The sequence below is a fragment of the Choloepus didactylus genome, chromosome 7 (genome assembly GCF_015220235.1).
Source record: "Choloepus didactylus isolate mChoDid1 chromosome 7, mChoDid1.pri, whole genome shotgun sequence".
NCBI classification, from domain to species: domain Eukaryota; kingdom Metazoa; phylum Chordata; class Mammalia; order Pilosa; family Megalonychidae; genus Choloepus; species Choloepus didactylus.
In genome coordinates, this window is record NC_051313.1 from 125,624,762 (window position 1) to 125,696,850 (window position 72,089).

Genomic DNA, 72,089 nt, shown 5'->3' on the forward strand with positions numbered 1-72,089 from the left:
ACATTTAGCTGCCTAGGTCATGCACACTGCTGTACACCGAAGATCTGCAGGCCTGTTTTGCTCAGGCCACGGGTTGCCACAATTCCCTAAGTGTTGGGGACAATTAAGGTAGCATATATAATATTCACCTTCAGCAATACCGGTAACATGCAACATGGCCACCAGGGCTGATGCAAGAACAGCCTAAGCTATAATTAGCCTTCTTCAAGGAAGTAACAGTAGTTCCCGCCTAAGCAGTAGCTAGTTCGCGCCTAAACAGTAGCCGCCCATTGGCCATCCACCCCAGCAACAGCAGCCACCAATCCCAGACCGCCACTTGTTGTTACTAGCCACTCCCTCCACCCTTAGAGTATATATACCCTGCCTCTTCAATAAAATTTTGCGGCTTGATCAGAACTCCTGTCTTGCTGTCGTTCTTCGTGTCTCTTGTCCCATACCATTCTTCCCTCACAGGAGTTAGAGCCTCGGTTGATCGTCCCGCGGGCCGGGACAACTGGTGCCCAACGTGGGGCTCGAGCTTTGCGAGGGACAGAACGCCGCACTCAAGGAGAGAGGCCTCTCACACTCACCGCACCCAGGATCGCCGCGAAGTAACTCGCTTGCGAGACGGATCCGTTCAGCAGTTGATCAGTGTCGGCGAAAGAAGGAAAAAAGAAAAGAAAAGAAAGAAAACAACAAAAGGTAAGCCCCCACCCCCACCATGGGACAAGCAACTTCCCAGCACCAATTATATATTAGTCAAGTTAAACAATCGCTCAAGGCACGAGGAACTAGAGTTAAGAAAAAGGATCTCACACATTTTTTTGATTTTCTCCTAAAAACTTGCCCTTGGTTCCCTCAGGAAGGTACTATAGATCACCAATGCTGGCGGCGGGTCGGAGATTGTCTAAAGGACTACTTCCGCACCTTCGGCCCTGAAAGGGTCCCTGTCACTGCTTTCACCTACTGGAATCTAATCAATGAAATCCTAAAGGTCCATTCTCTGGCCCCTGATATTCAAAAGCTCTGTAAACAAGGGGAAGAAGCGCTAAGAGAGCACTCTCCCCCCGCCTCAGAAACCAACTCAGTAATTATTGACATGCTTGAAAAACCTCTAAACGAGGACCAAGAAGAAGGTAGACCAAACACCCCTATCAGTCAGGTCTGTCCGCTAGCTAATCAGTATAAGGTTGAAACAAAGTCTGAAAACTTATCTTCTGTAGAAGATAATCCCCTTCCTCCGTTTCGGCCACCTCCTTATGCGCCTGGTCTTTCAGAGCCAAATCCTCAACCACGTCCTCAATTTTATCCAGTTACATCCCTGCCTCAGTTCCACGCTTTAGAGGAAGCCGCGGAAAATCTCCGGCTACACGCCGATCATTTCAAAGAGGCCTTCAATCAGGAGTGCCTGCGAGCTGCCAATTTGCTTGCTGACCTCCGGTCGGCAACTCAAAGTATTACAGCCCTTGCACTCCCAGAAAACGTCCCCTCATCATGTCCCCATTGCACCCACCACACCTACGCCTTTCCAGTCACACGTAGTCGAGCCCAACCCCCATCCACTAAATCTCAAGATGGCGCTGCTGAATCCCAAAATGGCGGCGAGTCCACAAATGGCGACTCCAGCAGTGAAAGTGAGGAAGATAATAAGTCAGAAGCCCGTAACTCTAGCGAAGAAGAACAGGAAGAAGCTAGTACCACCTCCATAGCTAAATATAAAAAACTCAGTTTAAAACACTTAGAAAAATTAAAAAAGGCTGTGAATGATTATGGCGCTACCGCCCCCTTCACGCTTGCCTTATTGGAAAACCTCAGCGAAAAGGAACTTATTCCTAACGATTGGTCACACCTAGCCAAAGCCGCCCTGTCCGGCAGCGATTTCCTATTATGGAAGTCAGACTATGAAGAGCATTGCAAAAAATATGCCATACGCAATGCTCGAAAAACTACTTCTAAAACTTGGACATTAAAAAAATTTTTAGGTCAAAGCCCCTATCATCAAAATAATAAGCAAGCTCAATTCCCTCCAGGTCTCCTTGCGCAAATACAAACAGCCGCGCTCAGGGCCTGGAAAAAGCTTCTGCAAAAGGGTGCCGCCACTTCCTCTCTTGCTAAACTTAGACAGGGACCCGATGAGCCGTACAGCGACTTCCTCAGCCGCCTGCAAAGCATGGCTGAGCGCCTGTTTGGGGCTAGCAAAAGTGAAAGTGACTTTATTAAACACCTGGCCTATGAAAATGCTAACGCTGCCTGCCAAGCAGCAATTCGCCCTTTCCGCAATACCAATATTAATAATTACATAAAACTCTGTTCTAACATTGGATCCACTCAAACTTTAGGGATAGCTTATCGGTGCCGCCCTTCAAAACCTTACAATGCAACCAAAATCTCCAACATGTTTCAACTGTAAGCAACCCGGCCACTTTTCAAAAAATTGTCCCGTGCCACAAGCCAACCCTCTCTTGCCCGCTATCAACAAACCCGCGTTACCACCATCTATTTGTCCCCGCTGTAAAAAAGGATTCCATTGGGCTTCTGAATGTCGTTCTCGAGCAGACATAAATGGTCAACCCCTTAAGCCTAAGCCCCAGGGAAACTCCCAATGGGGCCGGCCCCAGGCCCCAACCAGAACGAACCCAGGGGCAGTACGGTTCGTTCGACCATCCTCAGTCACAATACCAGCTCTCCCCACCATAAACCATGCTGCCATGTCGCAGACTTATGGAGAGCAACAGCAGGAAGCGCAGGGATGGACCTCTGTACCACCTCCGAATCAATATTAACCCCAGGAAACAGTCCTCTCCTCATACCAACGGGAGTTTATGGACCACTGCCCCCAAATACCTTTGGTTTCATTTTGGGAAGAGCCAGTACCACCCTGCGCGGAGTCCAAATTATCCCAGGCGTGCTAGATAATGACTTTAAAGGTGAAATACAGATAATTGCAGCCACCTCAAACAATATTATCCCTATCCCTCCTGGCACTTGAATAGCACAGCTTGTAATACTCCCCCTTCAACACATCAACTCAAACTTCAAAAACCTCCAGCGCCCCGCAAAAGGGCCTGGCTCTTCTAATGCTTTTTGGGCACACCCAATATCCCATAACCGACCCACCTTAAAGCTTAAACTAAATGGTAAAGCATTTGAAGGAATTTTAGATACAGGAGCCGATGCCACCATCATATCCTTAAACCACTGGCCTAAATCCTGGCCCCTCAAGGCCGCTGCCACCCACCTAAAGGGAATAGGCGGAGCCGCAAATCCTCTGCAGAGTTCACAAACCCTAAGGTGGGAAGATGAGGAAGGAAACACTGGCACGGTTGTACCATATATTATCCCCCATCTCCCCGTTAATCTCTGAGGTAGAGATATCTTAGCCCAAATGCAAGTTTTTATGTGCAGCCCTAATGATACGGTTACTGCTCAAATGCTCAAAATGAATTTTTTCCCTGGCAAAGGCCTAGGCAAAGCTAATCAAGGAATAAAACAACCCATCGCCATAACACCCAACACAGCTAAAATGGGACTTGGACTCTCCCAAAATTTAGCCTGATGGCCATTGACATCCCTGTACCCCATGCTGAGAAAATCTCTTGGAAATCCGTAGAACCAGTGTGGGTTGATCAATGGCCCCTAACTCAGGAAAAAACCCTAGCGGCTATAAAGTTAGTACAGGAACAGCTTAATGCTGGACATATTGAACCTACTCAGTCCCCTTGGAACACTCCTATTTTTGTTATAAGAAAAAAATCGGGTAAATGGAGACTACTACAAGACTTATGCACTGTAAACAAAGCCATGGTACCCATGGGGGCACTGCAACCCGGTCTTCCCTTGCCAGTTGCTATCCCTATCAACTTTCACAAAATAGTTATAGATTTAAAAGATTGTTTTTTCTCCATACCTCTTCACCCAGAAGACAGGCAATATTTCGCCTTTAGCATCCCTCAAATCAATTTTCAGGGCCCTATGCCCCGATTTCAATGGAAAGTCTTACCACAAGGCATGGCCAATAGTCCCACCTTATGCCAAAAATTTGTCGCTGAGGCCGTTAACCCTATCAGACAGCTATGGCCACAAATCTACATTCTTCATTACATGGATGATGTCCTATTAGCAGGTGAGGACGTATACAAATTACATTCTTGCTTTCAAGACCTTCATAAAAATTTAACAGCAAAAGGTCTTCAAATAGCCCCCGACAAGGTACAAACCTCAGACCCTTTTTCTTATCTAGGGTTCGAACTTTGGCACCAACAAGTTTTAACACCTCGCATTCAGCTGCGAATCTCACATCTACTAAAGCTCAATGATTTCCAAAAACTCTTAGGGGACATTCAATGGCTTCGCCCCTACCTAAAACTACCCACCGAAACTCTTCTACCACTCTTTAATATTTTAAAAGGAGACGCAAGTCCCTCCTCTCCCCGAACCTTAACTCCAGAAGCAATGCAGGCACTTACCATCATAAATCAAGCTATCCAAAATCAAACTTGCTTTCAAATAAACTACCACCAGCCTTTAATTTTTATAATTCTTAATACAATTCACACGCCTACAGGTGTATTCTCGCAATCCAATTTAAAACAACCAAACGGGCGAGGCCACCCACTACTCTGGGTTCATCTCCCAGCTACTCCAACAAAAGTGCTCTCGCCATACGTTGCTCTTACAGCTGCCCTCATAATTAAAGGCTGGCAAACTAGCCACCAACTGTTTGGAAAAGATCCCGATTCCCTTATTGTCCCATACACCCAAGATCAGATCCATTGGCTTTCCCAAACCAACGATGAATGGGCTATCGCATGCTCTTCATTCCTAGGCGATATTGATAATCATTACCCAAACGACCCATTAATCCAGTTCGCTAAAATCCATCAATTCACCTTTCCCAAAGTCACAAAAACAAAACCAATAAGCTCAGCTATCTTAGTCTTTACCAATGGCTCAGCAAATGGGACCACGGCATATGTTATCCAGGGCCAAACATTTTCCATACCTTCCCCCTATACCTCAGCTCAACTTGTTGAACTCTATGCAGTCCTACAAGTCTTTTCCCATCTTCAGGACCAACCATTTAACTTATACACTGATAGTGCATATATAGCTCAGTCCATACCGCTATTAGAAACAACTCCATTTATCAAACCGTCCACCAATGCAGTCCCCTTATTCTCAAAGCTACAAAAATTAATTCTCAAACGACAGCTCCCTTTCTTCATAGGACACCTCCGTGCCCATCAGAACCTGCCAGGCCCTCTAGCGGAAGGTAACGCACTAGCAGACGCTGCCACCCAGCTAATATGTTCCAATTTTTGCGATTCTCTAACCCTGGCCTCTCAAGCCCATGCCCAACACCATTTAAATGCAAACACTCTCCGCCTGAAATTTGACATTACAAGGGAGCAGGCAAGAGAAGTTGTTAAAGCCTGCAAAAACTGCGTAACTCACCTGCCAGTCCCCCATATGGGAGTCAACCCAAAAGGGCTCATCCCAAACGAACTCTGGCAAATGGATGTCACCCATCTTGCTAGTTTTGGACAACTTAAATATATACATGTCTGTATTGATACGTACAGTGGATTCATGCTAGCTAGTTTACAATCAGGGGAAGCCTCAAAGCATGTCATCTCTCATTTACTACATTGTTTCACCATATTAGGCCAGCCTAAAACCATTAAAACAGATAATGGACCTGGGTATACTGGGAAAAACTTTCAAACATTCTGTCAGCAATTGCAAATTAAGCACATTACGGGAATACCTTATAAACCCCAGGGACAGGGTATGGTAGAACGGGCACACCGCACCCTAAAAAACGCCCTATGACGCCTAGCCGAGAGTACCCTCAACCTCGCAAAGCAACGTCCCCAAGACCTTCTACACCATGCCCTTTTTGTCCTTAACTTCTTAACCCTAGATATTAATGGACAATCGGCTGCCGATAGACATTGGCATCCTAAAACACAAACGCGGCAAGCCACTGTTATGTGGCGTGACCCCTTGACATCGAAGTGGAATGGGCCTGACCCCGTTATTATTTGGGGACGAGGCTCTGCTTGCATATATGATCAAGAGAAAGAAGGCCCTCGCTGGCTCCCAGAAAGGCTCCTAAGACATGTTAACCCTCCACCATTGAAGCCCGCTCCTAATACATTTGCATCTCAACCCTCATCTCCTCCCAATACACCTCCTCCTTCCCCTTCTCTCGAATAATATTCTTCCAGGGTGCGACCTCCTCCCCCTGAGAAGCCTTCCTTTTTCTTCTCTTTTCCAGTGCGCCTCCAGCCTCGCCGCGCCTGCCCAGACGTCGACGGCGCAGCCATTTCTCTGTGACCTGCCCAGCTGCCAACGCCCAGCCTGTGCACACCTAATGGTCAAAGAAGTCCTGCTTACAGGTTTAACCCCTTACTAACACCACATGAGCCTCTGGTACTTGCTCATTGGCCTCCTGGCCCTACTGTTTGCGGCCGGATTAGCTACTGTTGCCCCAAAGGATTGGAATCCATTTGAAAGAACCTTACTTGCTATAACATACCTGTGCATTGTGGGGTGCATTACCCTGCTGGCCTCCTTCCCTTAACTAAAGGCCTAATAAGCCTTTATCAATACAACCATGTTAAGCCTACTGCCATTCAAGATTGCCGCTTTATACCTTCTCTTACCTTGTGTATCGCATGGCCTTTTTAATCACAACCCCCACCAGCCTTGGAAATGGACCCTAGCACGATGGGAAGATTCCAAAATTGTGCAAACCCAAATTACAGCAGGACGCCCCTCCTTCATTGTTTATGCCTGTGATCTAATCCTATTTCCAGAAGGCACACCATGCCTTAACCAAGCCCAATATTACATGTGCCCATCCTCCAACCCCAGAAAACAGTATTGCAACACTCCCAACCAATACTATTGTGCATACTGGGGGTGTGAGACATTAGCTACCAACTGGAAACCTTCCACCCCTGATCATTACCTAACTTTAAGATGGGCCCCTTTTGGCTGCAAACCCCGTGACCACTCCATTAATCATATATACGATAAATATAACTGTCAACAACTAAATCTCACCGTGCAGCTCCCCACTGATACTTCCTGGTTAATCGGTCGAACTTGGGGCTTCAGAATTTATTTGCAAGGGACCGACCCAGGAAGTCTTATCATAATAAAAAAAAGAAGCAGTACAGCAAAAACCATCCGCCATAGGGCCAAATGTAATACTCGCACCCCCGCCTCCAGCTATCCCTTCTCGCATACCTACGCCCCCGCCTCCCGCTATGCCAAACAAAACTCATTTAACTACTTCTTTTACTCCCATTTCGACATTACCACCTTCAAACTCTCCCATAGCGTTCGAACTGGCCCATAACCCACTCTGGCCAGTGCTCCAAGCTACTTTTCTTTCTCTAAACTCCTCCCAGCCTAACCTTACTCGCAGTTGTTGGCTATGCTTATCTGTTAAGCCTCCTTATTATGATGCCATAGCTATTAATACCACATTTGATATGTCTAATGAAGATCATCCCGCCCAATGTCTATGGAATAAGCAAAAAAATCGGCCTCACCATGCAGTCCGTTCTTCACTCTGGGCATTGCATTGGTAACATTTCTGCCCCCTTAAGAAACGTCTGCGCACAGTCGTCCTTTCCGTTACCTGGTAAATTCTATATTCCCCCAATAGGAACAAAATGGCTATGCTCTTCCACAGGACTTACCCCTTGCGTATCAGCAAAAGCCCTCACTGAAACAGGTGAAATGTGCGTCTTAGTAACTGTATTACCACATGTCCTCTTTCATAAAGAAGAGGACCTTTATCAACACTGGGATGCACAACCTCCAGCCATGCTAAGGAAAAAGAGGGAACTTGTCACGGCTGTCACCATTGCTTCTCTTTTAGGTGTTGCTGGCCTAAGCACCGGAGCCGCCTCTATTATCCTCCACAACCAAGGCTTCTCCAGCCTGAGAGCTGCAATAGATGAAGACTTAGCCCGTATTGAAACCTCTATCACCCATCTTGAAAAATCCCTTACATCTCTATCAGAAGTTGTTCTCCAAAATAGAAGAGGCTTAGACCTACTTTTCCTTAAACAGGGAGGGCTTTGTGCCGCATTGGGCGAGGAATGTTGCTTCTACACTGACCATTCCGGAATAGTTAAAGATTCCATGACCAAACTTAGAGAAGGAATTGCAAACCGCAAGCGTGAGCGGGAAGCCCAAGGAGGCCCCTCCTGGGGACTTAATGGAGTCCTCCCTTACCTCCTCCCTATATTAGGCCCCCTAATAACCTTAATCCTTGTAATATCTTTTGCACCTTGGGCCATAAGAAGGATAATACAACTAGTCAAGAATCAAATTGATTCTGCCCTAGGCAAGTCCATTCAAGTGCATTACCACCGGCTCCACCTCGCTGACCAAGGCGTGAATCTAGACTACTTGAATGCTACCCACCCTGACGGGTAAGAATCCCCCTCCTATGGGAACAGCATATAACTCAAAAATATGCTTCTAGCTTATGTTATGATTGGTACCACTGGGTGCAAGGCAAAGCACTGCAAAGGAGGGCCGAAACAATCAGGCCGTTTTTGAGCTCCTTGAGAAGTATGCCTCATTTGCATAGGGGTTCGCTCTGCAAAAGCTCCCCTCCCCAGAAAAACAGAGCCACAAACAACTTGGGGAATGAGGCCTCTATTTCCCCCAGCAGGTTAATGCCAAAGGAATGCTCAATCAGCATTCTTCCTCCATCCTTTTGAAAAACAAAGGGAGGAGATGTTGGGGACAATTAAGGTAGCATATATAATATTCACCTTCAGCGATACCGGTAACATGCAACATGGCCGCCAGGGCTGATGCAAGAACAGCCTAAGCTATAATTAGCCTTCTTCAAGGAAGTAACAGTAGTTCCCGCCTAAGCAGTAGCTAGTTCGCGCCTAAACAGTAGCCGCCCATTGGCCATCCACCCCAGCAACAGCAGCCACCAATCCCAGACCGCCACTTGTTGTTACTAGCCACTCCCTCCACCCTTAGAGTATATGTACCCTGCCTTTTCAATAAAATTTTGCAGCTTGATCAGAACTCCTGTCTTGCTGTCGTTCTTCGTGTCTCTTGTCCCATACCATTCTTCCTTCGCAGGAGTTAGAGCCTTGGTTGATAGTCCCGCGGGCCGGGACAGCTAAGTGAATTCCTCATCATACCATGTGCTCTCTTTCCTTGTATGCTTTATATTATCAGCGTGGTAACTTGAGTAATGTCTCTCACTGGAATGTAAGTTGTATGAGAATCTGAGCAGTGTCTGTTCTTCCCCATCAGTGAACTCACACTATCTTCCACAGTGCCTCTTACACAATGGACACTCAGTGGATATTGGATGAATGTAAAACTGAACCCTTTCCATGATTGTCTGAGGAATGTACTATTTTCCCAATTTCTAGTTGAGATACTGAAGCTCATACTGATCACCCATCTTGCCTTTTGTGTGGAGTTAGTATATGAGTTGTGATTCAGATGTGGCTATCCTAACTCCATAGGCTGTGATGATTCCTTAACATTCCATCAGACATGAGCATGTTTTTTTCAAAGCCCCAAAGTAATTTCCATGTTATGTTGTTGAATCTAATAATGAGACAGAAATAGTTAAAATATAGACAACAACAATAGTAATAGCTACCATTTATTACCAGTAATTAAATCAAGCATTGAATGATTTTTTATGTATAAACTTAAAAAGGAAACCTAAAGTAGATGCCATTATTATTTACAATCATTTACCTGTTTTATGGATTCAGAAGTGGAGAGGTTAAATAATGTACTCAAAGTCATACAAATTGTAAAAATTGGAGCCCTTGACATAGGACACTAGGAATGAGGGCAGACTAATGTCATATTGTGTAATTGCCTGGAAACATTGAGAACCTACTTGAGATTCACTGTCATGAACTTCAAGTGAGATGCATCAGGTGATTATGTGTTTTTCTCCAGCCACATTGACAGTCCAGGTTGCAGGTTTGCCAGAGGTGTTCAAAATAAGAAAGAAGCAGGAGTGTTGAGAGTGTAGGCAAGGAAGTGAGTCTAATGTAAGCTGGGTAAGGAGGGTGTCACAGCCTGAGGGGGCTTTACCAGTCAAAAGACCAAAGAAAACGCCCAGCATCTGCTGAAACATGAACTTTATTTAGGGCTTACTCACAGGGAGGCAGAATTTAAATGGCTTTTCTCTCACCGGGCAGGTACCACTTTTGCAGGGAAAATTGGCTGCATGATTCAGAGAACAGCAAGCCCTTTTTTAAGGGTTTTAGACAAAGACATTCCTAAGGGTGGGGGGAGTATAGATGCAGGAACAGGTCACTCTGACCTGAGGGGTGATGCAGGAAGGACTAGAATAACACTTGAACAATTACATTTTGCTCTTTTTGTGAGACTGTCTCTCACTTCCTGCCTGCTTCCCATAAAGTTACACTTGAAGGTCAATTTACCATTTTTCTACTTACTGACTTACAAAGACAATAGGTTAAACATTTAGCTGCTTTGGTCACACAGACTGCTGTGCACTAAAGATCTACAGGCCTGTTTTGCTCAGGCCATGGCTTGCCACAGAGGGAAGAAAGGACATGAAATGGAGTGAGGAACAGAGAACAGGTCATTGAGTCCCATGGAGACTTATTCAAGCAACAGGGATATAGAGAACAGCTACTAAGCACTAAGAAAGTTTCTAATGCGTACAGAGTCAGAGAACATGTGAAGATTAAGACACTGTCATGTCTCCCAGGAGCTTCTGGATTCAAGAAAGACACAAGTATACAAAGGACAAAAAGTGGCAAATTCAAAAATGGAGGCAATAACCTGCTGTGGGAGGGAGAGAGGAATGAAAAGTCTTACGGGAATTCCTATGAGCAGAAGGCCAGAGTCACCAAGAGTCACCAGGAAAGGTGGCTCAGGATTAAAGATGGACTTGATGGAAAAACTCTTGGAGATGAAGGAGGTTGCTTCAACATTAATCGACTGGAGAGCCTGTGTCAATCACATCCTCACTTGTCTACCTATATGGGTCTAAAGGGCAGCAAAGACCTGGCGAGCCCACACCAGTGCACTGAGGATGTTTAGCAACAGTGGATTCTCTGTAAGGAGGTTTCGCACTGTGCAATGGTTAGCTAGTAGTCTAATGTCCCAAGATGGAAACAGCGATTTATTTTCCACTGTATTCTTAGTTCTCTTATAAAAGAAACCGTATCTGTTTTGCCAGCACCATATGTTTCTACAGGGCCCAGCACAGTGCATGGGACACAGCAATCCGACAACATACATTAGAAATGGAGAAAGTTCTGTGTTGCTGGTGTAAGAAACGTGATAGAATTTTGCTGTATGTGAGGTACGAGTGAATTTGGGCGCTGACCTGCAAATGAACCCCTTTCTCGAGAAGAGTTCCTTTATGGAGTGGAGTGTGGCTCCATTTCCTGTCCCACTTTGGCAAATGACTCATACTTGTCTTTAGTCTAGGGAATTGCTGTATTTTCCGGCGACTGTAATGGCCGAGTGGTTAAGGCGTTGGACTCGAAATCCAATGGGGGTTCTTCGCACAGGTTCGAATGTTGTTCACAGCACTGTGCCTTAGTTTACAATCCATATCCATTACGCTGATCCATTCCTGGGCTCAGGTGCTCACAATGTGCTCGATTCGGTAGTTATGTGGAGATCAACTTTATTAAATAAGATAATATGGATTGTATAATCCAGTAACTCATTTTTTGTGTGTGTGAGATTTCTCAATTCCCCAGGGCAAAGAAAAACGTGCCGTTTCTTCAAAGATTTTTAACATTAAAAATCTTAGTAACAAAAATTCCCTTTCTGATGGCAGCCATATAGATTTAGGATGATGATAATCCATCGTATTTGCCAGATGCTCTTAGAAATGCTCTATTCAAAGAAGGAAATCGAGGTCTAGGAAGATACATTCTGGCTTCTGACTCTGCATTTTCAAACTCAAATGAACCCTTGTTTCTCTCTCAAGGCCCAAGACTCCTCTCTCATAAGCACTTTTGCATTTTCAGCTATTTTGCCTACTTTGAGCAGCTAAAAATATTTTAAGCCAATTATATATATTTGTTAGTTCCCGGTTTCTAAGTTTCTATTTCAAATACAGTTCTTAAAATATGTACTTTCAAAACAAATGTATACTTTTCATTGAATTCTTGCCCTTTATTGCATTAAAAAAATCTTTGCATGCCTTTATCCACTACACTGATCTGTAATACAATTTTTCAATAAATTTCCTCATATTGAGTGATCACTTTTTAATTTTTTTTCATTATTGGTCAGGAAGAAGGAAATAATATAATTAATACCTCCAGAAATGTATTTCAAGTAACTCATTTTTTGTGTGTGATTTCTCAATTCAAAATAATACTGATTGCCTGTAACTGATCCACACCCAAAATAAGCATATAAAAAATGAAACTCAGCTGCGGGCAGATGAATAGATTAAAAAAATTAATAAAAAGCACAAAAGTAGACACAAAATAGATAAAACATATACACAAATGAATATTGCTTTGAAGGACAGTCATTCTATCACACGTTTTCAAAGGTGAAAACAATATAAACATTTTATACAAATCAAACTCTTCTCTTTGGACTTCAAGAGTTTATGATAATGAAATATTAATAATGAAAACACTTCCCATTGGATTGGGTCAGTGGCGTAATGGATAACGCGTCTGGCTACGGATCAGAAGATTTTAGGTTCGACTCCTGGCTGGCTCGACGTATCCGGCATCCTGCTTTTACGTATTCTTGCTACTTTTTTCAAAATGATATTGAAGCAGTCCTTCACCTTCTTTAGCGCTGCTACACCTAGGCCCTCAGCAGCATTAAAGGAGCCATCCCGTAAATTTCTCCTTTTTACTCTCATCTCTTACTGACCTCGAGAAAGAATGTTGGCCTAAAAAGACCCTTAGAAGGGTCCATGAGTAGGCCGCCTCCTGGGGAAATGGTGAGTCAAGAAAGGCATGGCTGTGGGTACGCGCTATGCGAGTGGCCCCTTAGTTCGGAGCTTTAGACAGAGCTCGGCCTTGCAGCTCGCGGACTCGATTCAGCCTCGACATTCCCACCTCGCTCCTCAATCATCCGTAGGTAGGAAGAGGCTGAGAAACAGGCTCACAGGAGATAGGAGAACCTAAAGGAATCGAAAGAAAGCAAGAACGGACAAATACTTCGAGAGGAAGAAGACGTGAGAAGTGGCAGCTTTGGTGCGGTGTCTCTTTGAACAGCTGGGCCAGGCCACCTTTCTCTGCGATCTGCCCGGGACTCCCGTGGGGAGCTGAGGTCAAACGAATGAAACCAAGGGCGCTGGTTCAACTGTTGGGAATTGTTCGAAAGGAGAGGATGTTGATTCTTGTAGCATCACATTCAATCCCTGTTCTTTACAACAAGGGAGGATTTTCCGTGAAAACAGTCAAGTGGCGACCTAACGTAGAACGGACATTTACCTTTGAAATTGCTTGGTATAAGGAATAGCGGAAGAACGAAGCTCGGTTGCTACCGCGAGCAAACCCCGGGTCTTGCTCTCTAACCAAGCCGTCGACCACGCTGACCTTGCTTCCCTTTCTCTATTGAAACTCTTAAAGCGCCAAAATAACATTGTCTCTTGAAGTTTCACTAAAAACTGAGCAAACAAATTTCTAACTCTTCTTAATACCCCCTTCCCTAAAAATACCCGCATCGCTCTCACACCACCAATTTTCAGTAACTTCTTCCTAAAGCTTGTATGTTAATTTAAAAGAAAAAAAGCATGGAGGGAAAATATTTCTTTAAAACCCCATTTTGACGAGAAAAAAATTGAAAATCTAAATCCCAACCTTCAGTAGTGGCGATCTCGGTTTGCAGGAGGGGTGAGTCGGAAATTTTGGAAAGTTCTGAAAGATGGGAATCAAATGCCGCGACCTTGGCATTGTTAACGTCTAACCAGCGGAACTAACAGGTCTCACCAATTTGTCCTTAGTTTAAGAAAGTAGTAAGTTCGTTCTATTTTTCTAACATGGGCTTCCTCTTCCCCTCCCCCAAAAAGCGATCTAAATTTAAGTTGTACTCACAGAGCTTAAGGAGGGACTTTACAATGCTTCAATTTTTCGGATTTGGGCCAGAAAATCCTTGGAGAAATTTTTGTTCTGTTGCTGAGCACCGTTTATCTGTGCAGAATGCATTTTAACATAAATTTCGGTCGTGAGTAAAGGGAGCTTCCCCGTTTAGAGGCATGTCAGTGTACTGGCTCGCAAATTGCAAATTTCTCTTTCGTGACTTGTAACTTAAATACCTACTGTATTAGTTTCAAGTTGGTTCAAAACAACACCGCCTAAAGGAAGCGGCCAAAGGAAGTGGAATTGAGGAAAGGAGCCGCGTGTTCTCCCAGTCCCTGAAGGGTCACAAAATAGGCATCGACATCCTCGGCAATGGCGTCGATGGTATCCAGGGTCAGAGTAGAAGCAGCCCTCCAGTCTGGAAGTCAGAGAGTAAAACCCACATGTTGTTTGAGAAAAACGGGTGTGGAGACTGCAAGGTTGTGGTGGCGCCCGACTAAGTGTTAAAAGTTCTCACCCAAAGGAAATGCTGTGTGCCACTCAAATGCTCAAATTGCGTCTCGCGAGACTAAGGATACAGGGGGTGGGGTTGGGGAAGCCAGAATAAGTAAGATGGGCTCTTTTTTCCTTGGTGGGGATATTCGCTTTCACCTGTAGACAAATGAAAGCACTCTGCAGCCTCAGGAAATCTCCATTTCATATGTTAAATGTTCCCTTTGTATCTTTCTTTTGTGTCTTTCTTTTGTATTTCTTTTGTATCTTTCGAACTTGCACACTGACTGGTGCCTAGTAAGTTTTCAACGAATATTTTAAATAACTATATGTATCGTGATGATTTTTTTTTTCCATCTAAAACCTCGATGGAGCAATGGAGAACTGTTGGACTTCAAAAGCTTGAGGGCTAAGGTTCCGCCACAGTCGTCAAAGTGTAATCCTTCCTATCTTAAAGGGCTCTTGTCCTAGGTTTCAAGAACTAAAACTTCCGATTGCTCAAAAATCACATAAAAGGAAACTACTGATATGGCTTCTGCAGTCACGTGTCGGTGAACCACATTCTGGCATTCGAGGATCCTCTCGTATTTGCAACACGCATTTATAGACCTTATAGGAAGACATAGAGAGAGAATGGATGCGTTTTATGTAATCTGAACAACGAAAGAATTACCCTTAACTCTTGCCTCCTTCGAACACACGGAGTTCCCTAGGGTGGCTCATCTCTCTCACCTCCTGGATTCTGCCTTTAGGTTTATGGGCAGGTCTCTTCACGCTGACAGGACACTCACTCTTCCTTTAGTAACCCAAACAAAACCTTGTTGGCGGAAATCCTGAAATCTTTCACCCTCGCCTAGAAAAAAAAACTTCCAGCAGGTAAAAACGTAAGACTGAGAAAACCTATCCCTCTCCCTCATTCCCCTACTTTCGATTGCGTTCTCTGGCAGAGTTAAGGGCCCAGATCCAAGAAATTTACTTTTCTTTACCCTGCCTTTGAATGAGATATTGTGTGTGAACGAGCCTTGCAGTGATTCAGGATCAAAGGAAGAGCCTAATAAAAAAAACCTTTTTTCCTTTCCTTAACTGTAAACAGTGGTATAGAACAAAAAGTAAATTTCCGTAGAACTTAGATCCCAAATACCCTATACTCTCCACCCAGACAACCAGAATTTTCAGTTTCGTGTGTATCCTCTCATTGATATGCTATACATAATCAAGTATATCGTTAATATCTCCACCTAATTATTGGCAATACTCACTGAAACATCTGCCACAAGTGTCTCGTAAGATAATTTCAAAATATTTATGTTATATTTAGAAAAGGTCTTGTTAATTAATTCTCTGACACTGTCTTAGGAAAAATAATAAACCAATATAACAATACCTTTTTTTTGTTTTGTTTCACAGTGTTTATATGCACCATCACATATTATTTTAAGTAATTAATACTACAAAATTCAATGTGTATTAATGACATTACTTTTTTCTTTCTGGTAAAATGACTAGCCAAACACTAGAACCGTCCTTGCAGCTTAATACATTTTAAAATTCTGTATAAAATATGCAAAACTTCTTATAAGACTCAAAATGCTGACAAGGAATTAACAGGTCAAAAGCTAAGGCAGAAACAGAGAGAGTTAAGTGAAGAAATGAAAGTGTTTATGCCCGTATTCTTACAGACGCATTTAGTAATCTGTAAGTGAATATTAAATAAGGCCGTGAATAAACTTTTTCTTTTCCTCAAGGAATTCTCTGGAAGCTGTGGAGAAATTTGTGTGTATGGGCGTGGGAACTGCCTTTTGCAACAGAATTTACAGAAGCCTTTTTTACGATAAGGATAAATTTACGTAGTTACTATTTAAGAGGCTATATAAATGACTGGCATTTGTTATTGGGTTAGGATTTCACAATTTAGATGGTGAAATACCATTCGGAAAACCAACTAAAAAAGAAAAAGGGGGACCGAGCAAGAACCGGCATCCAGGAACAGAGCACTTTGCTCCTCCCTCAGAATGAATGGAGACAAGAAATCTGATGTTTATGCCCAAGAAAAGCAGAATTTCATCCAACACTTCTCCCAGATTGTCAAGATGCTGACCGAGGATGAGATGGGGCATCCAGAGACAGGAGATGCTATTGCCCGGCTCAAGGAGATCCTGGAGTACAATGTCATTGGAGGCAAGTACAACCGGGGTTTGACGGTGCTGGCAGTGTTCCAGGAGCTGGAGGAGCCAAAAAAGCAGGATGCTGATAGCCTCCAGCGGGCCCTGACTGTGGGCTGGTGTGTGGAACTGCTCCAAGCTTTTTTCCTGGTATCAGATGACATTATGGATTCATCCCTCACCCGACGGGGACAGCTCTGTTGGTATCAGAAGCCAGGCATAGGTTTGGATGCCATTAATGATGCCATACTGCTGGAAGCGTGTATCTACCGCCTGCTGAAGCTCTATTGCCGGGAGCAGCCCTATTATCTGAACCTGATCGAGCTGTTCCTGAAGATTTCCTATCAGACTGAGATTGGGCAGACGTTGGACCTCATCACAGCCCCCCAGGGCAATGTGGATCTTGGCAGATTCACTGAAAAGAGGTACAAATCCATTGTCAAGTACAAGACAGCTTTCTACTCCTTCTACCTTCCTGTAGCTGCTGCCATGTATATGGTGGGCATTGATGGGGAGAAAGAGCATGCCAATGCCGAGAAGATCCTGCTGGAGATGGGAGAGTTCTTTCAGATTCAGGACGATTACCTTGACCTTTTTGGGGACCCCAATGTGACAGGCAAGATTGGCACTGACATCCAAGACAACAAGTGCAGTTGGCTGGTGGTTCAGTGTCTGCAACGGGCCTCTCCGGAACAGCGCCAGATCCTGCAGGAGAATTACGGGCAGAAGGAGGCTGAGAAGGTGGCCCGAGTGAAGGCGCTGTACGAGGAGATGGAGCTGCCAGTTGCCTTTACGCAGTACGAGGAAGACAGTTACAGCCGCCTTCTGGGTCTCATCGAGCAGTACTCTGAGCCCCTGCCCCCGGCTATCTTCTTGGGGCTGGCGCACAAGATCTACAAGCGGAAAAAGTGACCCAAGAGACTCGAGGGCTGGAAGGGGAGGCTTTTAATAAATTAGTCTAAACTTCCAAAAAAAAAAAAAAAGAAAAAAAAAGAAAAAGGGGGAGGGAGGAGGTACTGCCCTCTGCCGAAACCCGGGATCGAACCAGGGACCTTTAGATCTTCAGTCTAACGCTCTCCCAACTGAGCTATTTCGTCGACACGACTAACGAGTTTTCTTAAATAACAGTTTTGGGTAAGAACAGTTTTCTTTTTGCAGCGTTCCATTTTAGAAAAAGAAAATGTTTTGTTTTGGTTTTTTGAAGTACATCTTGGCTATTTAAAAAGCAATTGTACCGGGAGGCGGGGCAAGATGGCAGACTGGTGAGCTGTATGTTTTAGTTACTCCTCCAGGAAAGTAGGTAGAAAGCCAGGAACTGTGTGGACTGGACACCACAGAGCAATCTGACTTTGGGCATACTTCATACAACACTCATGAAAACGTGGAACTGTTGAGATCAGCGAAATCTGTAAGTTTTTGCGGCCAGGGGACCCGCGCCCCTCCCTGCCAGGCTCAGTCCCGTGGGAGGAGGGGCTGTCAGCTCCGGGAAGGAGAAGGGAGAACTGCAGTGGCACCCCTTATCGGAAACTCATTCTGCTGATCCAAACTCCAACCATAGATAGACGGAGACCAGACACCAGAGAATCTGAGAGCAGCCAGCCCAGCAGAGAGGAGACAGGCATAGAAAAAAAAAACACGAAAAACTCCAAAATAAAAGTGGAAGATTTTTGGAGTTCTGGTGAACATAGAAGGGGGAAGGGCAGAGCTCAGGCCCGAGCTCAGGCCCTGAGGCGCATATGCAAATCCGGAAGAAAAGCTGATCTCTCTGCCCTGTGGACCTTTCCTTAATGGCCCTGGTTGCTTTGTCTCTTAGCATTTCAATAACCCATTAGATCTCTGAGGAGGGCCCGTTTTTTGTTTTTGTTTTTTTTTTTTTAATCCTTTTTTCTTTTTCTAAAACAATTACTCTAGGAAGCCCAATACAGAAAGCTTCAAAGACTTGCAATTTGGGCAGGTCAAGTCAAGAGCAGAACTAGGAGAGCTCTGAGACAAAACGCAATAATCCAGTGGCTGAGAAAATTCACTAAACACCACAACTTCCCAAGAAAAGGGGGGTGTCCGCTCACAGCCATCATCCTGGTAGACAGGAAACACTTCTGCCCATCGCCAGCCCCATAGCCCAGAACTGCCCCAGACAACCCAGTGTGACGGAAGTGCTTCAAATAACAGGCACACACCACAAAACTGGGCGTGGACATTAGCCTTCCCTGCAACCTCAGCTGATTGTCCCAGAGTTGGGAAGGTAGAGCAGTGTGAATTAACAAAGCCCCATTCAGCCATCATTTCAGCAGACTGGGAGCCTCTCTACACAGCCCAGCAGCCCAGAACTGCGCTGGGGGGACGGCACTCACCTGAGACATAGCACAGTCATCCCTCAACAGAGGACCTGGGGTGCACGGCCTGGAAGAGGGGCCCACTTGCAAGTCTCAGGAGCCATACGCCAATACCAAGGACTTGTGGGTCAGTGGCAGAGACAAACTGTGGCAGGACTGAACTGAAGGATTAGACTATTGCAGCAGCTTTAAAACTCTAGGATCACCAGGGAGATTTGATTGTTAGAGCCACCCCCCCCTCCCAGACTGCCCAGAAACACGCCCCGTATACAGGGCAGGCAACACCAACTACACACGCAAGCTTGGTACACCAATTGGACCCCACAAGACTCACTCCCCCACTCACCAAAAAGGCTAAGCAGGGGAGAACTGGCTTGTGGAGAACAGGTGGCTCGTGGACGCCACCTGCTGGTTAGTTAGAGAAAGTGTACTCCACGAAGCTGTAGATCTGATAAATTAGAGATAAGGACTTCAATTGGTCTACAAATCCTAAAAGAACCTTATCAAGTTCAGCAAATGCCACAAGGCCAAAAACAACAGAAAATTATAAAGCATATGAAAAAACCAGACGATATGGATAACCCAAGCCCAAGCACCCAAACCAAAAGATCAGAAGAGACACAGCACCTAGAGCAGCTACTCAAAGAACTAAAGATGAACAAAGAGACCATAGTAGGGGGGCCAAGGAAATCAAGAAGACCCTAGAAGAGCATAAAGAAGACATTGCAAGACTAAATAAAAAAATGGATGATCTTATGGAAATTAAAGAAACTGTTGACCAAATTAAAAAGATTCTGGACACTCATAGTACAAGACTAGAGGAAGTTGAACAACGAATCAGTGACCTGGAAGATGACAGAATGGAAAATGAAAGCATAAAAGAAAGAATGGGGAAAAAAATTGAAAAAATTGAAATGGACCTCAGGGATATGATAGATAATATGAAACGTCCAAATATAAGACTCATTGGTGTCCCAGAAGGGAAAGAAAAGGGTAAAGGTCTAGGAAGAGTATTCAAAGAAATTGTTGGGGAAAACTTCCCAAATCTTCTAAACAACATAAATACACAAATCATAAATGCTCAGCGAACCCCAAATAGAATAAATCCAAATAAACCCACTCCGAGACATATACTGATCACACTGTCAAACACAGAAGAGAAGGAGCAAGTTCTGAAAGCAGCAAGAGAAAAGCAATTGACCACATACAAAGGAAACAGCACAAGACTAAGTAGTGACTACTCAGCAGCCACCATGGAGGCGAGAAGGCAGTGGCACGATATATTTAAAATTCTGAGTGAGAAAAATTTCCAGCCAAGAATACTTTATCCAGCAAAGCTCTCCTTCAAATTTGAGGGAGAGCTTAAATTTTTCACAGAAAAACAAATGCTGAGAGAATATGTTAACAAGAGACCTGCCCTACCGGAGATACTAAAGGGAGCCCTACAGACAGAGAAACAAAGAAAGGACAGAGAGACTTGGAGAAAGGTTCAGTACTAAAGAGATTCGGTATGGGTACAATAAAGGATATTAATAGACAGAGGGGAAAAATATGACAAACATAAACCAAAGGATAAGATGGCTGATTCAAGAAATGCCTTCACGGTTATAACGTTGAATGTAAATGGATTAAACTCCCCGATTAAAAGATATAGATTCGCAGAATGGATCAAAAAAAATGAACCATCAATATGTTGCATACAAGAGACTCATCTTAGACACAGGGACACAAAGAAACTGAAAGTGAAAGGATGGAAAAAAATATTTCATGCAAGCTACAGCCAAAAGAAAGCAGGTATAGCAATATTAATCTCAGATAAAATAGACTTCAAATGCAGGGATGTTTTGAGAGACAAAAAAGGCCACTACATACTAATAAAAGGGGCAATTCAGCAAGAAGAAATAACAATCGTAAATGTCTATGCACCCAATCAAGGTGCCACAAAATACATGAGAGAAACACTGGCAAAACTAAAGGAAGCAATTGATGTTTCCACAATAATTGTGGGAGACTTCAACACATCACTCTCTCCTATAGATAGATCAACCAGACAGAAGACCAATAAGGAAATTGAAAACCTAAACAATCTGATAAATGAATTAGATTTAACAGACATATACAGGACATTACATCCCAAATCACCAGGATACACATACTTTTCTAGTGCTCATGGAACTTTCTCCAGAATAGATCATATGCTGGGACATAAAACAAGCCTCAATAAATTTAAAAAGATTGAAATTATTCAAAGCACATTCTCTGACCACAATGGAATACAATTAGAAGTCAATAACCATCAGAGACTTAGAAAATTCATAAATACCTGGAGGTTAAACAACACACTCCTAAACAATCAGTGGGTTAAAGAAGAAATAGCAATAGAAATTGCTAAATATATAGAGACGAATGAAAATGAGAACACAACATACCAAAACCTATGGGATGCAGCAAAAGCAGTGCTAAGGGGGAAATTTATAGCACTAAACGCATATATTAAAAAGGAAGAAAGAGCCAAAATCAAAGAACTAATGGATCAACTGAAGAAGCTAGAAAATGAACAGCAAACCAATCCTAAACCAAGTAGAAGAAAAGAAATAACAAGGATTAAAGCAGAAATAAATGACATAGAGAACAAAAAAACAATAGAGAGGATAAATATCACCAAAAGTTGGTTCTTTGAGAAGATCAACAAGATTGACAAGCCCCTAGCTAGACTGACAAAATCAAAAAGAGAGAAGACCCATATAAACAAAATAATGAATGAAAAAGGTGACATAACTGCAGATCCTGAAGAAATTAAAAAAATTATAAGAGGATACTATGAACAACTGTATGGCAACAAACTGGACAATGTAGAGGAAATGGACAATTTCCTGGAAACATATGAACAACCTAGACTGACCAGAGAAGAAATAGAAGACCTCAACCAACCCATCACAAGCAAAGAGATCCAATGAGTCATCAAAAATCTTCCCACAAATAAATGCCCAGGGCCAGATGGCTTCACAGGGGAATTCTACCAAACTTTCCAGAAAGAACTGACACCAATCTTACTCAAACTCTTTCAAAACATTGAAGAAAATGGAACACTACCTAACTCATTTTATGAAGCTAACATCAATCTAATACCAAAACCAGGCAAAGATGCTACGAAAAAGGAAAACTACCGGCCAATCTCCCTAATGAATATAGATACAAAAATCCTCAACAAAATACTTGCAAATCGAATCCAAAGACACATTAAAAAAATCATACACCATGACCAAGTGGGGTTTATTCCAGGCATGCAAGGATGGTTCAACATAAGAAAAACAATCAATGTATTACAACACATTAAAAACTTGAAAGGGAAAAATCAATTGATCATCTCAATAGATGCTGAAAAAGCATTTGACAAAATCCAACATCCCTTTTTGATAAAAACACTTCAAAAGGTAGGAATTGAAGGAAACTTCCTCAACATGATAAAGAGCATATATGAAAAACACACAGCCAGCATAGTACTCAATGGTGAGAGACTGAAAGCCTTCCCTCTAAGATCAGGAACAAGACAAGGATGCCCGCTGTCACCACTGTTATTCAACATTGTGCTGGAAGTGCTAGCCAGGGCAATCCGGCAAGACAAAGAAATAAAAGGCATCCAAATTGGAAAAGAAGAAGTAAAACTGTCATTGTTTGCAGATGATATGATCTTATATCTAGAAAACCCTGAGAAATCAACGCTACAGCTACTAGAGCTAATAAACAAATTTAGCAAAGTAGCGGGATACAAGGTTAATGCACATAAGTCAGTAATGTTTCTATATGCTGGAAATGAACAAACTGAAGAGACACTCAAGAAAAAGATACCATTTTCAATAGCAACTAAAAAAGTCAAGTACCTAGGAATAAACTTAACCAAAGATGTAAAAGACCTATACAAAGAAAACTACATAACTCTACTAAAAGAAATAGAAGGGGACCTGAAAAGATGGAAAAATATTCCATGTTCATGGATAGGAAGACTAAATGTCATTAAGATGTCAATTCTACCCAAACTCATCTACAGATTCAGTGCAATCCCAATCAAAATTCCAACAACCTACTTTGCAGACTTGGAAAAGCTAGTTATCAAATTTATTTGGAAAGGGAAGATGCCTCGAATTGCTAAAGACACTCTAAAAAAGAAAAACGAAATGGGAGGACTTACACTCCCTGACTTTGAAGCTTATTATAAAGCCACAGTTGCCAAAACAGCATGGTACTGGCACAAAGATAGACATATAGATCAATGGAATCGAATTGAGAATTCAGAGATAGACCCTCAGATCTATGGCCGACTCATCTTTGATAAGGTCCCCAAAGTCACTGAACTGAGCCATAATGGTCTTTTCAACAAATGGGGCTGGGAGAGTTGGATATCCATATCCAAAAGAATGAAAGAGGACCCCTACCTCACCCCCTACACAAAAATTAACTCAAAATGGACCAAAGATCTCAATATAAAAGAAAGTACCATAAAACTCCTAGAAGATAATGTAGGAAAACATCTTCAAGACCTTGTATTAGGCGGCCACTTCCTAGACTTTACACCCAAAACACAAGCAACAAAAGAGAAAATAGATAAATGGGAACTCCTCAAGCTTAGAAGTTTCTGCACCTCAAAGGAATTTCTCAAAAAGGTAAAGAGGCAGCCAACTCAATGGGAAAAAATTTTTGGAAACCATGTATCTGACAAAAGACTGATATCTTGCATATATAAAGAAATCCTACAACTCAATGACAATAGTACAGTCAGCCCAATTATAAAATGGGCAAAAGATATGAAAAGACAGTTCTCTGAAGAGCAAATACAAATGGCCAAGAAACACATGAAAAAATGTTCAGCTTCACTAGCTATTAGAGAGATGCAAATTAAGACCACAATGAGATACCATCTAACACCGGTTAGAATGGCTGCCATTAAACAAACAGGAAACTACAAATGCTGGAGGGGATGTGGAGAAATTGGAACTCTTATTCATTGTTGGTGGGACTGTATAATGGTTCAGCCACTCTGGAAGTCAGTCTGGCAGTTCCTTAGAAAACTAGATATAGAGTTACCATTCGATCCAGCGATTGCACTTCTCGGTATATACCCGGAAGGTCGGAAAGCAGTGACACGAACAGATATCTGCACGCCAATGTTCATAGCAGCATTATTCACAATTGCCAAGAGATGGAAACAACCGAAATGTCCTTCAACAGATGAGTGGATAAATCAAATGTGGTATATACACATGATGGAATACTACGCGGCAGTAAGAAGGAACGATCTCGTGAAACATATGACAACATGGATGAACCTTGAAGACATAATGCTGAGCGAAATAAGCCAGGCACAAAAAGAGAAATATTATATGCTACCACTAATGTGAACTTTGAAAAATGTAAAACAAATGGTTTATAATGTAGAATGTAGGGGAACTAGCAATAGAGAGCAATTAAGGAAGGGGGAACAATAACCCAAGAAGAACAGATAAGCTATTTAATGTTCTGGGGATGCTCAGGAATGACTATGGTCTGTTAATTTCTGATGGATATAGTAGGAACAAGTTCACAGAAATGTTGCTATATTATGTAACTTTCTTGGGGTAAAGTAGGAACATGTTGGAAGTTAAGCAGTTATCTTAGGTTAGTTGTCTTTTTCTTACTCCCTTGTTATGGTCTCTTTGAAATGTTCTTTTATTGTATGTTTGTTTTCTTTTTAACTTTTTTTTCATACAGTTGATTTAAAAAAGAAGGGAAAGTTAAAAAAAAAAAAAAGAAAAAAGAAAAACAAGGAAAAAAAAAGATGTAGTGCCCCCTTGAGGAGCCTGTGGAGAATGCAGGGGTATTCGCCTACCCCACCTCCATGGTTGCTAACATGACCACAGACATAGGGGACTGGTGGTTTGATGGGTTGAGCCCTCTACCACAGGTTTTACCCTTGGGAAGACGGTTGCTGCAAAGGAGAGGCTAGGCCTCCCTATGGTTGTGCCTAAGAGCCTCCTCCCGAATGCCTCTTTGTTGCTCAGATGTGGCCCTGTCTCTCTAGCTAAGCCAACTTGAAAGGTGAAATCACTGCCCTCCCCCCTACGTGGGATCAGACACCCAGGGGAGTGAATCTCCCTGGCAACGTGGAATATGACTCCCGGGGAGGAATGTAGACCCGGCATCGTGGGACGGAGAACATCTTTTTGACCAAAAGGGGGATGTGAAAGGAAATGAAATAAGCTTCAGTGGCAGAGAGATTCCAAAAGGAGCCGAGAGGTCACTCTGGTGGGCACTCTTATGCACACTTTAGACAACCCTTTTTAGGTTCTAAAGAATTGGGGTAGCTGGTGGTGGATACCTGAAACTACCAAACTACAACCCATAACCCATGAATCTCGAAGACAGTTGTATAAAAATGTAGCTTATGAGGGGTGACAATGGGATTGGGAAAGCCATAAGGACCACACTCCACTTTGTCTAGTTTATGGATGGATGAGTAGAAAAATAGGGGAAGGAAACAAACAGACAAAGGTACCCAGTGTTCTTTTTTACTTCAATTGCTCTTTTTCACTCTAATTATTATTCTTGTTATTTTTGTGTGTGTGCTAATGAAGGTGTCAGGGATTGATTTGGGTGATGAATGTACCACTATGTAATGGTACTGTAAACAATCGAAAGTACGGTTTGTTTTGTATGACTGCGTGGTATGTGAATATATCTCAATAAAATGAAGATTAAAAAAAAAAAAAAAAGGCAATTGTACCAACGAGGTAAAGATTTTTTTTTTAATCCGACAACGTGGGATGTTTAACTGTATTAGATGCTGTTAAACAACTTTCCAAAAATGGGTGTACCTGATTACACTAACAACAAAGTATGAGGGTTATGGTTACCTCATAGCTTAGCCAACACTTGGTAATGTCCATCATTTTCATTTTAGCCATTCTGGCCAGGACAGTTTCCAAATATTTTCTCCCATTTTTAGTTCTTTGAGATTTTAACTTGCATTTTGGGATGACCAATGATGATTTACACCTTTTTGTATGCATTTGCACTTTGAAAAATTGGGTTGTCAGTCTTTTATATTGATTTGTAGGAGTTCGTTATATATTGTAAATGCAAGTGCTGTGGTCAAATGTACATATTGCCAATATCTTCTCCCAACTTGTGGCATGCTTTTAATTCTAATTTTGTATTTTGAGTTCATAATTTTAAGGAATTCAATACATGGATTTTTATGGTTAATGCTTTTTGCATCCTATTTTAAAAACATTTGCCTACACCAAGATCATGATGCTGTTTTCCTACGTGCTTTTTTTTCCTAGAAGTTTTATTGTTTTATTTTTCACATTTAAGTATATAGCTCATCTTGAGTGTACATATGCGGAGAGGTAGGGATCTAATTCATTTTTCCATATGATTTCAATTGACCAAGCAATATTTATTGCAAATTCTATCTTTTCTCCCACTGAATTGCTATGTCTCTTTTGTCATAAAATGGGAAAATATTTATGTGTGGAAGTTTCCCCCTAGGCTCTCTATTCTGTCTCATTGGTTTATGTTTCTATCTTTTCAACAATACCACATTGTCTTAGTATCCATAACTTTAAAATAAGTAGTACCTGATAATGCAGGGCCTCTAGTTTTGTTCTTCTTACTTGGGATTCCTTGGCTATTCTGGTTTTTTTAAGATTATTATTCCAATATAAAATTTAAAACCAACTGGTCAATTTCCATTAGCAATATCTGCACCACCACCAACAACAACCCCCCCCCCCCAAAAAAAAACCTCTACTAGTATTTTTATTGTGCTTACATAGAATCTGTAGATCAGATTGGGGAGAATTGATATTTTAGAAAGATTGAATCTTTCTGGCTGGAATCATGATACATTACTTATTTTATTTAACTCTTCTTTATTTCTTTCAGCAAGTGTTGGTAGTTTTTGGTTTCGAAACCATCATCTTATCTGTCAACCATTTATCCTATGAAGACTTACATGATCATTCCAAAACTAGGCAACTGCAGGATTTGGGGGAGAATTCCCTAATGGAATCACCATTTCTCCCTTTATGTGCATTGTGAGGGTCATTTTACCTACTATGGGAATTATATGATTAGGAAAGATTGTACAAAATATCTCCTTATCCCTTATAGAAGTAATGAATGATACCACTTCTGCCCTAGCAGTACAGCAAATAAGCTTAAACTCACTGGCTTGAGTCATTATGGATCACCATTTAGCTCTCACCTTCCTCCTAGCTAGAGGGAGGTGTCTGTATCACAGCCAACCACTCTTACCGCTCTTGGGTAAACACCACAGGCCAAGTAGAACAGCCAATTACTAGACTCAAGTAAAAGGTTAGCTGTCTAAGGTTGATCTGAATTGACGATAGGACATGTTCTCATGTCAGGATTTAGAAATTGAGGATCCTGGTTTCAAGGTATGTTACAAGGGTTACTAGTATTTCTCCTGCACAGGTAATCTTATGCCTTGCAGTTTGGTGAGATACATCCTGTCTGCATTTGTTTCCTACCTGCTGAAACAAATTTTATACAGTGGGTTGCCTTAACAACAGGAATTTATTGACTCACAATTTTGAGGGGAGAAGTCCAAAATTGAGACATCAGCAAGGTGATGCTTTCTCCCTGAAGACTGTGGCATTCTGGAGCTGGCTGCTGGCAAACCTTCTGTCTTGGGCTTTTCTGTCACATGGCAATGAACATAGCAGCATCTTCTCCTTTCTCTTCTGGATTCTGTTGACTTTCAGCTTCTTGCTCTTCCTTTGGCTTTCTCTCTTTATGTCTGAGTTTCATTATGTTTACAAATGACTCCAATAATCCAAACTGAAGACAAAATTGATTCCGCTTGCCACAGATTAATTAAAAATACCATCTTCAAAAGGTCTTATTTACAATGGGTTCACACCCACAGGAATGGATTAAGATTAAGAACAGGTTTTTATGCAATACATAATTCGATTCTAAATACTTCCAAAGTCTTAAATGCTCGTATATAGCTATTGTTTCAACAAACAATGTCATGATCCAGATAACTTGAGAGCAACTCTGCTCCCAACTGACTTTGCCCATAGGAGCTGAATCAGAGTCAATAACATTACATGTGGAGATCAATCTGGAATGAAAATAGTGTAGCTCTGTACATCCCAGCACCTCATTTACAGACATAGTTGTTTGAGGACAACCTTATGGTTGTCTTGAACAAGGGGAGGGACTGACAAGAACAAACAGAACTTTCTCTTTTTTTCCTGAACGTGCTGACAAGGCCAGACACAGACACTTCCCCTTTCACCCCTAGCCAACTTCAGTTCTTTGTCTTGAGTTCTTAGCTAAGATGAGAACCAATTGTCCTCTTGAAACTAGCTAGACACAGAGATAAACATTTTCTGTTCAACTAACTAAGATTTCATCTGATTGCAAAACAATTCCAAATGTAGATAACTGTCTGTAACTTGTCTATTCTTCTGGAAGAGAAGGGAGAAATCAGCAGATGCCACCATGTGCCTTGCCATGTGACAGAGCAGCTAAAAATCATCAGTAGCTGGTCTTCAGGAAGAAAGCATCTCCTTGATGGTGCCTTGATTTTGGGCATTTTCCTAGCCTCAAAACTGTTAAGTGAATAAATTCCCAATGTTTAAGCCAATCAATTTCATTGAATTTGTTTTGAGCAGCTTAGGAAACTAAAACATAGGTCTTCAAAAAACATTTGTTGTAAGTACGAATGAACACATGAATGAATGATCTAATGAGTGATGAATGAAGCAGACTATTATTAGAAACTAGAATCCAGTTTTTATTTATTTGTTTTTATTAGAGCAGTTGTAGGTTTACAGAAATATAATGCAGAAAGACATAGTTCCATATACCGCCTCCCTCAAACACACAATTTTCCCTATTATTAACATTTTACATTAGTGTGATAACTTTGTTACACTTGATGAAACAGTGATAGTACAATTATATTAACTATAGTCCCTAGTTTACATAAGGGTTCACTCTGTGTTGTGTAGTTATATTCTGGTAACAGATACACGACCCCAAATTAATCATTTTAGCCACTTTCAAGTATTTAGTATTGCTAAGTACCTTCATTCACAGTGTTGAGCTACCATCACAACATCAACTACCAAATTTTTCCAAACACAAAGTTAATATCAATTAAGCACTAACTCCCCTTTCCTCACTCCTCCCCCTGCTCCTGATAATCAGTATTCTAATTTCTGATTCTATGAATTTGTATTTTCTAACTATTTCATATCAGTGAGAACATAAATATTTGTCCTTCTATGTCTGGTTTATTTCACTCAACATGTCTTCAAGGTTCATCCATGTTGTACCATGTATAAGAACTTCATTTCTTTTTGCAGCAGGATAATACTCCATTGTATATAAATACCACATCTTCCACTGATGGACACTTGGATAGATTCTACTTTTTGGCAATTATGAATAAGGTCACTATGAATATCAGTGTGCAAATACATGTTTGAGTCCCTGCTTTTAATTATTTTGGGTATATACAGGCATACATCAGACCACAACAATAAAGCAAATATCATGATAAAATGAGTCACAGTTTTTTTATTTCCCAGTGCATATAAAAGTTATGTTCATACTATACCATAGTTTATTAAGTGTGCAATACAATTATGTCTAAAAAACCCACATACATACTTTAATTTAAAAATAGTTTATTGGTATAATACACTAACCATCATCTGAACCTTCAGCATGTTGTAATCTTTTTTGCTGGTGGAGCATCTTTCCTTGATGTTGATGGCTGCTGACTCATCAAGGTGAAGGTTGCTAAAGGTTGTAGTGGCTGTGGCAATTTCTTAAAACAAGATAAAAATGATGCTTGCTACATCAATTGACTCTCTTTTTTTGAAAGATTTCTCTGTAGCATGTTATACTATTTGGTAGCATTTTACCCACAATAGAAAATCTTTCAAAACTTGTCTCAATCCTGCCAAATCTTACCACTGTTTTTTTAATCCCCTGCAATTTTATTGAGATATGTTCACATACCTTACAATCATCCACTGTGTACAATTGATTGTTAACAGTATCATCATATAGTTGTGCATTCACTACCACAATCAGCCCTTGAACACATTCATTACTCCAAAAAAAAAGTATAAAAATAAAAGGAAAAAAGAACACCCAAAACATCCCATCACCCCATCCCCTCCTATTACTCATTTACTTTTTTGTCCCCATTTTTCTACTCATCTGTTCATACACTGGATAAAGGGAGTGTGAGCCACAGTGTTTTCACAATCACATGATCATACCATGTAGGCTATATAGTTATACAATCATCTTTAAGAATCAAAGATTGCAGTTCAACAGTTTCAGGTATTTCCTTCTACCTGTTCTAATACACTAAAGACTAAAAAGGGATAGCTATATAATGCATAAGAATAACCTCCAGAAGGACCTCTCAACTCCATTTGAAATCTCCCAGCCATTGAAAGTTTATTTTGTTTCATTTCTCTTCCCCCTTTTGGTCAAGAAGTTTTCTCAATGCCACGATGCCAGGTCCAGGCTCATCCCTGGGAGTCATGTCCTATGTTACCAGGGAGATTTACACCTGTGGGAGTCATGTACCATGTAGGGGAGGGAGCTGCCCTGATTTTTCAACTAAGTTTATGTAGTATTCTAAATTCTTTGTTGTCATTTCAACAATATTCACAGCTTCTTCACCAGGAATAGATTTCATCTTCAAGAAAACACTTTCTTTGTTCTTCCATAAGAAGCAGCTCCTCATCTGTTCAATTTACGTCATGAGATAGCAACAATTCAGTCACATCTTCAGGCTCCACTTCTAATTCTAATTCCCTTGTTATCCATAACACCTGCAGTTACTTCCTCCCCTGAAGTTTTGACCCCCTGAAAAAGTCATCCATAAGGATAGAAATCAACTTCTTCCAAACTCCTGTTAATGTTGATATTTTGGCCTCCCCCCATGAATCACAAATGTTCTTAATGACATCTGGAGTGAAGAATCCTTTCCATAAAGCTTGCAATTTATTTTTCCCAGATCCATCAAAGGAACCAATATCTATGGAAGCTATGTCATTAGGAAATGTATTTCTCAAAGAATAAGCAGGCCCACCCATATGTATGGAAAATGCAGGCCCACCCTGCTCTTGGCATGGGCCATCTGCCCATGCACTTTCAGCAGGCAGGCTTTGTGCCCCATTGGTCAGGGAGAGTGCTGCCACCTCAATACTTAGAGATGGTGGGAATCTGTGTCACGGTGTTCATGGAGAGACTGGCTTCCATCTCAATGCTCACAGAGGTAGGGGCCTACTCCCCAGCGTTCAAGGAGCACAGGACAGCTGCACAAGCATTTGAAAGGGATGGGACTGCTGCTTCATCAGTCTAGGAAGATAAAGCATAATTCTGGGGATGACTCCCAGACCTTGAAATCTAATGGAGTTTGCCTTGTTGGGTTTCAGACTTGTTTGGGACCTGTGACCCATTTTCCTTCCAACTTCTCCCTTCTGTAATGAGAACATCTATCCTATGCCCATCCCACCTTTGTATATTGAAAGCAGATCACTTGTTTTCTAGGTTTTACAAGTCCATGGATGGAGAGAAATTTTGCCCCAGTGTGGATCATGCCCATAACTGATTTTGATGAGACTTGTAGTTAGCATTATTACTGAAATGATTTAAAGCTTTTGGGATATTGTGATGGGTGAATGTATTTTGCAAGTAGGAAGAATGTGTTTTTTGGGACTCCAGATGGTTGCCTATTGGGGATTGAATTATATACTCCAGAAAAATATGTTCTTAATCTTAATCCATTACTGTGGGTGTGAACCCATTGTAAATAAGACCTTTTGAAGATGATATTTTTAATTAATCTGTGGCAAGCAGAATCAATTTTGTCTCTAATTTGGATTATTGGAGTCATATTTAAACATAATGAAATTCAGACATAAAGAGAGAAAGCCAAAGGAAGAACAAGAAGCTGAAGTCAACAGAATCCAGAAGAGAAAGGAGAAGATGCTGCTATGTGCATTGCCGCATGACAGAAAAGCCCAAGACAGAAGGATTGCCAGCAGCCAGCCCCAGAATGCCACAGTCTTCAGGGAGAAAGCATCATCTTGCTGCTGCCTCAAACTTGGACTTTGTCTAGCCTTAAAACTGTGAGCCAATAAATTCCTATTGTTTAAGCCAACCAATTGTATGGAGTTTGTTTTAGCAGAGGGGAAACTAAGATATCTGGCATGTCCAAAGTCTGGCATACTTCATTGATTGTTTCTGATGTTTTATCTTTGTCCCTTGGATGGCCATTATATCCTGTTTCTTTGTTTGCATTGTAATCTTTTGTTGCACCCTCTACATGTTAGTATTTCAATGTGTTAACTAAAATTTAGTCCCTGAACTGTCTGTTCCCTAAATTTGTATCTGGCTAGTGATATGACAGAGATTTCCTGGACTGTTAGGAGCTAACAAAGACAACTAAACAAATGCACAAAACACCTTCACAGTCTTTGCAAATTGGATCTGTATTGGCTGATGCTCTCCTTCAGAGCTTAGCCTTACTACCCAGAAGATTAGCCTGAGGTGAATGTGCAGACTTTTCTCTGGTCTTTTCTGAGCATGGGTCTTTTCCTGGGCATGAGCTCATGGCCTTAGGAATTTCCCCCTTTACAGGGTTCCAAATGCCACCTCTTTTTCTATGCAATAAACTTTCCCTCCATTCTGGCTGATCTATTGTATATCTTAAAGCAGGTAAGCGTTTGTCCCAGGATGCTTTGGTTTGATTGTTTCTTACAAAGACCTAGTTGTCTGTAAGCTGTTTCTGCATACAGGGCAAGTTCTGGGATTGCAAACCAGAGATGATCATCCTGGTTCAGTCCTTCAGGCTGCTGCCAGATAGACTGGCACAGACATTCATGCACCACAGTGTGCACATTTCTCCTTCTTCCAGTAGGGGTTACTCTGCTCCATTCAGAACGAGGACGGGGACCCACATTGAGAGTACATGTTGGCTCTACACCAAGCTGGGGAGGGGTAGGATAGGGACCAGTAAGGGTATCAGGAGCTTTTCCTACCATTTTTATGCTGCATTTTCTTGATTTGGTGTTTATCCAATTATTGCTACCCTTTAACTTTTCTGGAGCTCTGAGGAATATCAGTCTGCCAGTTTTTGCTTTGTGTTCAAAAATTCTTTGGGGAAACTAAATCCTAGGGCATCTCATGACACCACCTTGGTCTTGAATCTAGTTTTTTTTTTTTTTTTTTTTTTTTTTTTTCCTTTGGAGCAAGAGTATACAGGGTTCCAGAAACAGGTTCACAAAGAAATCCTTTGGAATATAACATAGGCATGGGATGGTGGAGGAGGAGTAGTAACTACATTCTAGCCTCTAGATAAGTTTTACATATGTTCTGGGTACAAATTAAAGATATCCACTAAAAGAGGCCATCAAATAAGAAGGAAGCAAAGAAAAATTGAAAAGTTACTGAAGATAAAATGGATATTTGAAAAGAGTAAATAAGAAAAAATTATACAATAATAAATCGGAACACCTAAAGAGAATAGATAAATTTATTAAAATATAAATTGTCAAAATTAATATTAAAGAAAACTGAAAACCAAAATAGTCAGAAACAATTAAACATATTAAAATGGTAGTCAAACACCTCTCCTTTCCAAATCTCCACTTTCATTTTTCTTGGTTAGCATGCTGAGACCTTTAAACCTCATGGTTTTGTTTTCTTTAATTCTGAAAAGTTTATTTTCATTATTTTATAAAAATATTTCTCTATATTTTCTCTTTATGGAATTCCTACTGCCTGCAAGTTGACACTTCTACTCTCCTTATCACTTAAATGGTATTTCATTTTCTATCCTTTTCTGCTGCCTTATTGGAAAGTCAATCTAATTTTCTAGCTCATTGATTAATTATGCAACTAAATTCATTCTACCATTTATTTCATATATTATGTTCTTTATTTCATCCTTTATATTATCAACCCCAATTTTTCCTCTTTGTTCTTTTAAAAATGCATATCTTTTTGTCTCTTGCATTTTGCAAATAACTTCTCTTTATTTTTTTAACTGTATTTGTTACATATATTTTAAGTATTATTGTCTTTGTTTCAACAATTCTATTTTAGTCAATATTTGTTGTCTGGTTTGGTTTGGTTTGGTTTGGTTGTTCTTTTACAGTATTTGTGCTTTTTTACAATCTAGTTCCTGCTCCCCTGGCTGTTTCATTTTCTCTTTAGTTCTATAGATTGTGAAAGGGACAGAAGGGTGGGGTACTAACTGGTGTCAGTTCCCTCGAATTTACTGAGAGAAGAGTGGATGAGTTTCTGGAAAGTGAATTCTAGGCAACATGGGACCACTCCTGACAATTCTTATTCATCTTTATTCTTAAAATAATTGAGGTCAAGTAGAGGGGGACAGATCAAAGGATGATAAGGGAGAGCGCAGCTCCACACCAGTAAGCAAGGTGCATCTACTTTCCATTTCAGGAAGAATAATGGCTGCATGAGATACAACAAAACGGACCTCCAATGTTTTCAGTCCACCCAAAACCCCATGTTGGGAAGCAAGGTCATCATTACTCACCATATATTTCAGCTTTGGGGACCTCTTGATTCAACTGTCATAGCCTCATTGTTTTCCAGTTGGGACTTCTTGATACTGCTTGGCTAACTTCAGCATCAGTTCTGCAGCAGCAACTTTTTTTTAAAGGAGTCCGTCTTCATCAGGCTATCTGCTGCCCCATTACCAAAATCATATCTCTTTAGTTCTTACCTGGTTTTAACATCAAGACTTGATGAGGGGTTGGGGTTTCAAAGAAGGCAGAATTACTGCAAAAATTTATCTACATTTCTGAGTCAGTTTCTCCTTCTCTTCTGGGTCACTTTCTTTTATCTTTTTTTAAATGTAATTTTATTGAGATAAAATCATATAACATACAATCATTCAAAGTGTACAATCAGTTGTTCACAGTATTATCACAGTTGTGCTTTCATCACCACAATCAAACTTTGAACATTTTCATTACTCAAAAAAATAAAATAAAAATTAAGATTAAGAAAATCCAAAATATCCCATTCTCCTCCTCCCCTCATTGTTCATTTACTTTTTTAAAAATACAGTTTCATTGAGATATATTTACACACCCTACAGTCATCCACAGAGTACAATCAGTTATTCATAGCACCATCATACAGTTGTGCATTCATCACCAGAACTGATTTTTTAACTTTTGTCCTTACTCCAAAATAAAAATAAAAGCAAAAAAGAACACCTAAATCTTTCCATCCCCTCCATCCCACCCTATTCTTCATCTAATTTTTGTCCCCATTTTTCCACTCATCTATCCATACACTAGATAAAGGGAGTGTGAGCCACAGTCACACAGTCACACTATGCAATCTACATAGTTATACAATCGTCTTCAAGAATCAAGGTCACTGGGTTGCAGTTTGACAGCTTCAGGCATTTCTGTGGGTCACTTTCTTAAATACTGTAAACTCAATCTAGGTGAGTAAAAGCCCAAATATATTAGTCAATACCTCATCTATGGTTTCCCCTAGTAGCTTGTCTATCTCAGGGACAATCTTAAATCCAGCCCTAAAGCAGCCTGGATCCACTGGAGAAAAACAGTCTTTTCACTGTCATCCTTGAAAGGATCTAGGGTCAGAATGATAGCCCAGAATAGGAACTGTTCAGTAAAGTGACACAGTTTTTGCCACTCTTCCTTATCTCCCAAGTGAACTACTGAAGTTTTAATTATTTGACTGGTTTTTTACCATTATGGTTGTGAATTTTCCTCCTTTCATGCTCAGTTTAAGTGTTTATCTCTCTAACTGTTTTCTGAAAGGAGGAGGAAAATTCTGGTCCCGTTTCCCCAGGATAAACCTTAGTACTAGTTTTTACAATGGGGAAGACCTGAAGTTGACCACCAGATTGGCAAGAAAGTCCCTCTACCCAGAGGAGCAGAAGCAACAACTTGGGCACTGTTTAGGCAGCTGTGTTTAAGCCTACTTTCTAGTACTCAGTCTGCAACCACCTCCCAAATCCCTCCTTGTTAATAGGCAATAAAGTGGAAGAATATTTATTGCCCAGTTGACCAAAATATTTGATCAACATGTTTGCTACCAATTCCCATGGACTTCCCTCAAATCCTGTTAATCATCCCACAGGGACATCACCATCCTTCCTTCCCAAACTCCATGTTTCTGTCAGCACCCCATTCCACTCACCAAAACTGTCATGAACTGTGAAGAGTTTGATATTTTACTCTACCTGTAACCCAACTAGTTGTGGCAGAAGACACAAGACTCCTGGGTCAGAGACAAAGGATTTCATTACTCACAGCAATAGCAGTAGCTATTTGTAGCATCGGTACCAGTTTCTTGGGCCCTGGTTACCATAGAGCAAAGCAAAGAGGGCCAGGTGTTGCCTATATACACAGTGGCTTGCATTACAAGAGAAGAAATCTGATCTTACAGAACCCAAAACTTTTGTAAGGGACACTAAGCCTAATTGATCTTTGCTCTTGAAGGACACACTATCTCTATCTTCTGAGACTGTTTGCTATACACACATCCTTGAAAAGTTAGTCTGAAACAAAAACTGTGCCTCTGCTTTCCACAATATCTAATCTCCCTTGAACCTTTAATTTAGTCTTCATTTTTGAAATGGTTTTGTATTTTTCTTCTATTTACTCCCCTATTCAGACTGCTTTATCACCTGGTCTTTACTTCCTGTTATTTGATCATCTCTTCTCTGAGCTTCTATACTTCATTTTTGTGGTTTATAGCTTATGGCTGTATCTTTTCAATTTTGTGATGAAATATTCTATTATAATTTTCATATGTTTTAGGGCTAATATATCTCCTGTGAGATTCATTTTCTGTAGAAGAATTACGCCATTTCTGTTCATTCTTTTATTTATCGTATCTTTAGGTGGAACCAGAAATTATATCTTATTTTTGATGAGATGGTTTCAGGGTGGGAGAGCTGGTTGCAGGAGGTTCCCCTGGAGGAAGTGATGGCTCTAGGTGCAAGGGCTTTCTCTCTTATATTACTATACCTTTGGGTTCCTCTGCCTTTCTGTATAGGATAATGAAAATTCAATCAGCAACTGCAAAGACTGCAGTAACTCAACCAATCCAATTCTGACTCTTACTACCCAGAGCTAGGCCAGGCTCCACAGGTCAAGGGCAAATCTTCTACAAGATTGTCCTTCAGACACCAGTCACAAGGTTGGTGGCCCAGGCCACCTGCACTTCTGACCAACTGGCTATAAATTTGGGAGTTCTCACCACCCTTTTGGATTTGATAATTCACTGGATTCACAGTACTCACTGAAAGCTCTATACTTAAGATTATAGTTTTATTATAGTAAAAGAACACAAATGTGAAGAAGCCAAAAGAAAAGATGTATAGGGCAAAGTCTGGGAAGGTCTCAAATGGAAGCTTTCTGTTCTTTCCACGTAGAGCCAGAATGCTCATTCTCCCAGCACAGCAGCAACACATTTTCTCAATCATGGAAGCTCACCTAAACTTCCAGTGTTCCAAGTTCCTACAGGGTCCTTATGTACGCATGATTGATAGAATCATTGTCCACATGGTTAAACTTAATCTGCACTCCCCACTCTCAGAGATTGGGGAGGTGGGCTGATATGGCCTGGATCAGAGTTCCAACCTCCTAATCACATGGTTGATATCTCAGGGTGGGGCCAGCCCCCATCCTAAGACTGCAGTTGCAGTTGGCCCCTCCCTGTCATCTCAGTATATAAACTATCAGGTATGGTTCTGCCCCAACCATGAAGAATAAAAGACACTTTTATCACAGGAAATTCCAAAGATTCAGAGGTTGCTGCCCCAAGAACTGAGAACAAAGACCAGCCAAGTTTTTCATTATACTGCAACTACATTTCCAGAGTCTCATTTTGTTCGGAGGGGGTATGTGAATCTACTCCTGTGTTTTGCAGATCTCTCCACATCTCCTGATTTCCAAGATGATGCACTGTATTTTAAAATCTGTATTTTGTTGGTACTTTTTTAGATGTGCAGCCTCTGGGTCACTTTCTAGGTCTTTTCTTTGTACCTACACTAGAAATATCGCCCTCTTCAATCTCATCCTGCTTATAGTGATTTCCTCTCAGACTGGGACCTTCTTCTTCTGGAAGAAAATGTTTGCTAGAAATTTCTGAGATCTGCCAGCCAATAACCCCTTTAGTACTTTCAATTTTTCCTCACGGCACCTCCATGAAGCACTATGAGAACGTTCTGTTCCTCTCAGCTTTTGGCTGTACCTACATGCACACTGTGGCAAAGGAAGCAGAGATCAAAGTGATGCAAGATGGGAGATGGTCATGAGCCAAGGAATGTGAGAGTTCTTTAGAAACCAAAAAAGACAAGAAAAGAGATTCTCTCCCAGAGCCTCCAGAAATGAATATGGCCCCATTGACACCTTGACTTTAGCCCAATTACACTAGTTTATAACTTCTGACCTCCAGAACTGTAAGAGAACAGATTTATATTGTTTTAAGCCATTAAGTCTGTGGTAATTTGTTATAGCAGCTTAGGAAACTAATACAATTACCAAAATTTATCAAACTGTGCATATAAAATAGGTGACTTATTGCATGTAAATATATCAATAATAAAAAAGAAACATTAGAAAACTGCATCGCTGTTTTCTGATTCGCACAATGCCAAAGAAGTTGGCTTTTTTAGAATCATTGAAGCGTTCTGAAACCAAGTCATGAAAACAAGGGAACAACAGATTCCTTGACTGGTCAGTGATTCATAGAGAAAATAGGAATAACTACTGGAGATACTTTTTTGTGCCACTGGCAATTTTACTTTCACACTGTTTCCTCAAATGTCATTTGGCCACTGTCATTATATATAACATCATAATTAACATTAATGGACATCATATATAAAATTAGATATCATATTATATATTAGCTTTTAAAAAATTATCTTCTGTTGAACAATGTACTGGAGTGAACTTTTCCAAGTTCCTCCTTAGCCAGTCACAGCCAGGCCCTTGCATTTGCTTCTCCCTCTGCCTGGAATCATCTTGCATCAGAGATTTCCAAGACTTTTTCCTTCACTTCCTTCAGATCTCTGCTTAAATGTCACTTGTTTAGAGAAGACTTCCATAACAAGCCTCCCCAACCCCCCCAAACACATACTCTAGAATCCCTTTCCCCCACGTCCTCGTTTATTTTTCTGTTTAATGTATGTTTATTTTTAATTTGTTTAGTATTTATCTCTCTCCATTAGAACTTAAGTCAAGAGCAGGGACTTCATCTATTGCACTCACCACTGCACCCTCAGCCCCTAAGTGGGACCTGGCAAAAAGTTGGCACTAGATAATTGTTAAATAATTTCATTGAGATAAGGAGTGCCAAAGGGAATGTGGAATTGAGGTTGATAATGAGTTCGTTTTTGCACATTTTGTTACAGACCTGAGGGAATATCATGTGGTCTGTAGGATGTATGGCTCTGGATTCAAATTAGAGGACTGAGCAGGAGAGAAATGTTATGGTCATCAGTATTTAGAGAGTTGTGGAAATCAAAGGAATGAATATAATACAAAGAATGTGTATATCATTAGATGAGAGGAAAGCTGAAGACAGAACTGTGGGGAATATCCATACTTACGGGGCAAAAGGAGGATGAAGAGCTCAGAAAAGGAGGGCCCTGTGAGACAGAATAAAATCCAGGAGAGACTGCGGGTAAAAGCATCGTGGCCTTCAACCATTTATTTCAGATACAACCGTCAGGATGAATGTATTTCTCTAAGCAACACCGTTTTTTAATTTTCTAATGAAATTAGGAAAAAATACATACCCAGCCCCTATGCCTGATGTTTCATTGCTGTGGGAAATCAACATTTTCTGTGTCCCAATCTAGTCTTTCTAAACTAAGCGGTGGAGCTCCACTCAGAGCACATTTAGATTACACAGGTGGAACAACCTCACTGCAAACGTGTGGCTGTGAAAGCTGAAATGCCTGGGAGCGGCTTTGGTACATTGGTGAGCCCCGGCGACAGCTGCATGAAAATACAAAACAGGAGACACAGTTTTCCCGCTTGCATGCTCAGTCTGAGGTATCCTTTTAAAGAAAGGAAGAGAGGGGAGGCTGCTTTGAAGCTGTACAACCTTGCTGCGAGGTCTCCTGATTGAGGAAAAATGAATTTGCTTGGGTGTATTCAGTTTGCCTCCTCCTGGTTTGTGGTTTTCTGCCCTATCTGAAAACGACCAAATCTTCTCCTTTACCAAAGGAATTCCTCATTTTCACCTTGGAAGACATAATACGTTCTCTTTAGTTTTTTCTTTATAGAAGGAGGGAAAAAGCGCTTTGTTATCAGAAGTACTTGGTACTGAAACCGCGAAGGAAAGAAAACATGCTCCAGGTGAGGCTCGAACTCACAACCTCGGCATCACCCGCACATATACTGCTGTATAAGTACCGCGCGCTAACCGATTGCGCCACTGGAGCAGGCTTTCGTCGTACTCTCCGTGCGCCCTCTGCAGAGGCACCTGCGACCCGCGCACTCCACCGTGCTTCGCGCCCAAAGCTAGTGTACTGGGAACTGTGTGACAAGCCACCTCCTTTCGCCGCGTCTCGTCTCGAAAATAAAGTACGCTTTGGTCAAACTGCTTTCATCCCTCCTGGAAGTGTGTTTGTGATCCTCCTCGCACGCCGCAGGGAGCCGTTATTTTCCGGGGATGCTCCTTTAAGAGGCTCCCAGAGGAAACTGGGGAGAAAAGGCGAGAAGACTCCAGTTCCTCTTCGACTTCCGTGGAAGATGCGGCGCGGTGGCGCTTCCTACAGACCCAGGACACCGAAAAGCTGAACCTGCTCGGCCCTCCCTCCTCACGCCTCCCGGCACCAGCCGCACTCCGGGCTGGTTCCCCCAAACCTTTCCCCACTCCAAGCCATCGAGCTCGCTGGTTGGGAACGTCTTCGGGAAGACTGGCAGAGTAGTCACCACTGATTTGTGCAGAGGTCAAAGCAGAGTCCTTCACCCACCTCCCCACGACTTGGCCTTCATTTGAGATCCATAGCCCACCTCGTACTCTCGCTTCCTATATTCCCTGCCCGGGCCTCTAATTTTAAAGGCCGATTTTATTTGCTCGTTCGTTTGGTTTTGGTCTGGAAAAACGGCAGCTATCAAAATACAACTATACCCATAATAATAATTTCTGTCGATGAGAAGGATAATTGTGCAAAGGAGGGAAAAGCCTGTCTATTCTTGGCCACCCAGCGCCTAACACAAACAAAACGGAGAATTATAGCAGACGGGTGACCAAGTTTCCCGATACAGACACAGGAAACGGAAAGGAAGGAACGAAGGAAGGAAGGCAGGGAGGGAGGGAGGGAAGAAGGAAGGAAGGAAGGAAAGGAGGGACGAAGGGAGGAAAGGATTTGCTTCCATATCTCACAGGCTCCCTGTATTGGGATCATTATACGTTTCTTAAATAACGCTTTAAAGTGAGGAGCAGTGAGAAGCGACACAGGCTCTTTGGCAGATGACCACCTCACCAGAAAATATCCTCCTACATTCACACCACAATGTCCCAGGAGAGACCCGGCGCTGCCTGACCCTCTATTTAAATAACAAGAACAATAATAGCAGCTAACGTTTGGATATGATTTAGCAGACACTGTTCTGAGAGATTTTTATAAACCTCACACAAATAGGTATAGTGCTGTGTTCCAAGCCCAGATCTAGACAAAAAAAACAAGCACTTGGGGGAGGAAAGAAAGGCAGGTCATACCCAAGTTCTGCTAGTGAAGGAGTATTACTGTACTGCTCTTAAGGGATGGAAATTTGCAACCCTCACAGGCATTTGTATGTCCCTTGAAATTAAACTGATTCTCATCAGAGAAGATAGGTCAGTAACACAGCATAGGCTTCATAACCTTAAAATCATGATCGTGGAGACAAAAACAGATATAAGAATGCTTTTTGTTTTCAATTGTTGATAAGGAAATGACTGTCTTCTGAGTTCATGAGAATACAATGCATGATAATAAATGCTACCATTTATTGAACATTTTACTATAGTCAGAAATGGTGCTAAGTATATATACACCATGGAGAAAGTATTACTAAACAATTTCACAAAAAAGAAAATGGAGGTTCGGAAAGATTGAGTAACTCCTCAACTTACATAGCTCACCTGTTACAAAATAGGGATTTAAACCCAGAACTGAAGAATGGAGCTCCTATTCTGCTCAATGATACAAATAGTTTGCATTCCTGGCACTTTCATACAATAAATGTATTTTTAAAAGATAAGAAGTCCAAGATCTCGTTGCAACAGATAATATATTGTATTATTGTGGGCAAGTATTTTTTCTTTTTCTTCTAATCTCAATTGTTAATATAAAGACTCTCTGCTATAAAGTTTAGTGTTTGATCTGCATTTGAGAGACTGCTTCTTTACCAAAGATCCTATTTTCCTTCTAAAGTTTGGCTTTCTTGAATATGATTAAAATTTTTTTTTCAGAAGGACCTATAAAAGAGCACTTTTGAAAATTGATCTGAGTACTGGGTTTTTCTACTCTTTAGTTATTGCTTTCATCTTGAAGACAAAATAGCTAGGTGGTTGAAATCAAGGCTTTGGGTTCAAATATACCTGAATTTGAGCCCCCAATTTTCCATTTATTAGCTGTATGGCCTGCAGAGAATTGTGTGTGTGTGTGTGTGTATCTTGTATATATATATTTTTTGTGTGTGTATGTGTATATATATATATATCTATATATATACCTTGTGTATACTAATTTTGCTGACTTATGCTGTTATTTGTCAATATGATGATTGCACAAAGAATGCGGGTAGCTGAGCTTGTACCTCGGCTTGCCAGGCCTGGGCCAGGGGACCTGATATCACCCCCTGGGGAGGGTAGTAGGTACGGGCGTTAGTGCCCTCTGCAGCCCCCCCGAGCCTGAGGAGCGAGGTCAGGGCAGCTCCCTTTTCCTCACCCAAAATGTCACGGGCAGGGGAGGCTTGCCGGAGGAAACCGCCTTTCTCCCAACCGCCCTTTCCTCACTTCCTTATCTTGCCCACACACTCCCTTGTGCCAAGGCCACTCCTGCCACCGCCAGCGCGCATGCACCGTGGCCAGAACAACCCCCGCCCGCTGCAACGGCTCCTGCGTCCTCTCAGAACCAATCCTAGCCCCTCTTCCTTCAGTATTGCCATTTAAGGCTACTTCACCTCTTCTCCAGCCCTACCCTTCTTACCAGCCTATATAACCTGTGATCACCCCTGAATAAAGCCTCTTTGGCGCATACTCCTACTGGATGAAGAGTGTCTTGTCCTTATCGCCGCCCTCCACACCTTGCACGCCTCCCGCCGAGGACCCGGCCGAGTCCTCCGCCTCGCCCTCGCCTCCGGGAAAGAGCCCCCGCCGCCGGTACCCTTTAAGCAGCCCCAAGAGCTGAGGGCTCAGCTACCGGCCGCCCCTCCCCCCAGAAGCAGTAACCCCGACCGCAACTGGTGCCCCGTGTGAGGGACGTCTCCACACAACAGTTCGGCAGGTCGCCCGCTCGCCCGGACGCCTCTCCAGCTTCCCGTTTCCTCGCCTGCAAGGTAAGGGCCGCCTCTCCTTCGCCGCTTCCGGAGCCGTGTCAGGTTCACTGCTCCGAAGCCGCTCCTCCCTTCCCCCACGCTCTCTTCGTCCTCTTGTATGCGCACTTCTATGACCCCCGTTCCTCCTAACGCTCTCCCTCTTCCCCTCCATTACTTTGCTGTAGTTCTTTATATCTTTATTTCCTCATTTGGCGCCGTGTGCTTCTTTGCAACCGCCCCCCCCGACTGCTCCCGTTGCCAAAGGGCACTGCTTTCCGCTCTCGCCGTCTCCTTCGGCCTCGCGGCCACGGTTTATCTCATTCTCTCTGCTCGGTAAACAACTCCCCCTCCTCTCCCCTCAGCTATGGGTAATCGTCTATCTACATGCCAGGCACCTCAAGTTCGTGCTCTAGCGGGTCTCCTAGACATGCATCGCTGTAAAGTGTCTGTCCGGCAGCTGCAGATATACTGGGACCTCCTGCTGCCCTTTAACCCATGGCTCACCACTTGCCATCTTTGGGACCCTGTTATTTATGATCGTCTTATTGATCGAGTCACCAACGCCATGGAACATGAGAGCAAGCACTTCCCTCCCGGCTTGCTCCCCACCCTGATAACCATCCGCTCCTGCCTTCAAGGCTCCCTCCCCCCTGATCGAGGCCCCGTTAAATCCAAAGAGGCCCTAGCAACCCAGCCAACAGATTCAGATAGCGATACTAATTCAAATCATGACTCGGACACGGAGTCCTTAGTCGAGCAGATTAACAACGCGCTCGAGGTAACTCCCAAAAAGCAAAATAACACTGCGCCACGCCAAGATGGCGAACTTCCTCCTTCTTCTTCCATCGAGGGGAGGAAGTGCTCCGGCGATGACGTCAGCCCTAAGCTGGGCCGGAAACCGCATACGCTTTACCCCGCCCTTCCACAGGGCGGAGCTAGTCCGCCATCTTGTGCCTTGAACCCCGCCCTTTCACAGGGCGGGGCTGATCCACCATCTTGTGTCTTAGCCACGCCCACCGCGCCGCCGTCTTGCGACGCTTGGGGCCTCCCACTCCCGCCTCCCCCTTCGGCGAGCTCCCCCTCGGAGCCGCTACCGGCAGCTGCCGCCGCTCCTCCCACCCTGCCGACTAACAACCCCTGGCTGCCTTCTACACCTCAAGGCAACCCTTGGGGCAACGCTCCCCCTACCCCCACTCCCGCGCCAAGCCCTCTACAAGCGCGTCCTCCTTTCTCTCGTGCTTTTCGCTGCTTTCCTCTTAACCTTGCCCCCACCCCACAGAAACCGTATGACTGGTATCCCATTGACTCAGATACTATCAAGCAGCTTCGCAGGGCCGTCAAGGAGGACGGGTTAGGTAGCCCATACGCTTCCCAAATACTGCAGGATCTCGGCATGGACTATTGCATCCCCCAAGACTGGGCCTCGCTTGCCCGTTCCATTCTTAACCCCGGTCAGTTTGTTGACTGGCGTGCTCACTTCCAGGCGGAAGCAGCTAAGCAAAGTGAGCAAGACGCAGCCATTGGAGTCTATCATCCCCCTGAAGCCTATTTGGGCACTGGAGCGTTTCTAAGTGCGTCTGCTTATATTAATGTCCCTGCTACCTTTTGGACTGTCCTCAGAGGCATCGCCTTACGCGCGTTTGCCAACTGCTCTGCCCGTCGACCTGACAAATTTACCAAGCTCCTCCAGGAGCCAAACGAACCTTTTGCCACCTTCGTTTCCAGGGTTGAAGAGGCCTGTGCTAGAAAAGTTACTGACCCCCAAGCCCAGCTAGCGCTCACCCGGGAACTCATTCTAGAAGGGACTAACCCCCCCTGTATAAAAGTCCTTTTGTTCTACCCTTACTGGAGGAAGAGTGTCTTATCTTTCCCTTCTCGCCGCCCTCCACACCTTGCACGCCTCCCGCCGGGGACCTGGCCAAGTCCCCCGCCTCGCCCTCGCCTCCGGGAAAGAGCCCCCGCCGCCGGTACCCTCCAAGCAACGCCGATAGCCGAGGGTTCAGCAACCGGCCGCCCCCCCCCCTCAGACGAATCAACTGCGACCGCAAAAGAATAAATGCACTGTCAGAATTCTGAAAGATAATCAGTGAAAAGGAGTGGAGAGTGAAGACATGGGTGTACTGTGGACAGGATGACTTCCAGTTGCCCTTAGATTCCTCTCTATATCCTTCTCTGCCTACTCTGCCATGGAAGGCTGACCAGTGTGGACTACATCATTGGCTTCTGCCTTTTGGTTTTAAGTATAGTTTCATTAGTGAGAGTACTAGCATGAAATCAGAATGAGAGAGGATAGAAAAGTTGGAGCATTTATTTTCCCAGATCCCTTTCTGTAGCTTAACTCTGGCTGCTTCATAAAAGTGGACCATTCTTTCAAGTTCCAGTGATTGCTCTTTCCTTCTTCCCTTCATGCCTAAGGGTGGTAACCACTCTTCAGTCTTCTGTCAATAGCCATAGGGTATTGTCCTCTTCTTTGTCATCCTCCTCCCTCCACCTGCCTGTATCTTGATTAAATACCTTTATTAAACAGCTGCTTGATGAAATCTTCCTTGAATTATCCCATTTTGAATGTTCCGTCTGTTTCCTCTTGAGATCCTGACTGATAGAAACCCTCATACAGTTGACACTGTCAGTATAATTGGTGGGAAGTAGTTTTTAGGATAGAGATAATATTATAAATATTTTTAATATGGAGGCAAATAAAATGTTATCAATATGGAGGAAAATAGAAAACTACTGAAACATCAATACAGAAAAATCACTGGGTCTTTAACCTGCTATTCAAGAAGGAGATGAAGACCTGATAACAACTGAAATGTCCTATTAAAGTCAACTCAAATAGCAACTGTAGCTGGCAGGCAAATTCTTTCTCAAAAAGATGATTGTGAAGAACCCTGAAACAGCCAGATATGTCTGTACTTCCTTTTCCCTTTTGAGTAAAATGATGAATGTTTTTATAACTGAAGAAAAATTTCATTTACCTTTTGGTGTATCTTCTCACAAATCTTTAAGAATATATTAATATTTCAGTGGCTGAGAGATTTCAGATGGAGTCAAGAGGTCACTCTGATGGAAATTCTTACGCACTATATAGACAACACCTCTTAGGTTTTAATGTATTGGAATAGCTAGAAGTAAATACCTGAAACTACCAAACTCCAACCCAGTAGTCTGGACTCCTGAAGACGATTATATAATAATGTAGATTACAAGGGGTGACAGTGTGATTGTGAAAACCTTGTGGATCACACTCCCTTTATCTAGTGTATGGATGGATGAGTAGAAAAATGGGGATAAAAACTAAATGACAAATAGGGTGGGATGGGGGCGATGGTTTGGGTGTTCTTTTTTTACTTTTATTTTTTATTCTTATTTTGATTCTTTCTGATGTAAGGAAAATGTTCAGAAATAGAGTGTGGTGATGAATGCATAACTATATGATCGTACTGTGAACAGTTGATTGTATACCATGGATGACTGTATGCTATGTGAATATATTTCAATAAAACTGAATTTAAAAAAAGAATATATTAATCAAGTGTAAATGCTGTAATAGTATCTTAAACATCGCAAGGCCTGGCTCCTATATAGTTCTGAGGCACAAAATTCCCTACCACTCTGAAGACTTCAGGCCTACTGGATAACATTTTTAGAATAGTGTTTCTCAACCCTGGAAGAACTTGAAAATTGCCTAATATAGTACCTATACACAGTCCTCAGCCCCAGAGATTGATTTATTGATCTGAAATGGGCCCCAGGCATCAATATTTTTTAAAAGTTCCCCTTTGAGTCTAACAATCATAAACCCTCCCTGTCTTAAATCTAAGGAAACAAATAAAAAGAAGAAAAAAAGTTTGGATCCCTTACTAGTAAAAAGGTCCAAATTCATTTGTGAATTCTTAAAAAGTCACCCAAATAATGAATACTGAACTAACTTCATGAACTGAAATAATATTTTATTTCAATGAATACTGACCTGAAATATTTCATGAACTGAAATAATGAATAGGAACATCAATATGAAAGAAAATTGACAGAGACTGTCAGGTTTTGTCTCTACATATATGTCCTGGATAATTCATAGAATACATCAATTAGGCAAAAATCTGAAAACAAATACTAGTATCCTCCAAGTTGGAGGGGTGTGGATTGTGGGAGAAGAGGGATATGCAGTCAGGAAGTGTTGCACAATATCCCTTTAGACTAGAAACCCATCTCCTCCAACACTGATAGGGATGCTTCCAACAAAATAGAAAAACTGCCAAACCTCCTTCAAGAATAAAATTAGGGGAGTCTTGAAGGAAGGATTAACCTGAATGAATGGTCTCCAAAAATAAACCAAAACTTGGCCAAACACAGAGAAAAAAGGGTAAATAATGTGGAAATATGGGTCAGTTACCAAAAAATTGCCCATAAAGTCTCACTGAAGCCTCCTTCTGCCATTGTGAAGAAATCAGCATCATATCCAAGAGCATAGGACACTAAGATTGACTATACCTCTCTCTCCAGACGGAAGAGGAGGATGGAAGTAGAGAGATGAAGGATCAGTAGAAGAATATGATGCTAAGACTAATTATTTCTGACAACTTCAAACCAACAATTTCACCTAAATCAGAAGTACAATCTGGCCACTTATGGCCTTGATAAATCAGTGTCCTTTGTATGGCATTTTGAACATTTCAGCAACCCATTACATAAATCAGAGTTCTTGACTGCATGTGACTAAACCCAATTCTAACTATTATAAGTTAATCAGATGAGGTAGTTCAGAGAACCTCTGGGAAAGCCAGAGAACCATCGTTGGAGGCTGTGCAATGAGGAACAACCTCCAGAATCCCAGTAGAACTCCTCATACTGTTGACATTGTGAGGCGATGGTCTAGAGTTTTTCTGTAAAGTGGATGCATTTGCTACTACCCTTACCAGAATAGATAACTTGCAAGGTCTGACTCATATCCACAGCTTCTGAATTGAAGTCTGATGTGAATGAATCTGGTTGCTGGAGCCTAGAGCGTATGCTTATGCTCTTGTTGCCAAGAAAGTGAGTTCAGAGATGTGGCAAGACAACAGAATTGAATGAAAAGAGTGATTAAAGAGCAAAGAAAATAAAGTGAGATACAATGATAGCATTATAGCATTGACAAATTAGAAACAGCAAGTAAAAGAATGTGTTTAACCTCCCAAAAACTGAGTTGGTGAACAGAAAAGTTTGTGAAAATTTCATAGAAATTCAAAGGAAAAAGGCAAACATAGACAATTAATTTATACTTTATTGAAAGATAATAGCGATCTAAACAAAATCAGACAACTGGTGTCTGAAATTGAGAATAACTAAATGGAATAAGAAATAAACCTCAACAGAAATGTTTATAAATATTTATAAAGAAAACCATGTTCCAGGAAAAAAAAATGAATACATCAAAACCGAGATACATCTTCATAAAGTTACCACATTTCAAAATACAGAAAGAATTTGATGGACTTCTGCGGTCGCAGTTGATTTGTCTGGGGGGGGGGGGCGGCCGGTTGCTGAACCCTCGGCTCTCGGCGTTGCTCGGAGGGTACCGGCGGCGGGGGCTCTTTCCCGGAGGCGAGGGCGAAGCGGGGGACTGGGCCCGGTCCCCGGCGGAGGCGTGCAAGGTGTGGAGGGCGGCGAGAAGGAACAGGCAGGACACGGTTCTTTGAGGGTGAAGAAGCCAAGAGAGTTTATTAGGGGTGAGCACAGGTTATATAGGCTGGCATAGAGGGCGGGGGTTGTTACAAGTCAATACTGAGGGGATAAAGGCTAGGATTGGTTCTGAGAGGGTGCGGAGGTTAGGATTGGTTCTAAGAGAGCACGGAGGTTGTTTGAAAAGGGGCGGGAGTTGCTCTGGCAACGGTGTCTGGCAACAATGTATGCGCACTGGTGGTGATGGGAGTTGCACTGGCAACGGGGAGTGTCCGGGCAAGATAAGGGGGTGGGGAAAAGGCGGTTCTCTCCGGCAAGCCTCTCCTAACAGTGGTATTTTGGGTGAGGAAATGGGGCCTGCCTCCGGCCTCACTTTCCCAGGCCCGGGGGGCTGTGAAGGGCGCTGTTCACCCGTACCCACTACCCTCCCCAGGGGTGGCCGATCCCCTGGCCCAGGCCCGCCAAGTCGAAGCACGTAATCAGTGTCCCGCAGACTTCCAATCAATAATTTGATTGGAAAGCAAGTCACCTACAAGGGGATGGAAATCAGATCATGTGTCTCCATAGTGACATAAAGTGCAATTCTACAAACACATATAATCTTATGAATGCCTTGCTTGGGCACCTCCAGGGCTTTGAAGTACAAGTGGGGGATCCGGCAGCTGAGGAGTCCTTAGCTTTACAGTGAATCTACTACTGAGTGACCACCATTGAAACAAGTAACTGTGGCTAAAGGGTAAGATCCAGGAAAAAGGCTGTGGTTGGCCCAGATGGGGAGAGGATCAACCCTGAACCAATAAGATATAGTGAGGCCAGCCATCTTGTTTTTCCAAATGATTTCATAGATAGTAACCATACAGATGGAGTAAAGTCAATTATGAGACATTATTTCAAATGCCCTGCATGTGCATTTTGATAATCTTTGGGTGCAGCTAAATGTGAGCTCAGTACCTCAAACACATCTTTAAACAAGAATGAATAAAAATAAAATAATTAAGCCTTTGAGATGTGACACTAGAGAAAGAACAGCAATTATAAATCCAAGGTAATCCTAGGAAATGAATTAAGACAGATGAAAACAAAAATTAAAGAAGGAGAAAACAGAATCTAAAGACTACTTTTTAGGAAAAAAATAGATAAACCACTAGTTGGGCTATTAAAAAACAGAAACATAAAATTGGGAATTTTACAAAGGTCATGAAGAAGAAATTAAACTAATTTAAAGAGAGTGCTTTGTAGAATCCAACAAAAAAAAATCAGAAACTTAGACAGAATGATTTTCTAGGACTAGAGATATTATTGCCATTAATTCAAAACAAACTAGATAGCTGAACAGCCTAGCATCTGGAAGCAGTTAAATGAGTTGTCAGACAAGTAAACCCCAACACCACCAAGCCCAGGTGGTTTCATAGGGGAAAGCCTTTCAAATCCTCATGGAACACATGATTCTGATGGCATTTAAATAGTTTAAATAACATAGTGAAGGAAGAAGTGGTTCTGTTCATGATTTCACAACACCAGCAATATTCTGATACCTGCAGCAAATAGCAATAATATAAAAAAAAGATTTAAAAAGAAAAATAACTGAAGGGGACCCTATGGGTCTCCAGGATCCTTGCCCAGCGTGGCAAGAATGACTAGACATACCAAGATTGACATAAAGGAAAGTGATTTATTGGCTGGGGGAGACAAGGGAACTTCACAGTCTCAAATCTGCCTCCCTGAAGGACTGTAAGAATCAGGTTTATATACTTTATTAGGATCAAAAGGGAACTCGGGACAACAAAGAAAAATTAAGAATGATGTTGATGGATTCCTAGGAAATGAGGAAAAGTAGAGAGCACAATGGGTACAATATAGTTTTCTACTTGGGTTAACATAATTGCTAAGATGTTACTAAGAGGTATAGATGTGGAGACTGGTCAGGACATGGAAATCTGTGTACTGTTCAGGGTGATTGGTCCATTCTTTGTTAGAAGAGCCAGTGTGACTGGAAAAGATTAAAGATTAATGTGATGTTATTACCATCAGAGCTGGGAACTATCAGACCTGGTTGCAGGGGCTTTTTCACAGTGATTAATTTTGTTTATTAATAGCATTGTGAAAAAATTCACAAACAGAATCCAGCAGTACACTTATAAGTGTGCTTGCAAGAAACAGAGTGGATTTTGTTCCCACAATTCCAAAATGGTTGCTACTAGACAATCTATTAATATATTTCACCACTTAAGGGGTCAAAGAAGTTACATAATTTTGAGAGTGTTTGTCAAGTAGGGATAAGTAAAATTCAGCATACCTTCCTGTGTTGGTTTTGATGCATTATGGCCCCCAAAACGCCATCTTTGATACAATCTTGTGGAGGCAGACTGTATTAGTGTTGAATAGGTTGGCACCTTTTGATCAGATGTTTCCATGGAGATATGACCCACCCACCTGTGGGTGATGACTTTGATTGGATAATTTCCATGGAGGTGTTACCCCACCCATTCTGGGTGGGACAGAATTAAATCACTGGAGCCATTTAAATGAGCTGACAAACAGAAGGAACTCTCAGAGCAGCTGTGACTGACATTTTGGAGAGCAACGGAGAGTGGAGAGCAGCTAAGAGAGGACAAAATGCCCAAAAAGAGAAATATTTGGAGAATGCCATTTTGAAAAGAAACCTGGGAACAAGCGGATGCCAGTCATGTTGCCTTACCAGCTAATAGAGGTTTTCTGGACACCAATAGCCATCCTTCAGTGAAGGTACCCAATTGCTGCCTTACCTTGGACACTTTATGGCCTTAAGACTGTAACTGTGTAACCAAATAAACCCCCTTTATAAAAGCAAATCCATTTCTGATATTTTGCATCCCAGCAGCATTAGCACATTGGAACACTTTCTTAATAAAAGTAAGCTTGTGCTGGTTTGTATATATTATGACCCCCAGAAAAAGCCATATTCTTTAATGCAATCTTGTGGGGGAAGATTGATTTATCTTTTTGATTAGGGTGTGACCTCTTGATTGAATGTTTCTGTGGAGATTTGAACCCACCATTCAAGGTAGATCTTGATTAGTTTACTGGAATCCTTTAAAGGGATCTCATACAGAGACCAGAGAGAAGAAATGCATCCCATCCCCCCTCACACCCCCCGGGATATGCTAGGCCAGGAGTCTCAGATGCTTGCTGATGCTCTGAGATGCTAGCACCGTGTTTGCTCTGGAGGACTTGAAAGGACAAAATGCCCCAAGAGCAGCTGAGGGAGACTTTTGGAGAGATGTTTGGGAGCTGACAGAGATGCTCAGAGATGCTTGGAGTTGCAGACAGAAGAATGTTTGGAGATGCTAAGCTAAGGATGCACAGGAGCTGAGAGAGGAGCTGAAACACAATCCAGGACCAGCAGATGCCAGCCACATGCCTTTCCAACAGACAGAGGTGTTCTGGATGCCATTGGCCTTTCTTCAGTGAAGGTATCCTCTTGTTGATGCCTTAGTTTGAACACTTGTATGGTCTTAAGACTGTAACTTTGTAACCAAATAAACCCCATTTATAAAAGCCAATCCATTTCTGGTATTTTGAATAAGGGGAGCTTTAGCAAACCAGAACAAAGCTCTTAAAAATACTTGTGGAAAGATGTATGATTAAAATATAATGCATTCTTGAATTTTTCTTTTGAATAACCATCCTATGTTATAATAAGAGGCCCTTATATCCTCAAAGCAGAAGCCAGAAACTCATTTTCTCAGTCTCTCTTGAATCTAGGGTACAGACATTGACCTTGATTTCTTCCAAACTCCCATAAGAGGATAATGTGAGGAAAAAGAAACATTGGGAGGAATTTACTTATTTTTCAAGGATGTCAAGAGAGACATGTCTTTCTGGAATAGCAGTGGTTCCATGCCCATTTTTAGCAGTGTGAGCTACCAGGTCTATCTATACCTGGCTACAGTGGCATTGAGATCTTTCCTGAAGCAGTCCCATGGTACGCTTTGGATGTGTGTCTGGGTGCATGGCCTTGTTAGGTAAAATAAAATGGCACCTACATTAAGGGTTGCCAGGAAGGATCCATTTCCAAGAAAGGATTTTCCAGAAGGCAAAAACTATTGACTGTAGGAGCTTCCCAAGAAAATGGAATATTGGAATGCATCCTACAGAACTGCTGGTGATAAACCAGTTTTGGGCCAGCAGAGATAGCTTATCAGAATGGACAAGCTTACCATACTAATCAATATATATCTTCTCCCCACTTGGTAGGATGCCCCCTATGTAAAATGGAAACTTAACATCAGCTAATCAGTATATTTCCTCTTTTGCTTGTGCATTTGCCCTATATAAGGTCCCCCTTTCCACCCCTTCAGCAGAGCTCCCTTCTATTTTCTGAATGGGATGCTGGCTGATTTATCAATCACTCAATAAAGCTATGAGTTCCTAAATTATATGAAAAATTTTTCTTTTAACAGCCCTCCATATCTGATTCTCAGGGTTTCCATATGTTTGGAGTATAAAAGGGTAACTTTTAAAGTAGATAAAATGAATCATACAAATATAAAATGAACATGTGTCGACAATTTTATTTATCTCATTAATTAATGAGGTAACCCCTATAAAACTACAACTGTTCAAAGGATTCGTAGTGCTACGAATATGTAATCAGATAAGGAACACTGAAATGAATTTACAAATTGATGCTAGCCCAGACAAAACTGCTCAGTATCCACAGGCTATAGACAGTTGCATTTCTCTGGATATAATTTTCATTTCTATGGATACAAATTATTTGCATTACTAACAGTTTTCTACAAGCTAACTTCTTTCTTCACAGTTGTGAAATAGCCTACTCAAAGGCAAACCCAAAGCAAACATCCTAATAGGATTAGCTAATCCTTGGAGACTCCAGCATTCCATTAAAACGGTATCCTATAATCTCTTTCTCCCATTTCAAAACTGTCTATATAATGCTAAAGTTTTAGAACAAACTCAGGTTCAGCTCTAACAACAGTAGTTTCTGCTTTTGCAATCCAGAGTCCTGAAGCATAACATTTCTGGAAACAAAAGCCAAGATTATACTTAATAGAAAAATACTATAAAATGTACTGTTAAATACCAGAATAACTCAGTACAATCGATATCTTGAGTGAACTGGACTCAGTAGGGTGCAAACAGGAAGAAATTTTATTCTTTCTTCACATTGCCTGTTTAAGACTGCTCTGTAGACCACTTTTTCCTCACTTCTGGATGATAAAATTCTTTAATAAAGGGAATAATCCCCACTTTGACCAATTTTTGAAGAGAGCAAAGGAAGAAGAGACAAGACAGGACATTTGAAGAGGGATTGTAGTAAGGAGGATTCAGAAATTTCAGGAACAAGGGACTCATGAAAGTCCAGAAATCTCAGGAGTAAAATTGACAGGATTAGGGAGTCTCAGAGGTGGAACTGGTGATCCTGGTGTTACTTATGATGCTGGTGCTACTTATTCTGCAATTAGGCATGTCTCACTTTGCATCTGATGATAGATCAATACAGGATAGTTAATATTTCAGGTCAGCCTGATTCCTTTTCCTATTTTTGCTGTTCCTTTGTGATTCCCATATAGATAAATCCTCTAAGGCACATGTATTCTTATTTTCTCCTATTCTCTTGTAAACCCTGGGAGAGACATGCAGTGTAATTTAAAGGCTATTATATTCTGTACTCTGGAGGGTGGGTCTGTAGAGTTCCCATGGGGAAAAAAAAGCATCTGATTTGGTTACTGTGTGCCTTCTGAAAGAAAAAGGGTAAATAGAGAATGGAGGTCTCACTCTATTCTGGAAAAGTGCGTCAAACCGAACGTTAGGAATATGGTAAAGAGTATCAGTGTCAATTTGGGCTGATAAAGCACCCCGAGTGGAATAGAACTGACAAATCATTTTGGGCCCTAGAGAATAATGATACTGGTTTAATTCAAGATGCAGACCACCCCCCCCCCAAAATTTACCAAAATAATAAGCCACGGCCATGTGTAAAACAGTATCATTTGTTGAGAGTGCAATTAAAAGGAATAAAAGTGGTTATAAAAGAATTAGAAAAAAAAGAGATAATGAAAATGGAACACTCACTCTGTAATACTTCTAGCACAAGAAGGAAGTTATATTTGATAAAGACAGTCACCCTCTGTATAGAGTTGTAGAAGTTTTTAGAAAAGTAAATAAATTTATTATTCTGTTATCCCCTGTAGTTCCTAACCCTATAACTATTCTTCTAGTTTTGGTATCATCATCTGCAAAGTTTTTCTCCAATGTAGGTGATCTTTGATCAGCTCTTTAATTTTTTTTCTGTTCCTCTAGCAGATGAGTCTAAATTCTGCTTATGTTTTAGGAAGGAGTCCAGCATTTATGGAGTCCTTAAGGGTTTTGAGACTCCTATTATTTTCTCTAATCATTTACAGGAAAATTTAGAGAAATTTGTTCCAACAGAGGGAACTATTATCAAACTTTTAATGATTTACCTGTAGTTTCAAAAAGTAGAGAGCTAGAGGCGGGGCAAGATGGTGGACTGGTGAGCTGTATGTTTTAGTTACTCCTCCAGGAAAGTAGGTAGAAAGCCAGGAACTGTGTGGACTGGACACCACAGAGCAATCTGACTTTGGGCATACTTCATACAACACTCATGAAAACGTGGAACTGCTGAGATCAGCGAAATCTGTAAGTTTTTGTGGCCAGGGGACCCTCACCCCTCCCTGCCAGGCTCAGTCCCGTGGGAGGAGGGGCTGTCAGATCCGGGAAGGAGAAGGGAGAACTGCAGTGGCAGCCCTTATCAGAAACTCATTCTACTGATCCAAACTCCAACCATAGATAGACTGAGACCAGACACCAGAGAATCTGAGAGCAGCCAAACCAGCAGAGAAGAGACAGGCATAGAAAAAAAACAACACGAAAAACTCCAAAATAAAAGCGGAGGATTTTTGGAGTTCTGGTGAACATAGAAAGGGGAAGGGCAGAGCTCAGGCCCTGAGGTGCATATGCAAATCTCGAAGAAAAGCTGAACTCTCTGCCCTGTGGACCTTTCCTTAATGGTCCTGGTTGCTTTGTCTCTTAGCATTTCAATAACCCATTAGATCTCTGAGGAGGGCCCTTTTTTTTTTTTAATCCTTTTTTCTTTTTCTAAAACAATTACTCTAAGAAGCGCAATACAGAAAGCTTCAAAGACTTGCAATTTGGGCAGGTCAAGTCAAGAGCAGAACTAAGAGAGCTCTGAGACAAAAGGCAATAATCCAGTGGCTGAGAAAATTCACTAAACACCACAACTTCCAAAGAAAAGGGGGGTGTCCGCTCACAGCCATCATCCTGGTGGACAGGAAACACTCCTGCTCATCGCCAGCCCCATGGCCCAGAGCTGCCCCAGACAACCCAGTGTGATGGAAGTGCTTCAAATAACAGGCACATACCACAAAAATGGGCGTGGACATTAGCCTTCCCCGCAACCTCAGCTGATTGTCCCAGAGTTGGGAAGGTGGAGCAGTGTGAATTAACAAAGCCCCATTCAGCCATCATTTCAGCAGACTGGGAGCCTCCCTACACAGCCCAGCAGCCAAGAACTGCCCCGGGGTGGACGGCACTCACCTGTGACATAGCACAGTCATCCCTCAACAGAGGACCCGGGGTGCACAGCCTGGAAGAGGGGCCCACTTGCAAGTCTCAGGAGCCATAAGCCAATACCAAGGACTTGTGGGTCAGTGGCAGAGACAAACTGTGGCAGGACTGAACTGAAGGATTAGACTATTGCAGCAGCTTTAAAACTCTAGGATCACCAGGGAGATTTGATTGTTAGGGGCACCCCCCCTCCCTGACTGCCCAGAAACACGCCCCATATACAGGGCAGGCAACACCAACTACACACGCAAGCTTGGTACACCAATTGGACCCCACAAGACTCACTCCCCCACTCACCAAAAAGGCTAAGCAGGGGAGAACTGGCTTGTGGAGAACAGGTGGCTCGTGGACGCCACCTGCTGGTTAGTTAGAGAAAGTGTACTCCACGAAGCTGTAGATCTGATAAATTAGAGATAAGGACTTCAATTGGTCTACAAATCCTAAAAGAACCCTATCAAGTTCAGCAAATGCCATGAGGCCAAAAACAACAGAAAATTATAAAGCATATGAAAAAACCAGACGATATGGATAACCCAAGCCGAAGCACCCAAATCAAAAGATCAGAAGAGACACAGCACCTAGAGCAGCTACTCAAAGAACTAAAGATGAACAATGAGACCATAGTACAGGATACAAAGGAAATCAAGAAGACCCTAGAAGAGCATAAAGAAGACATTGCAAGACTAAATAAAAAAATGGATGATCTTATGGAAATTAAAGAAACTGTTGACCAAATTAAAAAGATTCTGGACACTCATAGTACAAGACTAGAGGAAGTTGAACAACGAATCAGTGACCTGGAAGATGACAGAATGGAAAATGAAAGCATAAAAGAAAGAATGGGGAAAAAAATTGAAAAAATCGAAATGGACCTCAGGGATATGATAGATAATATGAAACGTCCAAATATAAGACTCATTGGTGTCCCAGAAGGGGAAGAAAAGGGTAAAGGTCTAGGAAGAGTATTCAAAGAAATTGTTGGGGAAAACTTCCCAAATCTTCTAAACAACATAAATACACAAATCATAAATGTTCAGCGAACCCCAAATAGAATAAATCCAAATAAACCCACTCCGAGACATATACTGATCACAATGTCAAACACAGAAGAGAAGGAGTAAGTTCTGAAAGCAGCAAGAGAAAAGCAATTCACCACATACAAAGGAAACAGCATAAGACTAAGTAGTGACTACTCAGCAGCCACCATGGAGGCAAGAAGGCAGTGGCACGATATATTTAAAATTCTCAGTGAGAAAAATTTCCAGCCAAGAATACTTTATCCAGCAAAGCTCTCCTTCAAATTTGAGGGAGAGCTTAAATTTTTCACAGACAAATAAATGCTGAGAGAATTTGCTAACAAGAGACCTGCCCTACCGGAGATACTCAAGGGAGCCCTACAGACAGAGAAACAAAGAAAGGACAGAGAGACTTGGAGAAAGGTTCAGTACTAAAGAGATTCGGTATGGGTACAATAAAGGATATTAATAGACAGAGGGGAAAAATATGACAAACATAAACCAAAGGATAAGATGGCTGATTCAAGAAATGCCTTCACGGTTATAACGTTGAACGTAAATGGATTAAACTCCCCAATTAAAAGATATAGATTCGCAGAATGGATCAAAAAAAATGAACCATCAATATGTTGCATACAAGAGACTCATCTTAGACACAGGGACACAAAGAAACTGAAAGTGAAAGGATGGAAAAAAATATTTCATGCAAGCTACAGCCAAAAGAAAGCAGGTGTAGCAATATTAATCTCAGATAAAATAGACTTCAAATGCAGGGATGTTTTGAGAGACAAAGAAGGCCACTACATACTAATAAAAGGGGCAATTCAACAAGAAGAAATAACAATCGTAAATGTCTATGCACCCAATCGAGGTGCCACAAAATACATGAGAGAAACACTGGCAAAACTAAAGGAAGCAATTGATGTTTCCACAATAATTGTGGGAGACTTCAACACATCACTCTCTCCTATAGATAGATCAACCAGACAGAAGACCAATAAGGAAATTGAAAACCTAAACAATCTGATAAATGAATTAGATTTAACAGACATATACAGGACATTACATCCCAAATCACCAGGATACACATACTTTTCTAGTGCTCACGGAACTTTCTCCAGAATAGATCATATGGTGGGACATAAAACAAGCCTCAATAAATTTAAAAAGATTGAAATTATTCAAAGCACATTCTCTGACCACAATGGAATACAATTAGAAGTCAATAACCATCAGAAACTTAGAAAATTCACAAATACCTGGAGGTTAAACAACACACTCCTAAACAATCAGTGGGTTAAAGAAGAAATAGCAAGAGAAATTGCTAAATATATAGAGACGAATGAAAATGAGAACACAACATACCAAAACCTATGGGATGCAGCAAAAGCAGTGCTAAGGGGGAAATTTATAGCACTAAACGCATATATTAAAAAGGAAGAAAGAGCCAAAATCAAAGAACTAATGGATCAACTGAAGAAGCTAGAAAATGAACAGCAAACCAATCCTAAACCAAGTAGAAGAAAAGAAATAACAAGGATTAAAGCAGAAATAAATGACATAGAGAACAAAAAACAATAGAGAGGATAAATATCACCAAAAGTTGGTTCTTTGAGAAGATCAACAAGATTGACAAGCCCCTAGCTAGACTGACAAAATCAAAAAGAGAGAAGACCCATATAAACAAAATAATGAATGAAAAAGGTGACATAACCGCAGATCCTGAAGAAATTAAGAAAATTATAAGAGGATATTATGAACAACTGTATGGCAACAAACTGGATAATGTAGAAGAAATGGACAATTTCCTGGAAACATATGAACAACCTAGACTGACCAGAGAAGAAATAGAAGACTTCAACCAACCCATCACAAGCAAAGAGATCCAATGAGTCATCAAAAATCTTCCCACAAATAAATGCCCAGGGCCAGATGGCTTCACAGGGGCATTCTACCAAACTTTCCAGAAAGAACTGACACCAATCTTACTCAAACTCTTTCAAAACATTGAAGAAAATGGAACACTACCTAACTCATTTTATGAAGCTAACATCAATCTAATACCAAAACCAGGCAAAGATGCTACAAAAAAGGAAAACTACCGGCCAATCTCCCTAATGAATATAGATGCAAAAATCCTCAACAAAATACTTGCAAATCGAATCCAAAGACACATTAAAAAAATCATACACCATGACCAAGTGGGGTTCATTCCAGGCATGCAAGGATGGTTCAACATAAGAAAATCAATCAATGTATTACAACACATTAACAAGTCAAAAGGGAAAAATCAATTGATCATCTCAATAGATGCTAAAAAAGCATTTGACAAAATCCAACATCCCTTTTTGATAAAAACACTTCAAAAGGTAGGAATTGAAGGAAACTTCCTCAACATGATAAAGAGCATATATGAAAAACACACAGCCAGCATAGTACTCAATGGTGAGAGACTGAAAGCCTTCCCTGTAAGATCAGGAACAAGACAAGGATGTCCGCTGTCACCACTGTTATTCAACATTGTGCTGGAAGTGCTAGCCAGGGCAATCCGGCAAGACAAAGAAATAAAAGGCACCCAAATTGGAAAAGAAGAAGTAAAACTGTCATTGTTTGCAGATGATATGATCTTATATCTAGAAAACCCTGAGAAATCGACGATACAGCTACTAGAGCTAATAAACAAATTTAGCAAAGTAGCGGGATACAAGATTAATGCACATAAGTCAGTAATGTTTCTATATGCTAGAAATGAACAAACTGAAGAGACACTCAAGAAAAAGATACCATTTTCAATAGCAACTAAAAAAATCAAGTACCTAGGAATAAACTTAACCAAAGATGTAAAAGACCTATACAAAGAAAACTACATAACTCTACTAAAAGAAATAGAAGGGGACCTTAAAAGATGGAAAAATATTCCATGTTCATGGATAGGAAGGCTAAATGTCATTAAGATGTCAATTCTACCCAAACTCATCTACAGATTCAATGCAATCCCAATCAAAATTCCAACAACCTACTTTGCAGACTTGGAAAAGCTAGTTATCAAGTTTATTTGGAAAGGGAAGATGCCTCGAATTGCTAAAGACACTCTAAAAAAGAAAAACGAAGTGGGAGGACTTACACTCCCTGACTTTGAAGCTTATTATAAATCCACAGTTGCCAAAACAGCATGGTACTGGCACAAAGATGGACATATAGATCAATGGAATTGAATTGTGAATTCGGAGATAGACCCTCAGATCTATGGCCGACTGATCTTTGATAAGGCCCCCAAAGTCACTGAACTGAGTCATAATGGTCTATTCAACAAATGGGGCTGGGAGAGTTGAATATCCATATCCAAAAGAATGAAAGAGGACCCCTACCTCACCCCCTACACAAAAATTAACTCAAAATGGACCAAAGATCTCAATATAAAAGAAAGTACCATAAAACTCCTAGAAGATAATGTAGGAAAACATCTTCAAGACCTTGTATTAGGCGGCCACTTCCTAGACTTTACACCCAAAGCACAAGCAACAAAAGAGAAAATAGATAAATGGGAACTCCTCAAGCTTAGAAGTTTCTGCACCTCAAAGGAATTTCTCAAAAAGGTAAAGAGGCAGCCAACTCAATGGGAAAAAATTTTTGGAAACCATGTATCTGACAAAAGACTGATATCTTGCATATATAAAGAAATCCTACAACTCAATGACAATAGTACAGACAGCCCAATTATAAAATGGGCAAAAGATATGAAAAGACAGTTCTCTGAAGAGCAAATACAAATGGCCAAGAAACACAGGAAAAAATGTTCAGCTTCACTAGCTATTAGAGAGATGCAAATTAAGACCACAATGAGATACCATCTAACACCGGTTAGAATGGCTGCCATTAAACAAACAGGAAACTACAAATGCTGGAGGGGATGTGGAGAAATTGGAACTCTTATTCATTGTTGGTGGGACTGTATAATGGTTCAGCCACTCTGGAAGTCAGTCCAGCAGTTCCTTAGAAAACTAGATATAGAGTTACCATTCGATCCAGCGATCACACTTCTCGGTATATACCCGGAAGGTCGGAAAGCAGTGACACGAACAGATATCTGCACGCCAATGTTCATAGCAGCATTATTCACAATTGCCAAGAGATGGAAACAACCCAAATGTTCTTCAACCAGATGAGTGGATAAATAAAATGTGGTATATACACACGATGGAATACTACACGGCAGTAAGAAGGAACGATCTCGTGAAACATATGACAACATGGATGAACCTTGAAGACATAATGCTGAGCGAAATAAGCCAGGCACAAAAAGAGAAATATTATATTCTACCACTAATGTGAACTTTGAAAAATGTAAAACAAATGGTTTATAATGTAGAATGTAGGGGAACTAGCAATAGAGAGCAATTAAGGAAGGGGGAACAATAATCCAAGAAGAACAGATAAGCTATTTAACGTTCTGGGGATGCCCAGGAATGAGTATGGTCTGTTAATTTCTGATGGATATAGTAGGAGGAAGTTCACAGAAATGTTGCTATATTAGGTAACTTTCTTAGGGTAAAGTAGGAACATGTTGGAAGTTAAGCAGTTATCTTAGGTTTGTTGTCTTTTTCTTACTCCCTTGTTATGGTCTCTTTGAAATGTTCTTTTATTGTATGTTTGTTTTCTTTTTAACTTTTTTTTCATACAGTTGATTTAAAAAAGAAGGGAAAGTTAAAAAAAAAAAAAAGAAAAGAAAAAAGACAAACAAGGAAAAAAAAAAAAAAGATGTAGTGCCCCCTTGAGGAGCCTGTGGAGAATGCAGGGGTATTCGCCTACCCCACCTCCATGGTTGCTAACATGACCACAGACATAGGGGACTGGTGGTTTGATGGGTTGAGCCCTCTACCATAAGTTTTACCCTTGGGAAGACGGTTGCTGCAAAGGAGAGGCTAGGCCTCCCTGTATTTGTGCCTAAGAGTCTCCTCCTGAATGCCTCTTTGTTGCTCAGATGTGGCCCTCTCTCTCTGGCTAAGCCATCTTGAAAGGTGAAATCACTGCCCTCCCCCCTACGTGGGATCAGACACCCAGGGAAGTGAATCTCCCTGGCAACGTGGAATATGACTCCCGGGGAGGAATGTAGACCCGGCATCGTGGGACTGGAGAACATCTTCTTGACCAAAAGGGGGATGTGAAAGGAAATGAAATAAGCTTCAGTGGCAGAGAGATTCCAAAAGGAGCCGAGAGATCACTCTGGTGGGCACTCTTACGCACACTTTAGACAACCTTTTTTAGGTTCTAAAGAATTGGGGTAGCTGGTGGTGGATACCTGAAACTATTAAACTACAACCCAGAACCCATGAATCTCGAAGACAGTTGTATAAAAATGTAGCTTATGAGGGGTGACAATGGGATTGGGAATGCCATAAGGACCAAACTCCACTTTGTCTAGTTTATGGATGGATGTGTAGAAAAGTAGGGGAAGGAAACAAACAGACAAAGGTACCCAGTGTTCTTTTTTACTTCAATTGCTCTTTTTCACTCTAATTATTATTCTTGTTATTTTTGTGTGTGTGCTAATGAAGGTGTCAGGGATTGATTTAGGTGATGAATGTACAACTATGTAATGGTACTGTAAACAATCGAAAGTACAATTTGTTTTGTATGACTGCGTGGTATGTGAATATATCTCAATAAAATGAAGATAAAAAAAAAGTAGAGAGCAATGCAGAATAGGGTGGCTTTATTACAATTCATTACTTCACAGGGTTATAAAGCCTCACTAAGAAAAGTGCAATATTGTCAAACTGAGGTACCATATATAGGACATCTGTTGTCAGCTGAAGGCCACAAAATGTTAAAATTTATAAATCAACTCTTTTTTTTTTCAGGGAAAAAATCCACCTCGGTCTGTTCGTAATTCATATTTCATAATGTTTATTGATCGGCTTCCTGTGCTGTAGCAACTTAAGAAATTTTGGAAGCTAGTGTTTTAACTGGAATTCAGTCTGCACAAGCAGAGTTAATAGAAGTTACTACAGTAGCAATTCTTGTTTCCAGAGTTAAAGTAAAATATATAAGGTGTATATAATGTATTGATAAAAAATATGAAGTATATATGTATGGATAACATGTATGTGTTTGGTGTTTGTCATGCCACAGACCAAATTTGGAAAAATACGTTATTCTTGACTTCAGTGAGAACTAAAATATGGCATGGAAAATGGATAGTTTATTTGTTCGGAGGCTTTATAACTACCTGCTCAGATATTGATAATCCATATAAAGCTCAAATAGGGCAAAAAGACAAAGTATCTAAAGACAATGATTTGGCTGACAGAGCTGCAAAAGCTGCTGTTAAACCATAGAAGACCCCAAAAGTAGAAGCACAACTTTTAATACAACAAGAAACTTTTGTTCATTTTCAAAAGTATGCTTCACAAAAGGAAATGGGCAAATAGATTAAAAGAGGAACTAAAAGAAAATGGGTATGGTAATTACCTAACAAAGTAATTCCTATACCACAGTCCCTATTTGTTTGGACAATGTTGTCATGTCATGAAAGAAAAAATCTTTGGAGTTAGAGAGGGAATTTAAAGACACTAGACTCTTAATATACATACCAAAAAAGATAAAATTATTTAAAACATATTAAAAAGATGTGGAAGAAGATAGTGGCATAGAGAGGAATAGAAGCTGGTTTGTCCCCCTGGAACAACTAATAAACAACCAGGAACAACTAGTAAATAATCTGGAATAACTGCAGGGGGACAAATATTGGTGTATGTCCACTCATCATTCACCAACCTGAATTGGGAGGAATGCCTGAGATTGCAGCATAAAATCTATAAGTAAAAACTGTGGATCCAAGCCAGGAGCCCTCTCCCCCCATGGCCCAAACTGCAAACCCTCATGGTGCTGGAGAGCAGCACTCATCCAGCAAGTGAATATAGCTCAGCTGAGCTCCAACTGGGGTTTTAATTAACAAATACAAGCTACAAATCCCTAACAAGCAGACAGAGGCTTTGTGTGACAACTGACATTGGAGAGCTGGAGGGTGGCCACGGACTGGCCATGAAGGGTTTTTTTTTTGTCCCTTTTTTGGCTTAGTGGAGAAACCTTTAGCCATTTTCAGTTCCCAGCACTCTGACCCAGGAAAGGATGGAGATAGTACATGCAGAGAGACTATTCAAATGTAAATAACCACTCCCTAGGGGGTGTATCTTCCCTAAGAGGAAGAAGGTGGTGCCAAGCTCTACTACCCACCTTCCACTGAGAACCAGACCCTAGAACCTGGGGGAAAACAGCCACGGACCACACCCCTTTATACCAGTTGGTAGCTACAGGTGACAGGCACCACCTACTGGGCAGAAAAGCACAGGGACTTGAGGCCTCACAGGGTGTATCAGTCTTCTAAGACACCCTCAGGGAAACCAGATACCATGCCTCCTTCCAAGACCTGAGCCCATTCTAGTCTGGGAAAACCTGATTGGGGTAACCAAGGAAACCAGATGCCTAGACAACAGAAAACTACAACCTACACTAAGAAAAACAAAGTTATGGCCCAGTCAGAGGAAGAAACTTATACTTCAACTGAGATACAGGAATTTAAACAACTAATGCTAAATCAGATGAAAAAGTCTAGGGAAGATATGGCAAAAGAGATGATGCATCTAATGAAAACACTGGGCATACATAAGGCAGAAATTGAAAGTTCAAAATAACAACTGACAGAATCTATGGAAATGAAAGACACAACACAAGAGATGAAAGACACAATGGAGACATACAACAGCAGATCTCAAGAGGCAGAAGAAAACACTCAGGAAATGGAGAACAAGACACCTGAAAGCCTACACACAAAAGAACAGATAGAGAAAAGAATGGAAAAGTATGAGCAACATCTCTGGGAATTGAAGGACAACATGAAATGCAGGAATGTATGTGTCATTGGTGTCCCAGAAGGAGAAGAGAAGGGAAAGGGGGCAGAAGCAATAATAGGGGAAATAATCAATGAAAATTTCCCATCTCTTATGAAAGACATAAAATTATGGATCCAAGAAGCACAGCATACCTCAAACAGAATAGATCTGAATAGTCCTATGCCAAGACACTTAATAGTCAGGTTATCAAAGGTCAAAGACAAAGAGAGAATCCTGAAAGCAGCAAGAGAAAAGCAATCCATCACACACAAAGGAAGGTTGGTAAGACTATATGTGGGTTTTTCAACAGAAATCATGGAGGCAAGAAGGAAGTGGTTTGATATATTTAAGATATTGAAAGAGAAAAACCACCAACCAAGAATCCTATATCTAGCAAAACTGTCCTTCAAATATGAGGGAGAGCTTAAAATATTCTCTGACAAACAGACAATAACAGAGTTTGTGAACAAGATATGTACTCTACAGGAAACATAAAGGAAGCACTGCAGACAGAAAGGAAAAGACAGGAGTGAGAGGTTTGGAACACAGTTTTGGGAGATAGTATCATAGCAATGTAAGTACACTGAACAAAGGTATCTGGCATGGAGGATACCCCTTCCCACACCCACTGCTGATTGTCTCAGGCCCAGGGGAGCAAAGGGGAGACAAAAGGAGAAAAAAATGCACAACTTGCAGCCTTCTCCCCAGCTGGCAGGGGCACAGAGCCGCACCAAGAAACCCAATGTGACAGCACAGAGCCACGCCAAGAAACCCAGTGTGACAGGGAGTCTTTCTGACAGCACCACGCACACACCACAATATCCTCTGTGGACAGTGGCCCTTAATACATACACCCATGGCTGATTGTCCCGGAGCTGGGAGGGCGGAGCTGTGCAGAAAGGGGGAAGTTAACACATCCCATTCAACCACCTTTGAAGCAGGCTGGGAATGCCCCTGCAAGGCCCGGCATCCCAGGGCTTCCCTGGAGGCTGGCATGCACTTGTGACATGGCATGGCCCTCCCTCCCTCAGCAGAGGTCCTGGAAGAGCACAGCAGGGAAGGGGGAACCACTTGGAAATCCCAGGGAACCTACGCCAATACCAAGGACTTTTGGGTCAACAGCAGAGAACAGCCTTAAAACTCTGGGAACACGTGGGAGGTTTGATGATTAAAGCTGCCCTTCCTCCCTAACCACTCAGACACATGCCCCTTATTCAGGGCAGACTGGACCGACAACACACCCTAATTAAGTGCACCAATTGTACCCCACAAGAATCAGATCCCCACACACCACAAAGACAAAGTTGGGGAGAACTGACTTGAGGGGAATAGGTGACTCATGGGCGCCACCTGCTGGTTAGTTAGAGAAAGTGTACACTACCAAGCTGCAATTCTGACAAATTAAAGATCAAGTAAAGCAAATGCCAAGAGGCCAAAAACAACAGAAAATCTTAAATCATATGATAAAACCAGATGATACGGAGAGCCCAAACCCAAACACCCAGATCAAAAGATCAGAAGACACACAGTACTTGGCACAATTAATCAAAGAACTACAGACAGGCAACAACAGCATGGCACAGGATTTAAAGGACATGAAGAAGAGCATGGCGCAGGATATAAAAGATGTAAAGAAGACCCTAGAAGAGCATAAAGAAGAAATTGCAAGAGTAAATAAAAAATAGATGATCTTATGGAAATTAAAGAAACTGTAGGCTAAATTAAAAAGACTCTGGATACTTATAATACAAGATTAGAGGAAGCTGAACAGCAACTCAGCTTCCTTGAGGACCACAGAACAGAAAATGAAAGAACAAAAGAAAGAATGGGGAAAAAAAATCAAAAAAATCAAAATGGATCTCAGGAATATGATAGATAAAATGAAACGTCCAAATTTAAGACTCATTGGTGTCCCAGAAGGGGAAGAGAAGGGTAAAGGTCTAGAAAGAGTATTCAAAGAAATCATTGGGGGAAACTTCCCAAACCTTCTACACAATATAAATACACAAAGCATAAATGCCCAGGGAATTCCAAGTAGAATAAATCCAAATAAACCCACTCCAAGACATATTCTGATCAGACTGTTACATACTGAAGAGAAGGAGCAAGTTCTGAAAGCAGCAAGAGAAAAGCAATTCACCACATACAAAGGAAACAACATAAGACTAAGTAGTGACTACTCAGTGGCCACCATGGAGGTGAGAAGGCAGTGGCATGACATATTTAAAATTCTGAGAGAGAAAAATTTCCAACCAAGAATACTTTATCCAACAAAAGTCTCCTTCAAATTTGAGGGAGAGCTTAAATTTTTCACAGACAAACAAATGCTGAGAGATTTTGCTAATAAAAGACCTGCCCTACTTCAGATACTAAAGGGAGCCCTACCGACAGAGAAACAAAGAAAGGAGAGAGAGATATAGAGAATTTTAACAGACATATATAGAATATTACATCCCAGGTCACCGGGACACACATTCTTCTCTAGTGATCACAGATCTTTCTCCAGAATGGACCATATGCTGGGAATTTGTTCAAAGCACATTCTCTGACCACAATGGAATACAAATAGAAGTCAATAACCATCAGAGACTTGGAGAATTCACAACACCTGGAGGATAAAAATGAGGGGGAGATGAAAACATTCATGGATAATCAAAAGCTGAGGGACTTCATCACCAGTAATCAGTCCTGTAAGAAATGCTAAAGGGAGTTGAGCAGTCTGAAAGGAAGGGACACTAAACAATTGACTGAAACTACATGAAGAAATAAAGATTTCCAGTAAAGATCACATGGTAAATATAAATACCAATACTACTTTATTTTTGACTTATAACTCCACTATTTTTACTTCCCACAGGATCTAAAATACATAAACTATAATGATAAATCAGTGGTTTTGGACTAAATGTAAAATATGTAATTTTTGACAAGAACTACATAAAGGTGGGGGAATGATAGAGTGTAGTTTATATGTCATATTGAAGTTAAGTTGGTATCAAAGAAAAACAGATTGTTATAGATTTAAGATGTTAAATTTAAGCCCCATGGTAAACACAGAGAAAGTATCAGAGAATATGGCCATAGAGATGAAAAGTAGAGTAGGGGTTCCGAGAAGTGGGGGAAGGGGTAATGGGGAGTTAAGAAATGAGAGTAGGGTTTCTGTTTGGGGTGAAGGGAAACTTCTAGAAATGGATGATGGGAAGGTGATAGCATTGCAACATTCTAAATGTGATTAATCCCACTAATGGAATGCTAGGGAGGGGGTGGAATGGGAAGATTTAGGCTATATATATATGGTTCCACAATTGAAAAAAAAAAAGTCTAAATAGATGACAATTAACTGCCAAGGATGATCCTGGATGGGATCTGAGGATGGAGGAGAGGAGGCTCAAAGGGGCACAGATGGGACATAAGGGGAAAAAAAAGGAAATATAGAATGTAAGCTTTATATCAATATTGAATTTCTTGAACTTCTTAGCTGCGCTTAATGAGATTGCATAAAAGAATGTTCTTGTCCTTGGGAAAGGTGTATGTGAATTATATTGTTTGTTCAAAGATATGTGCAGCTTGCTCTCATATGTTCAAAAGACAGAGCAATAGATGATGGATGATAGATAGGGAGAGAGGGAGGGAGGGAGAGAGGGAAGGAAAGAAAGAAACAGTGATGTGACAGGATGTTAAAGGTGGTGGATCCGGGTATTGGGGGAGGGGGGTCAGGGTATGATGGAGTTCTATGTATGGGGTTTGTACTGTTTTTGCAACTGTTCCTGTAAGATTGAATTTATTTCAAAATAAAATTTATTAAATTAAAAAAAAAGAGGGACATATAGGAAAATATATATATATATATATTGCAAACTATATACTACAGTTAGTAGTATTTTAACATTCTTTCATCAACAGTAACAAATGTACCATACCAAAACTATGAATCAATAATGGAGGGGGGGTAGTTAGGGGTATGAGAGAATTTGAGTTTCCTTTTTTTGTCTTTATTTCTTTTCTTTTAGAACATAATGGAAATGTTCTAAAAACTGAAAAAAAATTAATTGTGGTGATGGATGCACAGCTATATGATGGTATCATGGGCAACTGATTGTACATTTTGGATCTTTGGATAATTGTATGGTATGTGAACAAACTCAATAAAAAATAAAAAAAAAAAGATGTACTGATTGCCAGTAGAATTCTTTACAGTCCACTCCGAATGTAAGTGCCAGAAATTTTCTTCTACCAACTTTGCCAGGAGCCTGATGGCAGTTGGATTTCTTAATGCCTGAAGAAGTCAAGAGATCTTGTCTAGTTATGATATATATTGTTCCAGTTTGCTAAAGCTGCTGAAATGCAATATACCAGCAATGGGTTAGCTTTTACAATGGGGGCTTATTAGTACACAAATTTGCAGTTTTAAGGACATAAAAATGTCCAAATTAAGGATGATACTGTCTCTGAAGAGAGGCTGATGACATCTAAGTTTCCTCTGTCATGTGGGAAGGCACATGGCCAGAGTCTACTGGCCCTCTCCTGGGTTTAGCTTCTGGTTTCAGTGGCTTTCTCCAAAATATCTCTGGGCTTTTGTCTCAGCTCCTGTGGGTCCTTGCTTGCTTCTCCTGTGGACAAACTCTGGATCACATTTCTTAGCTTCTCTCAGCTCTCTGCTTGTTTCCCCTGGGGTGTTTCTGTCTAAGCATTTCTGTCTCTCTTCAAAATGTCTCTGACCTTTTATCATCTCATAGAGGACTCCAGTAAAGATGATTAAGACCCACCTTGAACGGGGTGGGGTCATATCTCCATGGAAAGAATGTAACCAAAAGGTCCCACCCACAATAGGTCTACCCCTACAAGAGTGGATTAAAAGAACATAGTTTTTTATGGGTACATAACAGATTCAACCCAGCACATGTATGATGCCTGGATGGCTTGAATGAAGTCTTGCTCTTCAAAAGCTGATGATCAGACAATGGCAAAGGCTCTCTTAATATACATGATTCCTACTTTCAGGATATCAGAGCATATAGAATCAGACAGAGGAAGTCATTTTATTTCTACTGTTGTCCAGAAGTTACACAAACGCTTGCAGATTCCTATAAGCTTCAGCCCCTAGACATGTATGACTCAAACCTAAAAAATTCGTTGGCTAAGATTCAGCAATCTACTGGGTTAAAATGGCCTAGAGCTTTCCCACTAGCTTTGTTAAAAATTAGAGCTGCACCTGCAAGCAAGCTCAGGATTTCTCCCTTTGAATTTATATTTGGCAGACCCATAAATTTGGCTCTGGGACCATATCCTGTGCCTGATTTAACTGACCTCTCTCATAATTAGGTTTAATTCTTAAAAGGACTACTTTCTTCCCTAGAAACCCTGAGACTTAAAGTCAGAAGGACCTGGTAGGAGGCAGGCCTGCCACTCTTCTCGACTGGAAAATTTTGTCTACACCAAAGTGTTCCAGAGGAAAGACAGACTGTCATCACATTGGAGGGACACTTTCAAGTGCTGCTGATCACCCATAAAGTGAAGAAACCTGGGTTCATGCTTCCCATGTGAAGCCAACTCTTCAGGAGAACTGGACTGTGGTCCCCAGGAAGGACTTGAAATTTAAGTTTTCTGAAGTAATTGATATTGGTACTTAACTCAACTGTAAGGTATTCTATTGAACTTACTATTCTCATAAGCTGCCTTGCTGTCTTATTTATAGAAATGGCTATCTTAAGTACTTTGAGTCACATTTTCCTAGAAAACAAATATGTTGTTTTCATTTGGACTTGGACTGCTTGGAATAGTTTAATGGTGAAAAAAGAAAATTACCACAAGAGTCTCAAGGATCCTCACTCATATATCTCAGCAGCAGTTAGCTATAAAGCAACTTCAAGATATCATCATTAGTTTGGAATTACAGGATTGTTCATATTTAAGGGAATAATTAGGCATTGGAACTAGGACTATACCAAAAGAGATAGATGATTGATGTAGCAAAGAGAAATGTCTACTTGATGGACAAATCAAAATCTGACATTTGCAAATACAGACTGCAGAAGGCAGGTCTAAATTCATGAAATTAACATTAGGGTGCAAGTCTTCCTCAGTCTCAATATGGATGAGTATCTGTTATTCATGGAGTTTTAGTTGATTGTTATAATAATATAACTTTTAATTTAGAATCATGCACCAGACAATGTGAAACAAGCAAGGAGGATTTTATTCAAAGTTATATGTAAAAGAGAAGAGAATGACAAGAAGGCTATTGTGATAGAGAGAGGGAGAGAGAGAGAGAT

General features: G+C 41.3%; 1 protein-coding gene and 2 non-coding genes across 3 annotated transcripts; 1 reads left to right on the forward strand and 2 right to left on the reverse strand.

Annotated features, from left to right (window-relative positions):
• The first annotated feature begins 16,500 nt into the window (after window positions 1–16,500).
• On the forward strand, window positions 16,501–17,663 carry LOC119539955 (farnesyl pyrophosphate synthase-like). Its single transcript, XM_037843885.1, has one exon. It carries the CDS (start codon window positions 16,547–16,549, stop codon window positions 17,606–17,608), a length of 1,062 nt encoding a protein of 353 aa, XP_037699813.1. The 5' UTR covers window positions 16,501–16,546; the 3' UTR covers window positions 17,609–17,663.
• A 57-nt stretch (window positions 17,664–17,720) lies between these two features.
• Window positions 17,721–17,793, reverse strand: TRNAF-GAA. The gene has a single exon. It is a non-coding gene; the product is annotated as a tRNA-Phe (tRNA).
• A 22,662-nt stretch (window positions 17,794–40,455) lies between these two features.
• Window positions 40,456–40,549, reverse strand: TRNAI-UAU. Its single transcript has 2 exons — window positions 40,512–40,549; window positions 40,456–40,491 (listed from the first exon to the last, which is right to left on the reverse strand). It is a non-coding gene; the product is annotated as a tRNA-Ile (tRNA).
• Window positions 40,550–72,089: the final 31,540 nt, after the last annotated feature.

Coding starts and splice junctions, on each gene's coding strand:
- LOC119539955 (XM_037843885.1), top strand. CDS start 16,547: ATGAATGGAGACAAGAAATCTGATGTTTATGCCCAAGAAAAGCAGAAT.